Here is a 72,089-nt window from a genome sequence, read left to right as displayed (position 1 = left end):
CTCTTGCCTATTTAATTAAATAGGTTCACTTCCCTAATGTATTTAAATTTAAGTTGAATACTTCCCCTCTAATGTGTTAAATTTATTTAATGCATAGTGCTCCATAAATCCCCTTTTAAATAAATTCTAATTTATCTAATTTTCCCCACTTTATTAAATCCTTTAATCCTATTTAATTTAATCCTAATCTCATCCTAAAACCTAGTCTACACCCATCACTCTCATCCTTCTAAGCCTATTCATTGATTAATCCCACTTAATTATCCTAAACACCTTTCTAAATACCTTTTAGCTCCTAAGTGTTTGCTCACACATGTGTAAGCAACTCAAGATCCAATAAAACTTTTCTATTCAAAAGTGTCTTACAATCTTACACACGTGTCCCCCTTTCCTTTCTCCAAGGTTTCTCACACATGTGTGAGCAAATCTTGAGCCATCTCTTTCACCAAAAAGGCTTATGTTGGCCTTTGCATGGCTTGTATCCTTACCCCATGTGTCTCTCTTGTGGCACCTATGTGGATGCCACATAGATGGCACCTTCCCAAGGCCTCTCTTAAACCTATAAATAGAGCCCTTGTCTCAAGCATTTCTCATCTCCCTCATTTGCATTGTTATTATGCTAGTATAGAGTTAGAGCTTTCATATTGATTTTTATACATTGTTACTAACCCTTTGATAGATGTTAGATTTCTTGCATTTATGCTTGCATCTTTTATGATAGATAATTGTTACTAGTTTGGTTCTTTGCATTTCCATTTCACATCTTAGAATCCTTTGAGATCGGCTCACTCATAGCCATTTCTTGAAGGTATTCTATAGTCATTTAGTCTAGATTCACATACTTTATATTGGTTTGGAAGAGCACATCCACATCCCTCACACTTGAGTACACCAACAAGGCCTCTTATCGGTGCTCTAGTTGAGCTGCTTTGAAGTTGCATGAGGATTTTAATTTTTGGTTGCATAAGTTGTTAAACTCAAGCTTGTTTTAGTTGTATTTCAATCTCTTTCCAATCTTTCATATGTACATGTACAACTAATATTTGTTTGTTTATGCTTGCTCCCAACAGATTAGGATTTTCTCGCATACATTTTGGCACGCCATTGGGACCCATGTCCCTTTTCCATTATCAAAATTAGTCAAAAATGCAGCATTTTTGGTTTAAAAATGGTGTACTATCATCTCCATTAGGATGCAGTATTGTCTGTGAAGACGCTTCATCGTCTCTACATTTTGGCATCTCTGCCAGTGATAGATTTAAAACCACTTAAAATTGTAAAAAAGATTGTTTTGTCATCTTCGTTGTTTGGTTGTCTCCACAGAGTTAACTGTCATCTTCACAACAAATTTTTTTTTGTCATCTATGTTGTGGGTGGTTGAAAATTTGTGTTTCCATTAGACTTTCATCTCTGCCTTTAAACTGGCATCTCCACTTCTCAAACTGTCATCTATGATTTTTCAGCCACCCACTGTTTTGTCGTCTATGATTTTTTCGCTAGTTGTGAATTCTATCATCTAAGTCATTTTGGCATTTTTGATTTTCTAGCCACCTGTTGTTTTGTCATTTGTAGTTTTTCTAGTAGCTATGAGTTTTTTCATTTGCGTAGTTTGGTGTTTGTGCTTTGCTACTATCATCTGTGATTGAGTAGAGTAAGTATCAGGTATTCACTATTTCCTCTTCTGTCCTCTCTAAAGTTTTGTTATTTGCACCTACATTTTTATTTATTAAAAAAATGTATAAAACAAAATTTGACTTTTAGCAGTTTCATAGCATATGGCCCATTCTAAGTAGATTTACATATATAAAAAAATATTTAAAAAGTTAAAATACTTTTTTTCATAGTTAAGCTTTCATTTTTGGGAATTTTGTTGAAGCTAATCAAGTTGCTTATTGCAGCAGTGCAGATGAGAGCCTTCTAGAAACACCTAACCATGCTTTCTTGTAGGTTTCCTTAATGTTTTATTGCTCTTGGGAATGAAATTGAATGCTTAATCATTTGTCTTTGAATAAATGTTGCAATTAAATTCAAAAATCAAATACACTCTTGACTGATTAAACTTAAAACAAACAAAATCCAATCTTGAATGCATAATCAATTGAACAAAACCATTCATTTAGATGAATATTTTTAAAACACAATCTTGAATGTCTTAAGGAAAGTTAAAAACATTTTTTTGGAGGATTCTTAGAAGTTAAATACACTCTTGAATGCATAAAGGTCAAAGAACAATGTTATAATACATATTTCAATTTGGGTTTAAAATGAATCTCATCAAATCTTGAATGCTTAAGGTTCAAAGAACATTGCAATGAACATTTGGATTTGGTGCTTAAAACAAACACTCACTCAATCTTTGAATAACTTAAGGGAATTTGTTCTAACTTTATCAATTTTCTTATGTTGACGATGATTGATTTATTTTTGTTGATGAATCCTCGATTTTATTATGTTGACGATGTTGTCAAGTTGGAAAGAACATTGTATGATATAAACAAGAGTATCTTCAAAAGTAAATTACAAAACCTAAAGCTCCATTAGGAAAAAACAAGTATTTTTTAAACCCAAGACCACTTATGTATTCACTCCTCTTGTGCATTTGGGTGATCTTGAGTGCACAAGAAATAAGTGGTCTTGCTTTACACTTTTTTTTAGGAGGCCTACTTGGGGATTTCATCACCCCTTGGGATGACCACAACTCTATTGTTCTGGCAGAGTACAAATATCGGGAGGTGAATCAAAAGACACCTCTCTTGGAAGTAAAATCTTGTCACTTTTAGCTAAGCCTCAAAGAACTGTATACCTTTGGGAAGTGAAGGTGGAGATTTGAGTTACCATTTCCCCTGGTTGTGTGGCATTATTTTCTTTCATCTATAGATTTGGCCCTCATGTACCTTGTATATATCAAGGACACCCCTGAGTGAGCTTTTATATCCTAGTCAAAACCTTATAGGATTGTCGGTGCGTTCGATGTGCTTGAATGTTCAAAATCTTGCTCGTTTGAAGGGGATACACCATCTAAACTTTCTTGTATACATTTCATTATATGCTTTTGCATGTTATGTTTCAAAAAAAATTCCAAAAACATCATAAAAGTTCAAAACCTAAAAACAAAAATAACAAAAAGAAGCTCTTGTTTTCCACATCACTTCTTCTATTCATCCATTTCATCACACTCTTCAAAATCTCAACCATCCTAATCATTACCTCATTTTCTTAATCATTCAATCAAATCCCTAATCTTCATCCTAGTCATGGTTTATAATCCACATCAAAACCCAATTTCCTTATCCAATCTCATAATTCATCCTTAATCCAATCTCTCAAATCATCATCATTCTAATCTAATCCCTTGTCAAATTCATTCCTTTCTAATCAATTCCTAATTCAATCCATTTACAATCTTCATCCAACATCAATCTTTCTGATTTCATCTATTCAAATCTTCTTCTAATTCAATCTTCCACTTTGGACATAGGAGCACCATCATAATCCTTAGACTTTAATCCTAGTTATCTTGAATGACCCAAATCTTATCATGGTTATCTCAAACCTTCATCCAATATCAAATCAAATCATATCCAATTAGTATCAAGTCAAATCCAATCAAACACAAATTCCAAACTTGTTCCTAGTCCCAAGTTCATATTTCATTTATCAACAAATCTCTCACCACTCCTCATCTAATCTCAGTGGATAAGAATTCACTTAATCCAATGGTTGAAGATCTTCAAAGGCAATCTAGAGTTATACCTCTCATTCAACCTACATATCAAATCAATCCTCAAAACTTCATATCTAATTCTAATCCATCTCATGTCCATTTTCTACCTTTGACAAGGGAAATCCACCTCATTATCCTTCAACCACATACAATTTTGTTCGTAGCCCATGCAATTCCTCAAAAAAAAATGTTGTCACTATGACACCACTCTTTCCACTCCTATCCTCACTAGGGCAACCTATATTTTCTTTTCTTTGGTATAATGTCATCCCAATATCACATCAAAGAGGGGCAAAATGTAGACACTTAAAATCATCCCAAACACTATATTAATTGATTTAATATTTACCTTGACACTATAATTGATTATTTATTAATTAAATATATTTTCCATAGTCTTCTTATTTTTTTATTTTTTGGGCAAAACATTATATTTATATTAATAATAACTGGTTCAAAAAAGCTCCCAAAGAAAATAACCAAAAAAGAAAAACTTTGGTCATTACCTGATACAAAAAAAGGAATGCAGAAGAAGAAATATTGCATCAAGAGAGAGTATTTATCAACACTAATAAATCTTGTCCTAGAGATTCTCAAATCGAGAATATAGTAATTACAAAGAGCCCAAAACTCATATGAATACAATTCATTGATTGGTGCTAGAGACAAGACCTAGAGCCCAGCAAAAAATGTCACAGAGATTACCATCACTAATCTACATCCAAAACTTCAATTAAGACCATGATATTAGAAAGTCATATGATGCAAGTGTAATCCAAGACCCTAACCTGCATATAATATCTCAAAAGAACAAGTGAGATCCATTAAAGAAAAAACATGCGAAATCATTAAGAAGTCATGGTTTACTATCAAATAAAATATGAGGAGGACTCAACCTTATTCTAAACATATTCTTTTGTCATAGTATTAACCAAGTTGGGGAGATCAAGGAGGTTAAGTGGGGAAAGTAAAGAGTTAATATAAACCCCGTCAGTATCCAAATTAGCGAGACAATTAGCTAAAAGATTGTCTTCTTTATAAGTATGCATGATGTAACATTCAGAGATTGAATCAAGAAGAGACCATACTTGATGTAATATATATTGTATGGACCAATTATATACATGATGTTTAATACATGCATTAATAATAATTGATGAATCCCCTTCAAGACATAGCTTAGATATAGAAAGTATGGACCAAAAAGCAAGGCCAAGACCTCAGCTTTGTTATTAGTACACTAAGGGAGAGAAGATGATTTTGCTACAATTACATGACCTTTGAAATCTCTAATGACTATGCCATAGCCAGAGTTGCCTGGATTTCCTCTAGAGGCCCCATCAAAATTGAATTTGAAATAACCCTCACTTGGAGGAATCCACTTAGTTTGTGCTTGGATAAGAGGAATCTTGGATGGACACAATGGAGTAGGAAGACAAGGAAAAAGTAAACCCTTCCACCGCTGAATAACATAGCCATCCAAGGAGAAAAAACATGTTTACCCTTATATTTACTTACTGAAGCATTAACAAGCTCAACAATTGATCACTCCAATCCTTCCAAAAATTGAGGTATTAGAGATGACGTATGTCTAAAAATTCTCTTGTTTCTTTCCCACCAAATTCCCCATACTACAGATGCAAGGATGCAGTTCCAAAGACATGAAAACATTGATTTAGAGTGTAAGACTGGCCTTTCTTGGAATAAATCCCATAGATAATTAGGTAATGGCACATGGAAATTAAGCTTATCAAGGACACAATGCCAACAATCTTAGGCAAAAGGGCAGTTTAAGAGGAGGTGATTTGTTGTTTCTATAACTTGTAGACAGCACACAGTTAAAGGGATCATAAATGTTCAATCTGTGAAGATGATCACTTGTTAAAATTTGGTTCTTTAGTACAAGCCATGTAGAGCATCTTGCTTTTGGTAGAATTGAGCTATTCTAGCATAATTCAAAAGCATGATATGTGGTCTTGTAGAAGTTGTGAAAACCAACTTCACAGATCACTAAGAACACCTACGTGCAAATAATCTATGTTGAAGGTAAACCAGAGAAGGAAAAGTAGAACTTGGAAAATCTCAATAGTGTGAGAGAAAATATAATCCAAAATAAATGATGTAATTGATGTACAAATACACTAGGAGAGCATGTATATAAAGGCCTCCAGAATGCTTCTAGAATGTCTAGGAGTGAGCGAAGAGATAAGCTCAACAACTAAGCACACATCCACTAGAGGTGGATTATCGTCCATTGAGCACAAAAGTTAGTGCGATGGTGAGAGGATAAGCTTAAAAAGGTGTGTCATGTAAAAAAATGTTGTAGACACAATGTGCTTAATTAAGAGCATGAAAAACTATATTGTCAACATGACAACTCAGTTGATTATGCAAACTTCAGTGTTGTAGACACCATGTGCTAAAATAAGAGTGCAAATAACTATGTTATCTACATGACAACTCAGTTAATTATGCAAACTCCAATGTTGTCAACATGACAACTCATAGAGTACGCATACTCTTAGGTGTCTAACTAATAAATAATAAAATAATGCATTTATCCTAAGTAAAGTGTAAATAATTATTATTTACGCTAACACTCCCCCTTAAGTGCAACTTAGGGGCATGCACTCAAGCTCACAAAAGCTATGATGAAATGCATAATGGGTCTCGGCTATTAGGCCATGTTAGCTACCTAAGTACAATGCAATGCAATAGTGTAATGAAATCTCTCTGAAAATAGAGAAAGAGGGAAAACCCAATGGGAAAAACTCCTCTCCAAAAAGATATAGAACAAACATGCTGAAAAAACATGAAGGAAGGAAGGCCTCAACAAGACCTCCCAAGGAAAACTTCCATAATCCCAAGCATAGCCTAGAAATGGCTCAAGAGACTCTCTCAAAACCATAAGTACAACTAGCCCCACCATAAGAGAGAGAAGAGAGACCAAAGCCCCCTAGAATGATGGAGCCCTTATAGAGAGGATTGAGCCAATGCAGAAGAAACAAGGGAGTAGAACAAGGAAACCCTTGATGAGAGGTGAAATTGGAAGGCCTAACTGATGCTCAAAGCGAAAACATGACGATCCTAAAAGGGAATCCCCAAGGCAGGTGTGGTAACACTGTCATGAAAGAAGAGATGAATGTCCTCTATAGAATCCTCAACAAGTGCACCTAGAGGCTTGATGAATGGAGTTAGAGTGTCACGTAGAGCTGAAGAAGAATCCTATTGAAGAGAAAAGACCTCAACTAGATGTGGTTTGGGAGTCAAAGTAGAAATCTCGGGAACAATACAAAGGTTCAAGTATCCTAACTGCACCACATGATGCTCTTGCTAAACAAAAGAGTTGTGCTCTAACAATGGAGATGGTGGACCAAAGTGTGAGAAGGTGTAGAGATGAGTGGTATGATCAACTGTCCCTATAGAAATAAGGCTTCATGTTGCACTATCTCGAACGAAGATCGAATCTGTAGTGAACTCAACTGTCTTCCCTGATCCACTGTGTGTAATATGAGAAATCGAGAGAAGGTTTGTAGATAGAGATGGAACATACAATACATCATTGAATATACCATCCTGAATGCCAACTAAACCTTTCCCATAGACTGGTAGGGTAGTGTTATTCCCCATGAGAATATGAGGAATGGGAGAAGCCTCAATAGTGGAGAAGACAACTTGAGAAGATGTCATATGGTGAGAAGCACTTGAATCCAGTATCCAAGGGACCTAGGAAGGGGATATAATGGATGTTCATAATGCATGACTCTATCCAAAATCTAGTGTAGATGTCAAAGATATGGAAGAAGATTGGAAGGCAGACCCCTATGAGGTAGAAGAGGATGGAGAGGAAACAATGCTCTTCTGAAGAAGAGCTTGCAAATCTACAATATGTTTATCATAGCTATCAAATCTCTTCTAAAAATAATGTCACTCATCATGAGGTCCCATCTGACAATAGGAATAGGTAGGAATCTCGATCTTTTTAGAAGAAGATGATGGAGCAATAGAGTGTTGAGAAGAGGAATTTGATATCTGCTTCAACTTTTGCTCATGTGTATCCTTGGCAAGCAATGCCTGTGACTGTGAACCTATAAGTGAATCCATCTGAGTGGGCTTGGACTGCTCATGAGTTAACCTATCACTGAATATCTCAAAAGAAGGTAGTAGATGTTTGTTACCCAAGGCATCCATAGTGGAGTATAAAGTGGAAGAAAAGATCTAATACTATCCTCACAACTTTGAGAGTATCAAAAAAATACACTCATCATCTATTTTATTTTTCCCACATCCTTGCAAAATTAAACGTAGAGATTTGAACTTCATCAAGAATTCCTCAATGGTGGGAAAGTTGGTAGGTGTCAAAGAAGTCAATGTTGCATCAAGCTTTAGTGCCTAGAATTCATTCACTATGCCAAACAAGTTGTGAAACTTGGTCTATAGAACCTAAGGAGTGGTCAAACCATGCAGATGAAATAGAGAGACTATCTAAAATATTCAGTACAATCAAACCCATGGATTCGTCTATTTTTTTCCTATGCTGAAGAACCTCAAAAGAGTGTTGCAAGATAGGTTGGTTCTCATTCAGACGTGGCCATAAGCCATGCGACATAAGAAGTTGATTCATTTATGCTTTCCAAGTGTGATAGTTGTGAGTGTTAATTGAACCACAAACGGGTCCAACATTGAGAGAAGAAGACAGAAGTAGAAGGGTCAATTCTGAAGTAAATTATAGAAAAGAAAATGCTCTTCCCCACAACATATAAATATATCCCTCAAAAACCAAACAAACAACTACTGAAAGCACAAAAACTAAGAAAAAAACCTAGACGCTAGATGCAGAGAGGGAGGAAACTGAAGCCGCTACTTTAATGCCAAAAATGGGAGCTCAAATGACCTTGGAAAAAAATGAAACCTGCATCATCATCTCCATCTTGGAATTAGCTTTTCGGTGCTTCTTTTGGATTGAAAAAAGACCTTTGTATGCTCAAGTTATGGCCAAAAAATGCACTTCCTCCCGATTGAAGAAAAACCTTGAAAAAATTGGGGTTTTTGTCTTTGAACTGTGGCTTCAAAATCTCCAAACCAAAAAGTAGCAGGGACACTTTGATACTGTATAGAGGTTGTGAAAACCAACTTCGTAGATCACTAAGAACACCTACATGCAAATAAGCTGTGCTGAAGAGAAACCAAAAAAGGAAAAGCGAAGCTTGGAAAATCTCAATGGTGTGAGAGAAAATATATTCCAAAATAAATGATATAACTGATGTATAAATACACTAGGAGAGCCTATATATAAAGGCTTGTAGAATGCTTCTAGAATATCTAGGAGTGAGCAAAGAGATAAGCTCACCAACTAAGCACAAGTCCACTAGAGTTGGATTATCCTCCACTAAGCACAGAAGTTAGTGCGATGATGAGAGGATAAGCTTAAAAAGGTGTGTCACGTAAAAATATGTTGTAGACACCATGTGCTTAATTAAGAGTGAGAACAACTGTGTTGTCAACATGACAACTCAGTTGATTATGCAAACTTCAATGTTGTAGACACCATGTGCTAAAATAAGAGTGTGAATATCTGTGTTGTCTACATGAAAACTCAATTAATTATACAAACTCTAGTGTTGTCAACATGACAACTCATATGAGTACACATACTCCTAGGTGTCTAACTAATAAATAACAAAACAATGCATTTATTCTAAGTAAACTTAAGTAAAGCGTAAATAATAATTACTTACACTAACAAGTTTGATTGTACTGGTTGTGTTGGAGAGCCAAGTATCCTACTTTAATAGAGTATTTACCATCTTTAGCTAGAACCCAAAAGAGGCAATCTGGATGATTAGACATAAATATATTCCTTTCAACTAGTAGTTGTTTGAAAGAAGTAGCCTAATTGTGGGATATAGGAAGAGATGAAAGGTCTTGCCAAATGACTAGCCCTGTGAACCTATTAATAGCTAAGACATAAGTAGAAAAGAATGTCCCCCAAGCTTGAATCACTATGTTTGAAAAATCCTTTAGAGAATCAATAGTGGTAGGGGGGGGGAAACCCATTCCATGAATCAAACCAAAATTTGACACTATCCCCGTTGTTCACTTGCCATGATATGAATGAAGTAATAACTTCTCGAGAAGCCATCATGAAATCCTAAATTATATACCCCTTTGACGGGTCTAGCATAGTAAGAACTCTAGAAGATTCCAAGTTATCTAAATATTTCTCTTGCAAAAGGCAACACCATTTGGTAGAGGGTTTTTCATACATTTGCCAAACAAGTTTAGCACCAAAAGCCCTATTCCTATTGGTAATGTTGGGAAGTCTGACACCTCTTGTTCTATAAGAGGTTGACATGGCATGAATAGAAATAAGTGGTATTTTCTTTTGACCATTCATATTATCTACCCAAAGAAAGGTTTGGATTAAAGTTTCAATTTGAGAGATGATACCTTTGGGGCCTTGTAGAATGGAGAAGTGATAGTTAGGAATGGCAAAAAGAACAGTTTTGATAAGCAAAATTCTACCCGAGAGGGATAACCGACAAATCTTCCAAGCACTAATTCTACTCTTGATACAATCAATCACATATTTCCAATAAGAGGGTTTGTTTAATCCCATAAAAAAAGGAACATCAAGATAAGTAAAAGGTAAATGATCACATGGAAAACTAAGAAGACTGATTATTCTTTGAGAAACCAATTGGGATGTATTAAAAACATAAATTTTAGATTGAGTTACATTGATACATTGACTTGAAACTTGTGTATATAGGTCAATGACTTTCTTCATACTCTATGCTTCTTGATATGTAGATGATCCAAAAAGTAAAGTATCATTAGAAAAAAGAGAATGGGTTATGGACAAGGATGTACCTATAATATTTATACCTTTTCACAACCCTTTTTATTAAAAGTGTTAATAAGTCTACTAAGGGCCTCTGCCATAATGATAAACAAGAATGGAGAAAGAAGGTCACCTTGACGAACTCCTTGGGAAGAGGCAAAGAAACCTGCTGGTGCACCATTAATGAGAATAGAAAAATGTGCACCTAAAATGCAAGCTATAATCCATTTATACCACCTAGAATAAAAACCTAATTGATGAAGGACCAAAAGAAGAAAAGACCAATTCAGTTTATTGTAATCCTTAATCGTGTCTAATTTGACAACAAACGTTGAAATATTATGCTCTTTGATGGAATGAAGGGTCTCATGGGCTATTATAGCTCCCTCAATTGTTTCTCGACCAGGAACAAAACCCCCTTCTTCTATTGATATAATTTTTGGAACAATGAGCTTAAGAAGCAAATAAATAGCCATTGTGATAATCTTATAGATAGTATTACATAAAGAAATAGGACAAAAATTAGCAAAAGAATAGAGATCATTAACCTTTGGGATGACAACAATATTGGTGGTATTAAAGTTCTTCAAAATGGAGACATTTTTCATGGGTTCTTCAAGAGCCTCAAGCAATTCAAAACAAATTACATCCCACCATTTTTGAAAAAATAATGTAGTGAACCCATTTGGGCCTGGTGCCTTATCAACAAGCATAGAAAATACTACACCATGAATCTCAGAAAGAGTAAAAGGGGACATAAGAATCAATTTGTCTTGTTGTGTAATCAAAGAAAGAATGGAATCCAAGATCTCATCCATAAGGTTGGAAGATGGGGAATCCTGCGGTGGAGGGGAAAGAAGATTAGAAAAGAACATCACACTCTCGGTTCGAATGCCCTTAGCATCAGAAATCAATTTTTGTTGATGGCCATGAACTGTAAAGATTGTGTTATTAGCCTTCTTTTGTTTGGTAGAAAAAACTTAGTATTCTAGTCCCCTCATTGAAGCTACGATTCTCTAGACTTTTGTCTCCAGTACTCTTCTTCTTGCTTACATAATTCAGCTTCACTCCTCTTGCAAATTCTTTTGTCTTCAATGCATATTAGCATTTAAACCATGGAGTAAAATATGTTTATTAATCTCAGCTAGTTTTTCTTCTACCACCTTTTTCTCCTGAAAAATATTTTTAAAAATATGTTTATTACAAATCTTGATAAGCCCTTTGACATACTGCATTTTTTTGTGAAATTGAAAATTTTTGGTTTCTAGCTCTAGTGGAGCATCCTTCCACCATTGTTTTAAGAGGTCATCAAAGTGGGGATAACGATACCATACACTTACAAACTTATCGTAGTCTTGTAATTATTTAATTAGATTTATTTAATTAAATAGGTTCACTTCCCTAATTTATTCAAATTTAATTTGAATACTTCCCCTCTAATGTATTAAATTTATTTAATGCATAGTGCTCCATAAATCCCCTTTTAAATAAATTCTAATTTATTTAATCCCCTCCACTTCATTAAATTTTTTAATTCTATGATTAAGTTAAATCCTATTTAATTTAATCTTAATCCCATCTTAAAACCTAGTCTACACTCATCACTCTCATCCTTCTATGCTTACCCATTAATTAATCCCACTTAATTATCCTAAACACCTTTCTAAACACCTTTTAGCTCCAGAGTGTTTGCTCACACATGAGTGAGCAACTCAAGATCCAATAAAGCTTCCATTTTATTAATTTATTCAAAAGTGTCTTACACTCTTACACACTTGTCCCTCTTTCATTTCTCCAAGATTTCTCACACATGTTTGAGCAAACCTTAAGCCATCTCTTTCACCAAAAAGGCTTACGTTGACCTTTGCATGGCTTGTCTCCTTAGCCAATGTGTCTCCCTTGTGGCATCTATGTGGATGCCACAAAGATGCCACCTCCCCAAGGCCTCTCTCACACCTATAAATAGAACCCTTGTCTCAAGCATTTCTCATTTCCCTCATTTGTATTGTTATCATGCCAGTATGGAGTTAGAGCTTTCGTAGTGATTTTTATGCATTGTTACTAACCCTTTGGTTGTTAGATTTCTTGCATTTATGCTTGCATCTTTCATGATAGATTATTGTTATTAGTTTAGTTCTTTGCATTTCCATTCCACATCCTAGAATCCTTTGAGATTGGCTCATTCATAGTCATTTCTGGAAGGTATTCTACACTCATTTAGTCTAGATTCACATACTCCGTATTGTATTTTCATTACATTGAGATTCAATAGTTGTGTCTGGGAGAGTACATCCACACCCCTCACACTTGAGCACACCAACAAGGCTTGTTATGAGCGCCCTTATTGAGTTGCTTTGAGGTTGCGTGGGGATTTTAATTTTCAGTTGCATAAGTTGTTAAAATCAAGCTTGTTTTAGTTGTATTTCAATTTGTTTCCAATCTTTCATATGCACATGTACAACAAATGTTTGTTTATTTACACGTGCTCCCGATAGATTAGGATTTTCCTACATACAACTGTTAATATAAAAAATCTACTAACTAGACTCCATCTGTATTGCATAGCTTCCCTTTGAGCCAAAATCATATAATATTCTCCAGATGAGCTTGAAACAAAAGAATTGTAATGAAGCTCGAGAAGGGGTGTGGAGTTTAAATAGGATAGGGAGAGAGAGTTGTGGGTGCTTTTGGAAGTATTTAGGGCCATGGCTAACTTCACTATGCCCCACACAAAGTTTGACTTTCAATTCTAGAAAATATACATGGAAGGCCCATTGTCAAACACATATAGATTCATAGAACAATTATCTCAACATATATTTTTATATTGGGCAATGAGAATCACCTTTGACTTCATCATTATGATTATGTCGGCCAATATGACCTCTCAAAACTTGAGATTACTGACCAAGTGCATATGAACAACTTCTGAAAAAATACCATTATCATGACAAAAATAGCAGGACACAACAAGAGACAAAATATAACACATAATCAAATCCAAAAATGCATCATAATTGTGTAGATGCTACTCATTGAGTAACCCATGTTTGAGTATACATCAATTTTGCATTATTTTTCTCAGTGAAAAGAAACTAAAAAGTGACTATCTTGAAAATGGAAAGGGCTCAACTAAAATTGGCTCCGAAATTCTACCGATGATCAAAACTTCCACAACTAATAGGCTTGCATAATAGGAAACTATGGTGAGGATTGTCTACATAACTAAACTCAAAGCTAAGAACAAGGTAATAGTAATCTCATTAAACTTTAAGTCACCTGTTTGACCATAAAAAGAGGCATTAGTCATGCATTCATGTCTACTTATTTTGAAAGTGTGCAACAAGAATTTGAAAATGAGAATGCAAAAGACATTGCAATACATGCTATGAAATTGGAATGAAATTAAATAGAATCGATGAATCTACATGTTCTCAAATAACATGTTCTAAATTTGATTATAAGAGTAAAGGTGAAGTCTCCAATGGCTCATTTGTCAATCACTTAATTATGAAACTATCATTTGAACAATTGGAAAGACAATAAATGCCCACCCAGTTAATGTATCAATGTTTGATCTAAAGAGTTCACTAACAAAATGCAATGTTCATGTTTGCTCTGACACAACTATGCATGAGATATGTAGTCTTCCCACATTCTTCATGCTATCTCATCTCAAAATTTTCCCCAATCATCTCTATCTTGGTGAGTCATTCCATACATCTCAAGTATTGGTATAGTTATCGCATTGTGATCATCATCCTTTTCAATTTTGATTTCAAGTGGAACACCGTCCTCTATTGTAATGTAGTTGTGTAGAATGCATCATGCTAAAACAATCCTAGTTCGTGTCATGATTTGATAAGATGTTGTATGCCTCAAGATAGGAAAACACTCCTTCAAAATCCCTAATGTACGCTCAATCATATTCCTAAGTGAGGAGTGTCAGTGGTTATATGACTCTTGTGGAGTGTTTATTGGGTTTGCTCTTGAAAACTCCATTAGGTGATAACATGTAGACCAAAAGGGGCAAGAAATCTTGGTACATTTTGATATCCAACATCCATTGAATAAAAATTTCCTACAAAAATGCACAAGTTGAGTTACTTTTTATAATCATTACCTCATTTATTGTAAATATCACTATATAACCATTTACAAGATGACTTGACATACAGGGGGGGGGCTACTAGAAAATTCAATCTCGAGAGAGCCGAAGCAAGAACACGACTATGTACAACATACCCTTCCCAACCTGCAAGAACAAATTGAAACTTATAATCAAATGAACACACACCCAAAACATTATGTGACAAGTGGCCTTCTCTATTGCGATATTTAGCTTATATATCCACATCAACAGTAACTGGTATGTGGGATCTATCATTTGCTCCAATACAATCCTATAGTAACCACTAGGATGTTCAAATGTGTAATAATATGATTAAATGTAAAACAAACAAATATGTGGCACTAGGTGATTTACCTTGAAGTACATTTCAAAATGATCCTTCCCAACAATCTTTATGGGAGTGTTAGGACAAGGGGGTACCAGATAATCAACATGGAGACTTAAGATACCCTTCAACACCCTATGGAAATATTGACTAACTGTCTCTCCCGAGTGACCAAAGTTGTGAGCTATCTTATGATTCCTCAAATTGTGGCCAAGGGTACGAAGTAAAATCACTAGTTGTTCCTCTACCGCTATGTTTAGCATATCTTGAATGCTTTATTTTTGCCTAAGAATATTGGCTAGTTTAAAGAAAGCTACTCTGCTCATACAAATTTGATCATGACAATTTGTCTCATTAGAGTGGACACTTTTGTTATAAAAAGAAATTTCATCTCTTTGGGGCTTACGCCTCTCTCTTCTACCCTCTTGTGAAGATTTTTCCATGACTACTACAAGGTAGGCAAGAATAGCAACAAGAACACGAATAGGCATGTATTTTTTAACAATGACTGCTTGGATTCTTATATCTTTAATAAGAGTCATCAATAACCTGAAAATAAGCAACAAATAAACGTAAGACATCAGAGAGATTTAAACTAATGTAGACATTAGGTACATCTAATAAACTAGCTGCAACAACTAGCCTATCTTCTAATGGTAACATTGCAATGATAGAATTGATTGGGAGACTAGGTGCAAATTTGGGTAGAAGCTGACTTGAGAATGGCTAAACAAAAGGCATTACCACATGGGTTCAAACAAGATAAACAAAGACATACCAAACCCTAAAACAATACAATGACATTAGAAAAAAGAAGACAGAGATAGTAATAAGATAATGAATAAGAGAGACTAGTGACAACAGGGAGTATGGATGCCATGAACTAGTAATGAAATAAGTTTTTGGGTTTATGCTTCAACTTCTAGAACTTTTTTTCTTTTCTTTAGATCTACCAAAAAAATATAGGACTAAGAAAATGCCCAACCCTCATTTATTTTTGTTTAATATATAGGAGGGTTCGCTAGAGTATGATAACAAATACCTCCACTAATTATTGTTGCATATATAGGAGGCTTCACTAGAATTAGCTCCATATAAATTTAAAAAATCATGTACAATAGACTGTGTTGATAGCTGCCATTTTTCAATTGGGTCTGAAATAACGATACAAAAACTTTGACTTGTGTGAATAGCCATTGTTTCTGGATTGGATCTTGTTGTGTAAGATTTTGATGTAAAACTCTATCACACAAGCATTGATCATAGAGATTGTTGTCTAAAAAAGTTGTAGAATTGACCACATATATTATTGTTGAATTTGAGAATTCGTGGCATTAATCACATATATTGTTGTTGAATGTAGAAAGTTGTAGCATAGATCACAAAGACTACCCCTACTACAACTTGAGGAGAATGAAGACTACGCCTAATATACGTAGTTTGGTTAAGCATTCCAAAGTAATTTTTCCTCAATTTTCCCTCTCCTTACACCACTACCAGATCACTATGACATTGCACCAGACTTGGTCTACAACACAAGGTGGTTAAAAAGAACATCAAGTACTACCCCTACTACAAGATGCACAATTGTTAGATCACTATGAGGACCGAGGATGTAATCTAGGTAAGCATTCTTATGTACTACTACCTTCTAAGATGCTGACTCCTAAGATTTTTCTGGGCATATCTTCTTTGGGTAAACATTTAGGAATTGTATTTTTAAATCCTGAAATGAATATTGATTATATTTTTTACTTTGATTTTTTTAATATATCTAAAATATAGATTGTTTATTAGCAAACTTATTTATCTACCATGAGATAAATAGACTCATAAAGTTGTGATTAAACTAGGCCCACTATAAGCTTAACGGTGTGACCCCATAAGAACAAACGAGAAAGTATGAGACCATTAAAGTCATAGTTAAGCCACCTTATCAGAACAGATGACTAAAATCATAATCATCACCATTTCTACACCACCTTCTAAAATTAACGGTGAATGTGTATCGCTATAATAGCCCCTCTAAACTCTTCTAATCTTAAGCTCAAAAATCTCCTCTGCACATTAAAATAATCCCAATTATAGCCCTGTTAAATGTCACAAAATGAACTTTAATGTACTCCAAAAAAAAGCTACAACCAAATCAGAACATATGCCAAGTGTAAGATTACTAAACATCACAATCATACCACATCTACACCAAGGTAGCCTTCTAGAAGCTTAATGGGGAACAACTACCCCTACAATAGCTCATCAAGAAAAAAAAAAACCTTTCCTATACTCTTCAAACATCTCCTTAACCCAGTTTACCAAATTTATATAGAATACTCATTTTAAAAATAAGCCCAATCCCAAATATTGTCCCTTTACAACATACAAAAAGAGCTTTACAATACTGCCAAATGTAGCACTATTACAACTTAATAAAACCCTCTTACAGAATGGGCTACTAAATTGGTGGGCCACCCCCTCTTAAAGTGGCTACCAAATTAATGAGATGCCTCATTTTAAAATAATTTTAAATATTGCATGTTAGAGCTTAATATAACCTTCTCACATAATGACTACAAAATTCACAAGACTGTTCAATTAAAAATATTCTGAAATTCATGTGTTAAATACTTCCAAATATAATCCTATTCCCCTTGTTACAAATTTGTTACAGCCCCTCTATAAAAATATTCCCAAATATGGTCTCCCAAATACTACTAATATTCCCAAATATAGCCCTGCACTATTACAGCTTAATATAGCCGCTAGCTTAATATAACCATCTTAAGCAATGGCTACCACAAACTACCATCAATTTAATATAGCCATCTTAAGCAATGGCTACCACAAACTACTCACTTTGATATACTCCCAAATATTGTCTCATAAACACTACTCCATGTTAAAGTAATAAACCCTTTTACAAACTCTCTTACTACCAAATTCAATCTACTTGCTTTAAAATACTCCCAAAGATAATATTGCCTGTTATAACTCTTATTAAATAGCTACCAAATTCACGAGTCTAGTCACTTTAAGTACTCCCAAATATAATATTGCCTGTTACAGATGGCTACCACAAACTCATGAGACTCTCACTTTAATATATTCTTAAATATTACCTCCTAGATACTACTACCTACTGCCTGTTAAAGTAATAAGCCCTGTTATAAAAGGATACCAAATTCATGAGTCTACAAACTTTAAAACTTTCCCAAATATAATATTGCTTGTCACAACTTAAAAGAATGAGCATTACATATAGCCCTAGACAACCTTGTCATAGCTTAATACAACCCTTTTACATAAAGAGACCCTATTACAACTCTCTATACTAAAAAATAATATAAATTTTGAATCATAAAACTACTCTAAATACTCTCAAATATAACCTTCCCAAATATAATATTGCCTATTACAACTTACAGAATGAGCATTAGATATAGCCCTGTGACAACTTGATATAGCTATAGAATGAACATTATATATAGCCCTATGACAGCTTAATATAGCCCTTACACAATGAGTTCCCCTGCTACAACATTCTAATTAAAAAAACTTCCATAAATTTTGGAGCATAAAATTGCTCACCATTAGACCTCTTTACATCTTGAGGTTTTGGAGCATAAAACTACTCACTTAAAATACTCCCAAATATAATCCTTTTAAAGCTTCACATGACGTGGCCCTTTACACATAGCCTCACCCCGTTAAAATGAGTCTTATGCTAATCAATACTCTCAAATATGATAATCTAGGAAACCACTTAAGGCACCACTACCTTAAATTTAGTAATTCACAAAGCACAAAAGAAAGGATCTTCAACTTAAAATCCCTCTGCTCTAAACAAGATTCAAAGCCTAAAAACAAGATATTTAAATGACCAAACTTGCAAGTAGCTGATGATTCATCATAATCTACATCACCATCCATACTCTCCATTTTCAATTCCGTAGAGTTGACAGAATGAAAGGGTGTTTGGGATTCAATTTGCTAAACTTTCTAAGCAAGAGAAAGCGAGCTCATTGGATTTCACAGGGTTTCACATAAAAAAATATTGAGCTAAGCGATGGAAATGATACGAACATTCATTGCTGGATAAAATCCAACTAACGACCCTTTTAGGAAAGAAACCCACAAATCTCCTTATATTTGATAGAAGAAAATAATAATAATAATAATAATAATAATAAAAATAATAATAATAATAATAAAAAATAAAAAATAAATATATAGTAACGTATGATCTGAACCCTAAATCATTGAAACTGTAAAGAAAATACACAATAATTCGCAAAGCACAAAAGAACAAAAATTCTAGAATAGTCATACCTTGTATGGTTGTGAATGCTTGTACGTTGTGAATCAAGTGCGCAAAAACAAAGAGAGCAGAATTTACAGCGAGAGCAAAAAATGTCGAAGATCTGTACTGGGGGGGGGAGCAACATGGCCTTAGCCACAACTACTATTTGAAATCAATAAACAATGCAAACAAAAAAGACTTTCCTCATTACCTTCTTGGAAAATCTTCAGAACCAAACGAAATTAGTAAAAATGGTGAAAAAAGATGTTTGCGACTTGGTAATATGGTGAAACATATTTAGAGTAAAAAATGCAGCATATTTAAAAAATGATTTCATTTTACTTTTATTCCAATCCTAAAAAATCCAAACCTTGGATTGAATTCTCAATTCCACCCATATGAGGGAAAGTGTTAAAATTAGAATTCTAGAATTCTAATTCCACTTTATTATTTTTAACCCAAAAAGAGTGAATTTAGGGCCTGTTTGGTGAGCGGAATAGGAATACGTATTCTGGAATAGAACGTATTCCTATTCTCCGTTTGGTTCAGCCAATATTTGATGGGAATTCGCGGATCCGAAAATTTATGTTTTCTAAAATTAAAAAAAATGGAATAGGAATACGTATACCACCTATTTTGGTGGAATTGCAAAACTCCATTTTTGGGCAAAAAATGGAATACGTATTCCATTTTTGCTTCGTATTCCAATCCCATTTTGGTGCATCCAAACAAGGAATTCAAGATTTTTGGAATACATATTCTAAAATACGTATTCCTATTCGGCTCACCAAACGGGCCCTTCAGATTATCCAATTCCCGTCCAATTCAAGCAACCAAATGGAAATGTCGAGTCATATGATATCGTTTAACGACAGAAATTTCAAAAAACATTCCCGCATTTTCCATTTACATTCAAAAAACGGAAGAAAATATACATCGATCTGATTGCAAAAGCGCTGTAGCTTTTGTATTGTATTTTCAATGGAGGATCCTTATACGGCAGATTTTAAATATTCAGTTTGAAGGTATGTTTTGAATCGGCATTAGTGAAATTTAAGGAAGTATACTCTCTTTACTGTATGAATTTTAGATTTAGGTTTATACCAGAGCCTAAGAATTTGAATCGCATCGAAAAACTGCAAAAGCTTAAAGAATTTACATTAGTATTGCTTTCACTTTGAAGTGATTGTTTTCATTGCCGTGTTTAAAGGTTTCACTATTACAAAAGGTGCTTTTCAATTGCACTAATTAGCTTTGCAAGGCTGAACGATTTCGGCACCGCATCTGTGTTTTCAGGCCTTAAGTACAGATGTTGTTGTTCATAAAGAATGCCGTTATTACAATTACGGATGTCTTATCATCAGTTTTTAAATTGTAGCACTAGGTTTCGAGGATTTGTACTGTCTTGAGCAATATGAATTGGTGTTTTTTTTGACAAAAGCAGTTAGTTATTCAAGGGTTTGACAACATCAATTGATCCATCAGAGGGATTAAGGGTTTCAGCAACGCTGTTGAGTGGATTTGGGCTTATAATGCCACTTTTGTTTTACGGATAAATGGACGAACATATCACCACTGAATAAACATAAAAAAAACCACACGGTTTAGTTTGTGTTGTCGCGATATAAATGAATTTGTGTTCTTTTCCCCCTAAAGACTCCATGAACAAGGTTTTTAAGGATGGAAGGATTTGAACAACATGAATGGTTCCTACGAGTTACACAAAATTAAATTCTAAGGACGATGCCTTTGTACATATGTTGACTTTGAAGCATTTTGATGGTATATTAATCTGAAGATTTTGTTTGATCAATAGGTTGTAAATGCTCTGAATTATCTTGATTTAGCCTCCATGGAGTTGAATCAGAATGAGATTGCAAATGAAACCGAGAATGTTAGCAAGGAAGGTGATGAGATCTTGACAACAGAACTTGACGAGGAGGAATGCGTTCGTACAAAGAAAAAGTCCAGAAGGGTGAGCTTTGCTGATATCACGTCTGTTCATGTTTTTGATAGAGATGAAGACTTTGAAACACCCCCAGATAGTAAGCCTAATGCTGGAGGCAACACAATTAAAACTCCACCAATTGGATCTTCAGATTCTCAGCCCAAGGAATTACAACATAAAGATATTGATCAGCATCTTCAAGTAACACCAACTTCTAGTTTACAGAAGGAAGAATTCAAGGTTTCTGATGCTCAAGCTGCTACTCCAGTCAGTGTGTCCGATAAAGGTTCTCCCGGGGAAGGTCAGTTCCACATGCCACATGCTTTTATTTCCTTTTATGTTTACCGCTGAGATATATTAACATAGGATTATACCATATTCACACAAATTACACAACAAAATCTTCAAGAGCGTTATACTGTACATTTAGTAACGAATAAAATAGAATAAAAATATATCCTCCCTTGTTATACAAGTTTAAGTCAAAAAGTACAGTAACAAACTGAATAATTCTATGCACTTTACCTAAGTAGACATAATTCAGATTAATGCTCAATTTGTGCAACAACCAAACCAGATTAGATGCCATATACTACTATATATATAATTTAAGAAGCATAACGACTGGAGTCTACATGCATTTGGCCACCAGATTAATGGAAATAAAATATCTTCTACATAAGATTTCTCAATAAGGTGAACCCAAGAATAGATTAAATCACATTATGATTATACCCAACAATAATCGGAGTGAACACTTCAAAATTTTAACAAGAAGCCCAACCATACTAGATACGTGTATCATATATTGGGAGCGTAACAACCAGAGGAGAAATCAAAAGAATTTTTAGCATGGAAGTTGGCTTAGTATACTGTTGACATTTTTGTATAATCTTTTGTCATTAGGAGTATATCAAGGGTGCAAGGATCACACCCACCGGTACCAGCTGATGGGACATCTCCAAATGTCACTACACATGTTATTAACTTATTAGATAATCTTCTGCGTGCAGATTGTTTGATATGAAGGAAATCATTTCTTTTGTTATGGAAAGTCAATTGTTATCTTCTTTAGTTTCCTTCTAATTTCAATAAAAGGAAAAATAACGATTATTGAATATATTCTATTATATTTTCAAATGTTGCAGAGGCTAAAAATTTTACCGACCTTCCAGAAGCAAGATGTATACTTTTATAAACTTCTTGTCTGTTATGTCTACGGATTTTTTCTGTAAGATTCATATTACGATGGTTTTCTAGAAAGTTTTTTGTTTTGAGTGAACTGCTAAATCGAGTACCATAAGAGGATGATCATCAAATACATAATCTCTAAATGTTTTGGAAGAGGAAAGCATTCTATTGATCACATCCTAATTTATATAGAGCAAAATGATTCTGTAGTTCTTTTTGTGCATTTAGTAAAAAACAGGAAATGTCACTGCATTATTTTTTCTGTTTTTAAGGTAAATGTTTCGATGGCATGTTGAATACGATAAAGTGTTAGACTTAAGCTGAAATTTTAGATAGGATCAACTTATTTAGTGCCCAGGGATTCTCTCATTGGGTAATTTGATATCATGATTAAGTTTCAACTTATTGTATTTTAGTTTAACTCAATGCCACCAAGCCTGGTATATTAATCAAGCCTTAAAGCGTGCTGTTGTGGTATTTTATGTTATTACCACATGGATACATTGGGTTGCATATTGTTCTATAAATGGAGATGAATCATCTAACCTAAGATTATTTGAATGGGTTGGTTGTTTCAGATCAATAATTGGTTAATGCCTCAATGTAAACAACCGTTTTGCACAGTATTGGAGTTCATTTGTACAAGCATTTATGAATGAATCACTATAACTGGATAGATAAGTTGAAGAACAACTCTCATTGCTGCTACCTCTAACTTTGAAGAAATGTTTAGCAAAATATACAAATCTCGGGGAATTGCATGAAACGTATCAAATATTTTAATATATGAAACATTGATGGAGAACTAGAATGGTGTTCATGACAAAAATTGCTCATACAGTAATACTTATAGTGGAGATTATATTTTAGAATTTCTGCTCTCTTGATCTGATCAAGATCATCTTATTTATGATTTTTAAAGGACACTACCCATTTTGAAATTCTGTTCAACTGTTCAATTTAATTCCTGATTTTGTCCTCTTCTGTTATATTTTTTCTGGTAGCATTTTCTTCTGTCTAATATATTAATTACATTATCACTTGCCTATTTTGGACTGTCTCTTGCATTACATTGTCACTTGGCTCCTTGTTGAAATGAGATCTAACATCATTTCTCTTTGCAGAAGCATTATCACATCACCATTTTTTGGAAATATACAAATGTCCATATCTGAGTGGTTGTACTCTTTGAGTTATTGCTTTTCATAATTAAAAAACAAACTTTTTTGTAATAATATTTCAAAAATTTGAGTTTGTTGGACTTTCTATATATAAACCATTTCTGGGCTTTCTGCAGTGCAGATAGGGAATTCTTTGGACCAGTTTCGTTATGGCACATTGCACCTGGAATGAGTGTGTGCTCTCCCGTTGAAGATGACATTACATTGGACTGTACAACATTTTCATTACAGTTTGGTAAGCTTATGAATCCTGATAAACAATGCAGTAATCTTGCTGAAGTAGTCAAAACTCCTGCGTCAGAAACGGGAGTAAGTGTACTTGTAACAGAAGACTTTGAAACACCAGTAGAACAGAGTGAACAACCTTCGTCAGAAAATACAATGGCCCTTACACAGCCTAAACAAGCTAAATGGTGGATGGTTTCAAATGGTAAAACCTTGGACAATTGCGAAGGAATGAATGCCATGTGTTCCAGCCAAGAAAAGCAAATCAAATATGAGTATGAAAGTATGTCCCCTTATTTAGAATTGATGCTAGCTGAAAAATTATCAGAGGTCCAGCCTGGTGTCTCTTTTGAAGAGCATAATCAAGAGAAAGAGCATTTGCGCTCATCATGTTCTCATACAGATTCAGCATTTCGGAAGACAGGGCAGGGAATGAAATCACAAGATTCTGCTGGTGTAAAAATTAAAACTTCTATTATGGAATCTGAAGAATATACTAAACAGGGTAGTGCCATATTGACAATGGACCAGCTTACAATTGAGAATATGCCAAATAATCCAAGTAAAGGCACTGGATTGACTACAGCAGCAAACTCATTTGTTTTTGATTTTGATATGGGAAATCTGCAGCAGCAGGAGCAATCTCTGATGCCACAGTGGAAATTTGAACCCAATAATCTTGTTGACAAAGAAATGGATGGTTGCTTCATTGATATCATTGCAACTGAGTGTAGTAAGAACACTAAAATGATGTTGGATGCCAAAATTAAACAGTCCATTATTGAGACTGGGGGTACTGAGCAACACAAAACTACAGAAGTGATGGAAGGAGAAAACTGTCCCTTGATCAAATTTGAGACAGAGCAACAAGAAAAACAAACAAGGAAATTGTCAGATTCAGAAATAGGCATGGAACCAAAGAAATATGCTGATCTAGAAATGCACGGATCTACCACTGGCATCATGGCAACTAAGCCCTGCAATGGCACTGGATATATGATTACATTAGAAGGAAACCAATCCATGACTGTGACTGCGAATTTGGAAAGAGAAAATAGCTCTTCTCTCTTGAATTCTGAGACAGACCATAGTCAAGAAAAAGTAAAAGAAATTGCGGCATTGAACCTTAGTAGGAGGACAGGTTTAAAGGATGCAAGTGATGCAGAAGGTGAGACATGTAATATTGACATCAGAACAACTGAGAATAATGCTATTGATTGTGGTCACTCTATGGCTGAGATTGCAGCACCCATCACCAAGGAAGATACCCATTTAAGATTATTAGATGATTCACATTTTGAAAAAAGTGAAGAACAGCATTTAGATAATTCTCAAGAAGAAGAGAGAAGGCTGTTGTTGAACTTGGCACAAAACATAGAAGTGAAAGATCCTGTAAAAAATGAATTAGAAACCTCTGCCATTGATGTCATGGAAAACAAGCAAAACATTCACACAAAATTGGCATCACATGGAGAAATGAAGCAGACATTAGAGATTATGGTTGTTAAGCCAAACAAAGATGACCCATGTACATTTTCTGATTGTCTACCTTTTTTAAATTGTAATGGCAAGGACCAGATGCAACAATTATTGTGGAAGTCAGAAATGAAAATGGACCCCCAGAGACCTCTCAACTTGGAAAAGGATATTTCTACAATTCCAGTCTCAACAGCTCAGAACAATAAAACTAACGTGACAGATAAAAAGGAAACGGATCATCCTATGGGAATCACAGCAGCTAATGACAAAAAAGATGCCATATTTGTGCAAGACAGAGAGAAGAACCAGTCTCTTGCTGAGTTGCATAAGCAAGTCAAGCTTGCTCTACCACAATGCACTACACATTTCAATCCTGAGGAGGAGCACCATCAACAGAAACAAGAAGAGTTATCAATTTCTAGTAAAGTTTTCAAAATACATGGGAAGTCCAAGCTTTCAGAGGATCAGCTGAATGGTAATTCGAAGGAAGCTGGATCCATTCTTAAGCCAATTGAAATGAACATCACAATGCCTAGCAATAAACAAGAACTGAAGTCTTTTGGTTCTATTGAGGACACTGTTTTGCTTGACAGATGTGCGTCATTAAATAATGAGTATTTAGAAGGGTATGTTAAACATTGTCCCGAGCAGGATAGAGGAGAAGAAAAGGGTACTGTGATTGGTAACGACTTAAGTAGTGATTTTCCTGTTTCAAACACAGATATCCAGCAGGTTTGTGAACATGTTGATTCAGCACAGACTGAGGTCTCTTCTTCTGTTATGTCACACCCACAAATCAAATATTTCATTCCTAGGTCTGAGTTGTCTCTTTCTAAGTGCAATGCAGTTTCTGACAGTTCAGTGACACCCTTGAAGAAGCAGTCAGAGTTAGAAAATGCACATAAATATCCATTCATTTCTGATGAGAATCTAGAAGATAGTGACTTGAAAGACATGCAAGTATCTTTACCATTCCCTGCCTCTGTTAGCAAATCACTTTTCAGGCCATTGGACTCAAAAGATTGCCATGAAATTACCAACAATGCTTCATCTGAACATCTGTCTGGTTTAAATTGTGACGGGAAGGACCAGATGCCACAATTATTGTGGAATTCAGAATTGAAAATGGATCCCCAGAGACCTCTTTACTTGGAAAAGGAGACATCTACAGTTTCAGTCCCAACAGCTCAGACGAATGAAACTAATGTGACAGGAAAAAGGGAAACAGATCATCCTATGGGAATCACAGCAGCTAATCACAAAGAAAATCCCATATTTGTGCAAGACAGAGAAAAGAACCAGTCTCTTGCTCAGTTGCATAAGCAAGTCAAGCTTGCTCCACCACATTGCACTACATGTTTCAATCCCGAGGAGGAGCGCTATCAACAGAAACAAGAAGAGTCATCGATTTCTAGTAAAGATTTCAAAACATATGGGAGATCCAGGCTTTCAGAGGATCAGCTGAATGGTATTTCGAAAGAAGCTGGATCGATTCTTAAGCCAACTGAAATGAACATCAAAATGCCTAGCAATAAACAAGAACTGAAGCCTTTTGGTTCTATTGAGGATACTGTTTTGCTTGATAGACACGTGTCATTAAATAATGTGCATTTAGAAGGGTATGTTAAACATTTTCCTGAGCCAGACAGAGCAGAAGAAAGGAAGGGTACTGTGATTGGTAATGACTTAAGTAGTGTTGTTCCTGTTTCAAACACAGGTATCCAGCAAGTTTGCCAACATGTTGATTCAGCACAGATTGAGGTCTCTTCTTCTGTTATGTCACAGCCCAAAATCAAACATTCCATTCCTAGGTCTGAGTTGTCTCTTTCTAAGTGCGATGCAGTTTCTGACAGTTCAGTGACACCCTTGAAGAAGCAGTCAGAGTTGGAAAATGCACATAAATATCCATTCATTTCTGATGAGAATCTAGAAGATAGTGACTTGAAAGACATGCAAGTATCTTTACCATTCCCTGCATCTGTTAGCAAATCCCTTTTCAGGCCATTGGACTCAATAGATTGCCATGAAATTCCCAACAATGCTTCATCTGAACATCTGTCTGGTTTAAATTGTGATGGGAAGGACCAGATGCAACAATTATTGTGGAATTCAGAATTAAAAATGGATCCCCACAGACCTCTTAACTTGGAAAAGGAGATATCTACAGTTTCAGTCCCAACAGCTCAGAAGAATGAAACTAATGTGACAGGAAAAAAGGAAACAGATCATCCTATGGGAATCACAGCAGCTAATGACAAAAACGATGCCATATTTGTGCAAGACAGAGAAAAGAACCAGTCTATTGCTCAGTTGCATAACCAAGTCATGCTTGCTCCTCCACAAAGGACTACACATTTCAATCCCGAGGAGGAGCACCATCAACAGAAACAAGAACAGATGTCAAGTTCTAGTCAAGACTTCAAATTACATGGGAAGTCCAAGCTTTCAGAGGATCAGCTGATTGATAAGTTGAGTGAAGCTGGATCAATTCTTAAGCCAATTGAAACAAACATCACAATGCATAGCAATAAACAAGAACTGGGTTCTATTGAGGAGACTGTTTTGCTTGACAAATGCGTGTCATTAAATAATGAGTATTTAGAAGGGTATGGTAAGCATATTCCTGAGCCGGACATAGCAGAAGAAAGGAAGGGTACTGTGATTGGTAACGACTTATGTAGCATTTTTCCTGTGTCAAACAGAGATATCCGGCAGGTTTGCCAACATGTTGATTCAACACAGATTGAGGTCTCTTCTATTATGTCACAGCCAAATATCAAACATTCCTTTCCTAGGTCTGAGTTGTCTATTTCTAAGTGCAATGCAGTTTCTGACAGTTCAGTGACACCCTTGAAGCAGCAGTCACAGTTAGAAACAGCACATAAATATCCATTCATTTCTGATGAAAATCTAGAAGATAGTGACTCAAAAGACATAGAAGATACTGACTCAAAAGACATACAAGCATCTTTACCATTCCCTGCATCTGTTAGCAAGTCACTTTTCAGGCCAATGAATTCAAAAGAATGCCATAAAATTCCCAACTATGCTTCATCTGATCCAAAGGAATCCTCAGAAAGCAGAGTAAAAGTGAATTCGAGATTGAGCTGTCAAAATATTGACCCAAATCTTTCTGTCTCAGGAATTGATCAATGTATAAGCATTTTATCGAAGAACAAATACTCAAAGGATCTAAATAATATACGCATTAACACTCCTTTAAATAATAAAACAGGTTTGGTTTCCGACTGTAGTATGTCTACACAGTTGATTTCTACTGATAAGAAAAGCAAAATTGTGTGCGAGCCTTTTGATCTGAAGCCAAATTTGCCATCAGTTCATAAAGATGCTTCATTCTTTGGCAACCGACATCATGGTTTGTTTAGTAATTCAGAGAGTGTCTTATCACCTTCAGTGCTGCCTATTCTTTCCCCTATCAGAGGCACTATGTGTGAGATGACACCTTTGGGTCCTATTGCTGACTGTGGTAGTTTACCTAATGTGAAAAAGTCAAATTACTCATCTGTCATTAGAAATGATGCAAAAGGCTGCAGTACATCAAACATCTTTTCCACACCTTTAAATTTGAGCAATTGTGGCGATGCAAATTATGGTTATTCACATCTTGATAGCATAGAACATCTGAACATGCCTGGTGGAAGTAACCAGATTGATTTAGAAAGTTCCTTTCAAGAGCCTGTAAGAGATACACACAATGCAAATCCTGTCTCTGATGGGCACACGTTAATTACAAGTTTTATGGACACCTGTGCATCAAACAGAAATTTGATGAACAGTGACTTCTGTAGTGTTTCACATTTAAAGGGCAACATCCAAGGGGAGATACATAAAGAATTTTTTCTCCAAAAGAAACCTGACTTTTTAAATTGTGAAAATTGCAAAGATATTGAGCCCAGAGATGCTGGCATCATTTTTAGAAATGCTGTTGATTCCGACCACCAGTTGACATCTGCAGTGAAATTAAACACAGAACGTTCAAGCACAAAATCAAATAATGGTGAGGTGAGTTAAAAATATTATCATTTTTGAGAGTTTTTTATCATGATTTTCTTATCTTCATTTCTACTGAATTCTATTCCCAAATTAAACTATCCATTATTTTCAATTTCCACAATTAACTTTTTTATCAGAAATTTGGTTGTGTTGTGCAAAGGTACACACATACTAGGAATGTTAATTTTATAAGTTCTAGTTAATTGCTTAAAAAGAATGGATGTTTCAGCTCTCTGATAGGTTGGAGCTTAATTCTGTGATGACTTATAGAAAACATTCTATAATGCAATATCATGTACTAATCATCTTTGAATGATTCTACAGTCTGATGTATCTATGAAAAATATAAAAAAGTCTAATTTCAGAAGAACTTTTGCAACATTTAACTTAAATAGTATACAATGCAGCAAGCTAGTTGCATGGGAACCCAAAATGTCAAGATGAACAGCAATTGTGGAAATGTTTCCTTGCCCTTATCAGAAAAGAAATGTAGCTTAATTCAACAAGGCGAATTACATTGGAAAAGCTTTGCAGAGACACAACATCCAAATTATACAAGTGGATATATATCTGAAGGACCAATGGCATTACAGCATGCCAGTGGTAATGGTAGTCTTAAAACATTTGAACTCGCTTGTGCTACAGAAAAGACATTATCTTCGCAGGCACTCAATGACAGGGGATATCTAAATAAAAAGCGAAAATGTGAAGAGATGGATGTACAAGACCAAGGCAGTTTGATTAAAGATCACAAAAATACCAGCTTGAGTTATGGTATTGAGTCTGTGGACAGGAAGCTTAGTGAAAAAGTAATTTTTGAAAGCTCAGAAGGAAGGATGCCTTCTACCAAAAGACCCTTTGTTATGGGAACAGAACCTACTGAGGATGTTATTAATGTATGCTGATACTTTAAGACCCATCTTTATTATATACATTTTTAAAGTCATCAAACTTCTAAATTCTACTTTCTATCTAATTCAAATGTTTTGAGTAATATTGCAGGTTTCTGATGAGATTTGTCAAGAAGTTGAGGAGCTGCAGATACCATTGATTCGCAAGCCTAAAACACAAGAAGAATGTTTATGTTTTATTTTCTCATCACAACCACAAGTAAGCACTTCTCCCTAACAACTTCATGTATACTATGAAGGAATCTGGGTTTTTGTTGCTATGTTTTTGCTAGCCATAAATCTATGGTTGCATTATGAAATTTCTGTTTGATAACATCTTCGATGTGCTTTCTTGTGGACTGTCTTGTATATTTAAGTTTTAACTCTCTTAGTGCTCAAACCAGTGATGGTCTCAAGCAAAAAGTGTATTGTCCCCACTAAATTCTTTGTGCATTGCCAGCGACTAGGCCATTCCTAGTGTTTGTTATAATCAGCTAGATTGTGAAGCTACAGGAAGTACTCGTTCTAATGTAGGCGGTTTGGAATTGATGTCAATTTGAACATCATTTCTATAGTATTAATTCTATGCAACTGGGTGGACTAATGTGTTGTGATTTATTATCAAGAGAACTTATTCAGTTTTTGTTGTATTGTAATGAATCTATGTTGCAGCTTTGCCTTTTTCAAGAGACACTGAAACTTATTCAGGAAGACATAGATAGGATGAAAATATCAAGTAATCCACAATTTCAGGTAATTAAATATGTGATGCCATTAATATTGAGTGAAACTTTTACAAAACAGTAACATTAATGAAAATACATTCACAGTTTTACCTGTGAAAGGTAGAAAAAAATGCTTTTCCACATTTGATACTGCTACTTTGACAGGCATTGGATGTAAAGAAGTGCTCACAGATGGAAAACAAATTTCTAAGAAAGAGTCAAAGGTGAACATTCCTTTTCTCTTGTTTACAATTTTGTAAGGGAATAAAAATTCACCTTTGCTTCAAGGTTGCTTGTGCATTTATTGAAAAATTTAGCTTTTTTTGCCAAGAGTGTAATCCTTAACCTAGAAACCTGGTATTTTGATGTATTGTAGTTGGGGATCTTTAAAGTGGTTGCAGCAAGTTGTTGCATATGAGAAGTCTAAATTGCTATTGCTGCAAGCAAAAAAACAAGAACTGATGGTAACACCTCTTCTTTTTTGTTTATAAACAATTGGTGTTTGCATGTTTTGCCTCTGCTTACATTATAATTTTGTTTGCAGAAGAATGTCCAAGAATTGCATCGTGGTTGCCAGGAACTGGACCAACTGAAATCACATTACTTACAAATGACAGGTCGATTTAGGGGATCTGCTAAGGCCCACATAAGTAGAGCAGAAAAAGAAGCTCATATCCATTTCCTTGAAGCTGAAATTAGGAAACAGGTATAGACCTTCGGAATCATACAACATTGTATACTCATACATTGAAATTTTTGTGTGTCCCATAGTTTTTGGATGCATTGTTCAACATGAAATTTTCAGTATTCAAGTCTACAAGCTTTCAATGTGTCTTTTTATGTAATTATCATGGTGCACTACTGCAGTCATTGATTTGAGTTGATTGTTTTTATTTCAAGTTGATGCATTTTGTGTAGTTGGGACTGATTCATTTATACAACCATTTTAAAAATGGAATGTTTGTTTACGACTTTATAGGGATAGAAAACCAAATGATAAAAGGTTCAACTCAAAAAGATGTAGACAAAATCTTCTTGTATATTTATCTATTAGATCAGAAAATGCCATTGGTGTATATTTTTAAGTGAGGGATGATCAATCGATTTTCAACTAGTTATTAATTATACATCTAATTAATGAACCCTCTTTTATTACTATTTTTTTGGAGTACGATTGTTATATTAACAATTTTAATATCCTGTCAGATGGCCTTATATGAAATTACAGAAAGTTTATTCTTCAATATAATAAACTTTTCAATATGTAGCTTGGTTTATAAACGTATCTGCTGTTTGCTCTTAAGTTGGACAATGTATAAGCTGTATAAATTCTTTTGATCAGCAAGTGGACAAATTGGATGCCAATTTTAATTGCTGGATATGTGCATGGAAAATTGGATTTTTAACTAGCCCGAGTACACCCTAGTTATTGCAAAATATACTTCCATGCTGCTTCTAATGTAATTGTAATTATTATGAGATATGCAAACCATCTTCTTTTTCGAGTAAAAAAATTGGTCTGTTGTATAATAGTGATATTGCTGCAATATCAGTGATTAACCTATTATCTAAAAATCATTCGAAGTGGCATATCAATATCAGAAATTCAATGTGTATATGCTCTACCTCAAGATCCTTCTTGCTGTTCTTCAGTAATCAGCATTAGGTTTACTCTGAAGTTGGATAACCTAGCTAACAACAAAGCAGGTGCCAGGTCTATTGAAAGAAAGATGCAATTGTTCAAGATGGGATTATCTGTCATGTGTATCTTTAATTGATAGGTTCTCTAAAAATGTGTGAAACATCTTTGAGAAGGCAGAAAATCTCTAGCAGCAACACAAATGTTCATATAGGTTGGACTACAAAATATATTGGTTGCAGGCCAGTACATATTCAACAAGAGAGAGGCTCAAAAATCAATAAGGCATGTTTGCATCATTTATTTGCCCTCATGAAGAACAGTGCCCTGATTTTCTCAAGAAATAGAACATAATGGCTAATTATCTTCTAAAACTTCAGCATAGTGGGACTGGGACCACTACAACAAGCATTTGGCTCCCTTATTTGAATTTTAATAACTGTTTATTTATTTATTTTTCTTTTCCACAAGTTGTTTTACCTCTTCCTGCACCTTTTTCTTCTCTTCTATTGAAAATACTAATTATTGTAGTGTTAGTTTTTAGTTCACCCTTAATCATTTGGCATGATTTGGTATGATTATTCCAAAAGTGTCTGTTTAAGGAGATTGTGATTTTTTTCATTTTGTCTTTATCTCATTTCATTTTCTTTCAATGTCCCTAGTTGTAGGTATGCTTACAACAAGTTTGAGTCAATCAAATGGTTTTAGCTGTATCATTTTTTATTTTAGAAGAATTTCCCTTTTTCCAGATAAGTAATAGCCTATAGGACATGGCCGAATTATTTTACTAACATTAAGCCTATTTTACAACCTGACTCACAAGGGCCACTGGTAGGAAAGAGCATGGTGGAGAAAACCTATAGTCTTGACCCAACAAAAGAGAAAAATTTATGTATTTACATCATCTTACAAACTTCCCGTTTTACATACGTGGGGTATTGCTGAGGATTTCAATGTCTTCATTTACATACCATGACAACATAAAGCAACTAGTACAATTCAAGATTTTTTATGATGCAATCTAGCTACAGTAACTGAATTAAGATTTGCTGATCAACATTTTCCCATCAACGAATCAGTTTTTATTGTTCCTGAATGACTCCTGAATTTTGTGCAATTTGATTTATCTGGTATCATAATTTGTGTATTGGCTGCAAAACACAGTGCATTCCACGTCTTTCTGTTCAAGTGTTTTAGCAATGTGACAAGGTGGAAACATGTCATGCTACCCACCCTTCCACGATCTTCTTGTGCACCAGTCTGAGTCTAAATTGGCTTCTTAATTCCTGCACAAGGCTAAAGAGTACCCAGCAGATTCTGGACCATAGATTACTAGCCATAACATCAAAAAATTCATAACATCCTTCCATTGTATTTTCTTGAAAGAGCATTGTTACGTCTATTTTTTCGATTGGTAACATTTTGCTTTTGACTAGAGCTATGAACCACTGAGGCCACAATCTGGGGACCTCATCCCTGAGACCACCACTCATCAGCCTGAACACCTGGTCGGCATGAACACTGACTAGCTGACACCATCCCCTTTATCTCTCCATTCTGGTGACCACCTTATAACTCCCTTCAGCTGCGATGGCGCACACCTCCACCACGAATAGAACCACCATGGCATGGTCTCTGTTTTGCAAGCGGGGGGATTCCAACCTAGGACGCCATATCAACACGGCTTGCAACGGCCAAGACTTTGCCGTTGCACTGCAGGGTCAACCCCAGCATTATTACGTCTATTACACAAAAAATATTAATTTACGTCTATTACACAACAAATAATAATCAGCAAAAACAAAATATGTATACCTTGCTCTCTAATTTTGGAGAAACCTATTATTGAATGGAATATGCAGTTTTACCGAGTAGTGATGACTCCATCATTTAGGATCCAAAGTTCCAATTATATACGAGAGCCAAAATTGTATGCTTTCCATCATCACCATATAAAAGTACTGATCAGAGAATCATTCCCCATGTCCAGGCCACAAAAAGGGATAGGAAGTTACCATTCCTTCCCATTCATTAGCTCAACATAGAAAATCAATTTTTGCTAGCCAACATTATCCCTATAGGGATGAAGTAAATAATAGATGATAAAGCTTATACAAAGATGAAGAACAATAGTCTCCGAATCTAGGATAGAGTGGACATATGTCTGTCCTATCCCATGTGAGACAATAAAAGCTCCCTCAAGTATTAGCTTGCTATGGAACGTAGTAGATACAGTTATAAGTTCTTTTATTTAGTCAACGTAGCCACTTTTCTTCTAAAGATCTACATTCAATAATAAATTTGATAACTTGTTTGCAGAATAACAAGAATAGACGAGGGCAGTGGATCATCTACGTTATAAAATTCAAACAATCCTTCCATACTCATTACAAAACCCAAATGCCACTAATATCCAAGCCACCAGTTACCTCAATCTTGAAACAAACTACATACCATTCTTATTAACTGAAATTTATTATCTTATAATTTTAAATTAATTATGCCCTTAAAAACTTATGTCCACGTTACAAGGTCGACCTTTTTGTCATAGTGGCAATAAATTTTCATAGTACTAAAATTGTCAATTCATTTCAAAACAAACAAGCCAAATGTACTTTCGTCACCTTTTAGAAAAAGACATAGAGACAAAGCCATTGGGCACAAAGAAAATCCATATTAGTATGGAAATGTCAAGAAATCAGTTAAGTCCAGCAACAACAACCATCATTTAGCTAATAAACTATATTTACATATTGTAGGGAAAGCCAAAACGGAGTAGTATAGTGTATCACATGATGCAATTTGTCACTGCAATCACAAAAAGGAAGCCTTCACTCTATACATAGAGATATTTAGGCTTAGACAAAATAATAGATAATAAAACTAGAAATAAGCTATATAAGGCCATCATAAACTTATTGTTCTTCAAAATATGTTTGCCCTTGTTTTCCACTGCCATGCTCTCCCCGTAATTCTCTTCAGAGGAGCTTCCCCCTGCTAAGATAGTTGCATTTGCAATTCCCTCTACCTTATAGTTAGTTTTCAGTAGCTCCTCTTGGAGGTAAATTTCATACTAGCATCAAAAGTCTAGTAAATTATTTGACTGCTTCAGTTGCTATTTTATGAGAATTCTCAAAGATTGCTATTTTATTGTGTTTTTTGTCTCCTACATCCGGTCAAGTTTCCCCAGACTTTTTATGCCAAAAGCTCTCTTTCTTGGGCAGGATATCTTCATAATCAGCTAGTAGCTGCTTCTTTTTGAGATTGATCTCTTCATCGATTCCTTTATCAATTACTTCTTTGTTAACAATTTCTGATTACTCCTCTAGCTTTTCTTTTGATTAGAAGATATTACCAAAGTGGCTTTTATTCCAAATGAGAAGTTTGATTTTAGTTATATTTAGCGTAGCTACTAAACAAAAAAGTTTTGATCCTAATACTAAAATTTCCTTCCAATATTGTACTAGTAACCTCATTATTGAATGGAATATGCAGTCTAGCCACATTTTTTCAAACTTAAAAGGACAATGCTTTGAGTGGGAATCCTCACAAATGTTTAATTGTACTGGGAAATGGTCTAGGCCTGAGTGTGGAAGGATCTTGGTTGAGAGAGTGTAAGGGAGCACAACCCAATCACCTCTAAGAAGGAATCTGTCAAGTTTTTCTGCTATGTTGCTGAAACCTTGCCTTCTATTGTTCCAAGTATATACCTTTTTCTATGTTAATGTCTATGATCTTGCTTTTATTAACCCATTCTTTGAAGTTAATTACAAGTGGGGAGTTTCTAGTAATACCTCCCTATCTCTCTCTAGGGTCAAGAATAGCGCTGAATCACCTCCAACTATATGGATTTGATTTGGAATGTCCTCTAACGACTATTCTATCATCCTTCCAAAGTGCTATCTTATCTCTGTTCTGTGTTGGCTCATATACATTACTCAATGTTAATTGAAGCTTACTTAGTTGGGATACCCACTAAATCCAAAATACCCAACTTTTTTCTAAGGTTTGCTATGTCAACCCGATTAAGCTTGGTTTCTTGAAGTATTGAGATCTCAGCTTTAGTGACAAAAATGTAGCATTTCAAAATCCGTTGCTTGTTAGGGGCATTCAACCTCCTAACATTCCACTTGTTTATGGCTCTATGAAAGGCATTTCCCCTTCGCAACATTTTTGTTTCTCTTTGAGCAATCTAGGGTGTCCTTGCTATATTCAATTTACACAATACCTAGAGTAGATTCTATAGGCTCTAACTCCTTGCTGCCTAGTTCAACAATTTCTTCATCCAACATTCTTTGATTCCTCTCTTCTTCTTCTTTAAGTTCTACAATCTTAGAAATAAGAAGTTGTTTTTTCACAACATTTTTTTCCTCATTGACCATGTCTTCAACAATCCCCTCTAGGAGATCATCCAACATCTCATTACAAAGGTGTTCAAGACCAAGATTAATATTGTAATTAGGAATTTCATCCTTATCAAAAGGGGTCATCATTTATTTTCGTATTAATATCTTTAGTCATCTCCATTTCTTCTGCTTTAGTGATTTCTTTGGAGCTCTGGACCTCAGGGATACCACCAAAACTTTTACTACACTTTTTATTGGTGTTGACATAAGATGATTGATTAGTTGAGGGGTCCAGTTAGATTTAATGATGCATTTGGTTGTCATTGATGATAACATAGTCACAAGTAGGATTGCTCGATGAGAAAAGGAAAGTGATTGGTGCACTAGAAGATGACTAAGTACCATAACCGGTATGCAAGTGGAGCAACAATAAGTTGATTAGTGGTGGTCAAAATGCATTGCAAGACCAGTGGAGCTGTTATTTGTTAAGAATTTGTGATGTCTATACATAAATTGTCTATTGTAACAACACTTAAACATGACAAATGAGCAAATGTTCTTAAGGTACCTGTGATAGATTGTTGATTAAATGATCGATATGAGTGCTTAGGCCAAAGTAAAAGGCATGACAAGTCTTATAAATTAGAGAAAAGATGAGATGGCAATTGAAGTGATCGAAGCAAGTATGATTTTGGAGGAGGTCAAACACGATTTGACTGTTCTAGGGAATTGCACAAGAAATCCTAATGTTGATCAAGGCAGTGTTTGAAAACGTGTTAGGTACATAGGGATATGCGAAACGCATGTGGTGTGAGCCTGGCAAGTTTGTCATTTGAATAGATGGTGAAGATTAAGCGACAAAAAGATAGAGTATTTGTTGTTAGAGTAAATAATTAATATTTAATTATTTATTCTATTGCTTAAGCTTACTTAGGTCATGCATTTATTTAATATTTAGTATTTAATGCATGTAGTGGTTAGTTGGTGACAACACGGGAGTTTGTTCCCTTCTTGTTGTCATCCTTATCTTCTACCACCTTCCAGCTTGTTCTACAAGCTTCCATGAGCTCTTTATATTCGGGCTCTCTCTCATTGTATTTACACAATATCAAGATCATATTGCATATTGTAAATACATTTCTTATTGTGTTTGCATAATTTGCTCTCATGTCCGTTTAGGGTTTTTGCCCTTGCTCCATGCTCCTCCCCTTTCTTGGCTTCTCTTTGACAGGTTTTGCATGCAGGTGATTTTGGGCGTCTTCGGAGTTGGCTTTCCTCGACTCCAACATGGTATCAGAGCCTTCCTGTTGCAGCTTCGTTGAAGAAATTTTGAAGCCGTGATTTGAAGTCACAAACCCTAGTTTGTTTGTGCATTTTTTTTTCAAATCAGGGGGTCAGCGAATTTTCGGAGCACTTTGGGCCCAAACGGACATCACTAATGGATCTGGAAGGCCGTTTGCAGTTAGGATTCATATAAAGCTTTTCATTTTTGGACACAGGGCAATTTTGGTGATTTTTTGAGGCCTCCAGGGTCGCTGCCGTACGGATCGTACGGACGCACGGCTTGAGAAAAACAAAATTTTTTTTTTGGGGCGCACTGCCGCCGCGCCACCGCGGGGCCGCCGCTGCGCCACCTGCGCGTAGCCCGCAGCGGCCCCAGCAGGCAGCGCCGCCCACGCTCCGCCGCGGCCCGGCCGCCTCTCGGCCGCCGCCCTCCGCCGGCGGCTCCTCCGTGTTCGCCGCCCTGCGGCCACCTCCTCTGGCGCCGATTCCCGGTTCCGCCACCTCCGCTCCGACTGCGGCCACCTCCTCCTCTTCGCTGAGTCACCAGCTACAGTCACTGCCCGCGTGGCATTTCTGCCAGTCCGCATTTGACACGTGGCACGGGTGCCACGTGGCCCCCGCCACATCAGCCTGTTCGCCATGTGGCACTGCCACGTGGCTTTTTTTTCAGCGACGGGTGACGGGTCGTCAAATTTTTTCCCCTAAATTGCTGACGTCACCATGAGGTCAGCGCTGCATCAGCCCTTGCATGCACCTCTCCCGATTTGCTTTTGGACCTACCTTTTGTTTTTTGGCCATAACTTTTGCATACGGAGGTATTTTTCCGATCCGAAAGAAGCACCGGAAAGCTGGTTCCGAGACGGAGATTTTGGTGCAGGTATTTTTTGGTTTTGATGCTTTTTTATTGCTTGTTTTTTCTGTTGAAGTCCGAAGTCCTGTTTTTGACTCTGGCATGCATATCTTTTGCGTCCCATGTCAGTTTTTTGAAAACTTTATATTTTTGGAAAGCTGGTTCTGTGTTCTTTTCAGAAATATAGTCCTTTTTCTTCGTTTTTGGCCTCTGCTCTTTCTATCATAGTTTTGGCGTTTTAGCTATATGGTGGATATTTTGACTGTTTTAGGCCCGAGGATCATTTTCCTGGCATGGTTTGCTTTCTTTTCGGCTGTACTTTCTTTTGGTTCAGCTCTTTTTCAGTTATGATCATTGTAGCTATCTTTTTGAAGCACTTTTTTGTTTCGCACTGAGATAAAGTGTCACTTTTGCATTTTGGGAGTCATGAACGTTGTTTTGAGTCAGTTGTACTTGCACTATTTCATAAAGCACCATGGGGGGGATTATTTGTTTGCTGTTTTAGGCATTCTTCCTTTGTCAAGTGAGTGTCCCTTCCACGACATTAGCCCCATGCAGAGTCAGTTAGACCATGTCTTTATCGGTGTCTGTACCTCTTTTCCTCTCTCCTCGTTCTTGGTTCATTTGCAGGAGATTTGGCTCACCTTCTCAGTTGCCTGTCATCACACCCCGTCTGCATTAAGGGGGGGTTATGCTGTGTTCTAATGCATCCTTGGTTCGATGGTTCGATAGTGTGAACTATGTATTCAGTGGTTGATCCTATGTACAAGGCGATTGCAGTGGCTGGCTACCTATGCATTTCGGTGAGATGGATCATCTACCATATAGACATGCTCAGTTCGTGCCTTCTTCTTCCATGGAGGTTTCTTCAGATCAGCAGTTTGGCAGATTTGCGGCTTCTTCATGCTTCAGTGATGCTGCTTCTTCACGATCACTTCTTGTTCCTGTTTTAGGGGACAATTTCCCTAGTTGGAGACTTCTTCAGCTCTTCACTGGGTTCTTACCTCTTTTTGGGGGAGGGTTTTTCCCATGTGGTTTTCTCTCTTTCCCTGCTTACAGAGGTTGCATTTTCTTGCATTGTACTTGGGTACCTAAAATGGCCTCGTTGCTGGGACCCATTATGCATTCATCTTAGCTTTGTGAGCTTAAGGCATTTCCCTAAGTTGCACTTAAGGGGGGTGTTAGAGTAAATAATTAATATTTAATTATTTATTCTATTGCTTAAGCTTACTTAGGTCATGCATTTATTTAATATTTAGTATTTAATGCATGTAGTGGTTAGTTGGTGACAACACGGGAGTTTGTTCCCTTCTTGTTGTCATCCTTATCTTCTACCACCTTCCAGCTTGTTCTACAAGCTTCCATGAGCTCTTTATATTCGGGCTCTCTCTCATTGTATTTACACAACATCAAGATCATATTGCATATTGTAAATACATTTCTTATTGTGTTTGCATAATTTGCTCTCATGTCCGTTTAGGGTTTTTGCCCTTGCTCCATGCTCCTCCCCTTTCTTGGCTTCTCTTTGACAGGTTTTGCATGCAGGTGATTTTGGGCGTCTTCGGAGTTGGCTTTCCTCGACTCCAACATTTGTATCGTGTTGTTTGAAGAGAAATGTATGAGAGAACAAATTGGGTGAGAATTTGTGTGTTTATTGAGCAAAAAGAAGCTACAGAGTGAATAGAGTAGAAAGGATTTGAAATATAAACAATGCTAATAATATTCCATTCAACTTCTTGCTTCCTAATAGTTGCAGTGAGGGAAATCCCTAAACTGGGTGGACCTTAGCCAGTCTCTTTGTGTAAATCCTTTAACAGGGTGGATTCTTAGAAGGAGCTTTAAGCCCTCTAGTGAGGCAAATCCTAATAGATCTTTGTTGTACTCCTAACAGTGTACATGTCACTCCTAACAGGGTAAGCCCGTAGAAAGGATACTTGTAGCTTTTAATAGGGAAAACCTTTTTACTCCAGTAGAAGTCTTCTGGGTGTTGTCTCCACTGTGTTCTTCTCTCTCTAGCCGAGCGTTTCCTCGTACAAAAATAAGCGTGTTATGTGTGATGCTCTTCTGCTTGATTGATGTTATTTCATTTCGACAGTTTTATGTTTTATTTTCTATGTTCTAGTATATAGTTAATGCTAATTAGATCAGTACTTTGAAATTTTTGGTTTACCTATTGCATTGATTCACCCTCCCCTCGAAGTACCACTTCATACTAACACTTTCTTTGTCTAAACTTGTTTGAGACTCCACATGAGCAGTTGAATTCTTAAGCTCTTCTTCAACCACTAAATCCTCCATAGATAAATCAACAAAAAGGATAGAACTTGTAATGTCTTGTGTGTGGGTCTTGAGACTCGATGATCACGAGTCTGAGTTGTATGTAATTGGGGGTGTTTTCCTCCCTTGAATGCTCTGGTTGAAGGGAGATGGCCTTGTAAGGCCTCCCTTAATGCTCTGGTAGTTGCCCTTGCTACTAGGCTGATCTTTTGGTGTGGTGGTTGGGCTTTAGTGGTATCAAAGCCGAGGTCTCGATGTCAAGACATCAGGGCGTGTTGGTTTGTAATGTCTCGCGTGTAGGTGGTGTGACTTAGTGGCCATGTGTTCGGGGTCTGCATATCAAGGGGTGGTCTTTGCCCATGGATGCTCCAACGGAAGGGAGATGTGCCTTGTAATGCCACCCTTCACACCCTGGCTAGTCACCCTTGCCACCAAGCTGGTCTTTTGGTGTAGTGGTTGGGCTCTGATACCATTAAAGCCTAACCACTACAAAAACATACTTGTCTGGTGGCAAGGGTGGCTATCTAGGGAGTTAAGTGATGTGTGACAAGGCACATTTCCCTTCCACCGAAGCATTCAAGGACAAGGATTGACTCCAATTACGTAGACCGCAGATATGTGACTGTCAAGTCACACCACTAGTGTATGGGACATTATAGCCCACTACACTTTACGAGTCTCAACCTCGAGACCGTGGCTTTGTAACCACTAAGGCCCAACGACTCCACCAAAAGATTAGCCTGGAGGTGAGGGTGGCTACCTAGGGTGTTAAAGGGTGGCATTATGGGGCACATCACCCTTCCATTGAAGCCTCTGAGGGCGGGGACAACCCCCAATTATGCAGACCCTAGACGCATGACCACTAGGTTACACCACTCGTGTACAAGACATTACTGAACTTACCAAAGCAAGGCTATCCTCCTTCGTATTCTCTATAATGTCTCCCTCTTGTATACCCATATCCTTCACATCTTTAAAGTTGTTTGCTGACTGTGCCACATTTCTCTCCTTATACATCCGATCAACCAACGGCAACTCCTTTTCTATCTCTATTTGAGCAGGTCTAGTTGTAAACCCTTTACTAATCACTTAACTAGTCTTCTCAGGAGGACAATGAATGATTGAATCCTTAATTAGCTCGCTTCGATTCACTTCCAAGATTCAAAGCCACTTGTATGATTGTTGAATTAAAATCTATAGCCTTTTGTGTGAGGTGGATGGGGTTGAGAATATACCATACTTAGGTTCTTGATCGACTATGCTTTATCCATAATTATGTTTTGGGGAATATGGTTTGAAAAGATTTAAGGGGTGATGAAGTACCTCTCTCCCTCGGTAATGATTTCAAAAAGGCTTGGGTTCTCTAATATAACCATTTTCCATCTTGACTCTTTTGACCTCTGTAAAATTACCACTATGCCTAGAAATGTACCCCATTCATTCCCAATCTCTATTAGAGTTTCAAATTTTAACAATTTCCCCCAAGAAGATAAGGAATTTTAATCTATTTAGGATTTCGTTTTAGGTCAATAAGTTCCGAAATCAAAGTTTGGTTGCTAATCTATATATTGAAAACAAAGACCTTCTAAAATTAGTGTTTTCCTATATAAAAGCTTATTTTTAAGCAAATCAAAACTACACCTTATGAAAAAGAAACAATCTGATAGAATAGTTATACTTGGCTTTCGAAGGTACCTAACCACTAATCCATGATCTCTTCTTTTTTCTGCCCAGGACCACACCGTTTTCCAAATAAACCACCAGAGTTGCATTGTAATCACAATGCCTCCTATTGATTTCATAAGATGACCTCCTTAAATTCCCCTTTGTGGAGGTCCTTACATTTTTTTATTGATATTAACATGAAGTTTAGGGCCCGTACTCTTTTTAGGCACATTAGGCTCATATTGTTACCCTTGGCTCTACAAGAGGTAAATTGAGGATAGGCTAACCTTCGATCTAAGTTAGGGGTAGTAGATTTGCAAAGGGCATTTCAAACCCTAAATTTTGCTTGTGTTTCTTTGATAGATGTGATTTTGTGTTTGAGGCACTGAGTTAGCATCAGAAGCACAATGTTGGGATGTAAGGGATGAGGTATCCCTATTCCCTAACCTTGACCTGCTGGAATTTGTCACCTGAGAATTGAGAGTGGCATTATTCTGTAACAAATAAAATTTAGCATGTTCGTAGATGACACTTCTGGGTTTTGGAAATGGGTGGTGTTGAGAACCCTTGCATCCAATCTGATTCCCAACTTTGGATGAGCCATTATCTTGGCAGATAGCAATATGATTTGCTCTAGTAGCAAATGCAGGTGTTCGAGTGGTTATCAGAACTGTGCAAATTTGATGAATATTTGTCATTTCCTGCAATCTCCTTGCCCTCTTGGCTCTTTCCTTCAAGGCAACCTGCCCCTCCTGGCTACTGGTCTGGGTAGGGCGTGCCCTAGGATCCCTATGTTAATGATTAGCATAATGAAGGCAGAGTACAGCACACTTTTTATGTGTTAGTTTGCAGAAGAACTTCTTTTATTGCAACTTGGAATTCGATTTACAGTTAATGTCTATTTTTTATTTTTTAAAGTTTTCACTCTTTGCTTTTTTCCAATTAATGTAAGAAGTTTAGACATATATGATCAATAAGAACATCCAGTATATAGCCAATATTCCAAAAGGAAAATAGAGTTCCAAAGAACACCATAGTAATTAGTAAGAAAATAAACGAGCACGTTTGATAATGTATAGAGTCCTCAAAGAGCATCTCTAGATGCTAACGAGTCAGCATCCACCCAAAGCAGCAGTAAATTTCCTTAGCTTTTTCATACTACATGATACTATATCCTTTTTATATAGGTTCCAGTTACATGAAATTTCCTTCTATGTTTCTTATCAAGACAATAAAATTGATATAGTATGATATATAAAGGGAGATTTCATGCATCAGGTTCCCTAGGGAAAGTGTCCCTTAACACTGCTGCAATGTACAAACCCCAGACTTTTTGGCACCCAAGTGATCAGTAGTAGCTTGAATCTGAGATAAATTGCTCTTTATATATTTTTCCATGAGCTTTTCAACCCCCTTGAGTCAACACCCATATGCAAACTAAGGAAGGGGTGCTCTATGAAGAGAAGACAAAAACCAGAGGGGGAATCCTTCTGTGAAGTATCATTAGAAACAAAAGCAAGTATAATCTATGTATTTTAAAAGAGAAATAATTGTAAATGGGAAACTAGACAAACTGTGTAACTTTTAGGAATGGTAGAATTGCAAATTTTGACAATGTTTTACATTTTTATCAGGTGGAAACTCTTTCAAATAAGAGGATGATTATGCAGGGAAGTTTGCATAAGATTGAAGGAGAGAACAGGGTGAGCAATGTTTTTTGTAATTTTCTGCTATTTTACTATTACCTTTGTTAATTTAAATTTGTTTTTTCTAATATTTGGATTACCAAAAATTAATTGTGGGCAATGAACTGTAAGAAAGTAAATCTGGTTTCCTTGTATATTGCATGCCCAGAAGACTTTACATTGATTATGGATCACATAGTATCACATTAAGTGTCAATGCAAAAACATTTTTCACATTTTTCTATCCATAATAAGTTTTTAATGAATATCCACCTAGGTGGGCATATTTCATTAATAATTTAATAAATGACTGCACTATTGTTGTAGACCAATAGTTAAAATTTGACATAATTTGTGGATAGTGTTTCTCCAAGAATTGGGCACATGGGAATAGAGGGACATGTTTTCAGAATGGGCATTCTTTTGATAAATCAATGAGAGGGTTATTAGGGCTTTTACCTATAACAATAATTTATTAAAATAAATAAATTTAAAAATTACCCATAACAACTATCAACCAACATAATAAAATTAGACTAAAATTGTTCAACTGATCAACTTGTAAATAAAGCCTCCATAAACTTGGCAAAACTAACCTAAGTACTGTCCACAAGCAGCATGAAGAAACTTGTTAATTCCAAATACTCCTTAGATCGGGTAACCATCAAATTTGATATCATTTGCAGATCCACACAAAAATGCCGAACCACTTCATTTTGATAAAAAATGACTGGAATCTCTTTCTTTACCACACCAAAGTCTATACATGGTAGCCAAATCTCGAATTTTTTTTATGATTAAAAACCATAGTAACACGGAGACATGTCCCCCCCACCCGCCTTTTGCCCCACATCTCGGAAACTTGGACGCACTGGGGACTTGGGGACTTCGTCCCCCCATCCCCAGCGGCACCACCAGATTCCGCCACCTCCACTGAGGATGAGGGATGTCCTAATGTTTACTATTTGTTGATTCGACTATTTATGTTCAATGTTCAATGTTCCAATTCCATCCAATGTTCAAGTATTTACTCTTTTACATCTTTACATCTTATATTGCAATACATCTTTTGATAACTAGCAATTTAATGTACCATATGTATATATATACACACCCCCTCCTATCCCCCGTCACTGCCCCCCCATCATCCCCAAATTAAGGCACCTTTGTCCCCTCATCCCGCAAACTTGTTCCCCCGTTCCGCTGTCCCCCCGTCCTCTAGGGTGGTGTAACTATGTTAAAAACCTAGAACCAAAACCTCCTTATTAGCTATAGATTGAGGAGGAGAAGAAATCCCTTGAGACAAAAGCACCTTTTATATGACTCAACTGCGAATCTTAAAGAGTTTGGAAACTTCGGCTCCAATTTTGTAATGGCCCAAATTAAATTCTCTGATTTTAACAAATTCCACATGATTAAATGCATGAAACTTTGTCAGCTTTTGATGATTGAGATCTTGGTATAGGCAGCATGAGACACACAGTGAAAAAATAATTATTGTTGAATGAAACCCTTTGAAAATGGCAGGGCCAGACACAAGATTTCTACTTTATTTATTTTGGAGTCATTGTGTCGTCCTTGGGCTAGAGCGAGAATGATGCCTCTCCTTGTAAGTGGAAGGGAATTTCCTTTGATGGCAGAAATCTTACAAGAATCAACCTGTCGAGTACTAACATCATGGGAGAGTTTCTGGCAATTGTTTGCAGGCTCTTTGATCTCAAGAATCACTCCTTGGCCAGTATCAATGTGAATGATTCAATTCGCGAAGAAGACTTGGGACACTGGAGTATCTCGATTTGTCTCGAAATGTCCTCGTCTTCACAACTTACAGTTTCTTAGATGTAACCAGTTGCCTGACTCTTCGATCTCAAGAATCACTCCTTAGCCGATATCAGTGTGAATGACTCAATTCGCGAAGAAGACTTGGGACACTGGAGTGTCTTGTTTTGTCTCGAAATGTCCTCGTCACCACAAGTTACAGTTTCTTAGATGTTACGAATTGCCTGATCTTTCAACTAAATTGCCTTATTATGTGTTCTAATTGCCTGGAGGAAGACTCGTTAGATGGGTGAATGATTGCTTTGTGCTGTTGAAGACTGAAGATAGGATTCCTAAAACTCAAGGATAGAATAAGTTATAGATATTTATTTGAGAAATTGTTGGTGTTGAGAGTATCAGATTGATTTACGTTTCAACCTCTTTAGAGCAAGCCACAAATTATTTCTTGATCGTTTTTGTGTCAGGGGTCTGGTATACATTGAGAAGATGAATGATTATATGTTTCTGAAAATATTTTCTTGAATTATTATAGTTCTTACTGCCAAACTAAGATACAATTTGTTGTCTTCTTCACAAAGTGCGAGAATTGATAATCATGGACATTTTGTTATGAACTTCATGTGGCATAAATGGGACAAAAGTTGCGAAGCAACAAAGTGGTGGCTTATTCAATATTTGCTGCTGAATGAAGATTTTGTGGCAGATTGGTGGCTATGTTCCTGCTACTCATAAAATTAATTGAACTCTGTCATTTTATTTTAGACAAGGACCTCCATGTTAATGTAGGTCATTTAATTAAGTTTCTTATATTTTGGAGGTTTACCAAACCGACTCTGTTTGAGAAGATTTGCATTTGAGTCATGTTCCACACCAGCTCCCTCCAAATCTTATTGAGCCTAAAGAGATCATCCCTCTTTAGCTCATCAAGCTCACCCTCTATGTAATTAATAGTATTCTCCAATATCGAACTTCATTATATTCTCCAACGCATTAACCCTTTGATTGGTCACCTTGATGGCCTTCGGTTCAAATATCTTCCTTTGACCCCGCATGAATTCTATGGTTATGAAAAGATTTAGACATTTGAATATTTAACCCTACATGAAGGAAAAGTCGTTGCAAAGTGATTGTACACCCGAGCTAGGCATGATACTCCACAACCTTTGCCCAATGCAAAGAAAGAACTCACAAATTGTAGTCATTTCCAAATACAAGCCCACTATCTATAAAGTCTTGCCCAAAACTCACATAAGATGAATATTTTGTGCATTTGTTGATGAGACCTGGCTTCCATGTCTGACAATTAATACAGTACTAAACATAATACAAATGCCCAATGTGGTGACTCTTGATTTTGTCAAGGCTTCCATAATTATGTAGGCTCAATAAGTCTAGAATTATACCACTATAGTGTCCCTGCAAACATATGATTTCCAACTGCCAACATTAGAAAGTTTGGGCGATTAATATTAAAACGTCAAACCTAATAATAGAAGACAACATCCATTAGAACATTTGTGCAAAAGATAAAATAATAAAAAATAATAACAATTGCAAATCATTTTATTACTTCAATATAAAAATTATTGACCTATGGTAGCTGTAATCTTTTAGACTTCATTTAATTATATTGTGGGTAATAATAAACTCACATAATCTTGTCATGGATCTATACTTAAATAAAATATCTCAATCTTAAATATAAACTTTTAAAGTAGTCAGAATATTAGATTTGATAATGACTTATCTGCAAATTTGTCTAGCTTCTAGTTGTTGCATCATGTCAAAATCTTGTTTCTCCATGCTGACATAGGCATTGTTTTAAAAAAAAACATTCTCTTTGTCTGAAATTGTTGTGTATATCTTTTTCATGGACATCGAATCAATGAAGGAGCGACGATCATCCCCAATAATTCACGATCCACATCTGAGGTGTTCTTATCAAGAGTTGTGGATGCATGTACTCTTAAGTCGGAGAATGATGTAACTAGATAATCTAAGAAAGCACAATTCGACAGGGTGAATATTCATCTATCAATACTAAGGGTAATCCTCTGATTCAAAATTGTAAACTTGTCACCACTTTACATCCTCAACTCAAAGATCTAGTTTACTCTTCTCTGATACAACAACCACACTTTTGAATATGCGACCATACAACATTCTTCACCCTAGAAAAGTATGATTCATAGGTCCATTCCAATACACGGTATGCACCATTTTCCCGCAAAACTTCCTCCACCTGATCAGATTTCCAAACTTAAAATTCACTGCACGTATTACCTCAACACCAAGATACACTGATGGAAGCTTTTGAGGCACAAACTCCTTGTGATCTTCATGGAACACTGCAACACTTTGCCTACCTAGCTCTAATGACAACAATCTTGGCTAAAGGTAACCCACGACCAACAGATCTTGGAGTCAAGCAACAATGAATGTTACATTTTGTGTAGTTCAGAACCCCTCCGCAGTTATGGAATGACTGAAATGCAAAATATTCTCAAACAAGGTAGGTTTGGTAAACCTCCAAAGTATAAGAAACATAATTAAACAACCTACATTAACTTGAAGGTCCTTCTTTTCTAAAAAAATATGACGAAGTTCGATTAATTCTGTGAATAGTAGGAGCATAGCTACCAATCTCCCACAAAATCTTCAGTCAACATCAAGTATTGAACAAGTCACCACTTTGCTGCTTCACAACTTTTGTGCCATTTGTGCCACATGAAGTTCATAATAATGTATCCCTAATTATCAATTATCGCACTTTGTAAAGAAGCCCACAAATTGTATCTTATTTTGGCACTCATAATCAAGTTCGAGAAGTACTGTAGCTTCAAAATCTCCTTGTTTGGTCAAACATTCGAGCAAACTGTAATTCATCGTGACAATCAAAGTTGTTGGAACGCTTCCCTTGCTGAGAGGGAATCTTTTGTGTGAGGGAGTCTCAACACCAATCGCCTTGACTATGTCTTAAAATGCATATATCTTTGAGACAGAGAAATATGAGGTAACAAACCTTGAGATATGTTGCCCTTTAAGCATATTTCTCTGAGAGGGAGAAATATGAGATAAAAGCCCTTGAAAGAAGTTTCTCTTTAATGCATATTTCTCTGCGAGGGACAAATACGAGGTGAAAGACCTTGAGAGATGTTGCTCTTTCCACACATGAGAGTAGCCACGGTGGATGCCATGTTGAGAGATACCATGATGACATCACGTTCAGTGATTTCATGATGAGCAGCTGTGCATAAGCTTCTTTGCACACATGGGAGTAGCCATGGTGGATGTAATGTTGAGAGATTCCATGAGGACATCATGTTGAGTGATTTTGTGATGGAGACTTGTGTTAATGCTTCTTTCCACACATAAGAGTAGCCACAGTGGTTATCATTTTGAGTGATTCCATGACGTTATCATGTTAGAGATTCCGTGATAAAATTCTTTTACACAAATGGGTGTATAGTCATTGTGGATGTCATGTCGAGAGACTCCATGACGTGGATATTTGGAAAGTTACGCCCCTAGCTTCGAGAGATATCATTCTCCTAATTTATGAGTTGCCATTACTCCATTATGATGAGTTTTGTTACGTATTATGTTGTTGTCGTTACAACTTAGCAGCTGATCATCTCTCCTTTAAACATCAGTGACTATCCTTGTATCAACAGACATTACAAGTAATTGAAGAGTCTATTATGATTAGTCATCATCCTTGTAACTGCAGATGTTTCAAATGTCTTGGAATTTTATCAACATACATATTTTTTTGTTGTAACGATAGACCTGGACAATGAAGAGTCCAACTCTTCATCTGGGCAGGCATTTGATCGGGTATATTACAGTTCAATATTCTTTGGATGATATAGGACATTTATGCAGTATTATTTATTGCCTTAGTGACATCGATATTAATCTAGAAGATTGCCATGGTCTGTGTATGAAAAGTAAGAGAGGTGTTGTTATTTCTGATTGTAAATCAGACTTTTGCTTATTCATAAATAAAAAATATATTTTTCTGGTTGGTTTTTTGTCCCGTAAGTTGGAGGGGTTTTCCCCAGATAATTCATTATGTTCCATGTTGTATATGTTGTGTCTTATTGTGCATTGTATTATTTCTGCTGCCTCACTTCATTTCTGATAACAGAAATCAACGTGGCAGACACTAGGGAAACGTAAATTAAAGTCAAAATTCCATTTCCAGAATCTGTCTATCAATAATAGAAGGAACTTAGCTTGATTTAAATTAAAGCCAATAACTTCATTCTGATATAAAAAATCAACATTATAGGTACTAGGGAAAAGTAAATTAAAATCAAAATTCCATTTCCAGAATCTGTCTATCAATAATAGAAGGAACTGGGCTTGGTTTAACAAACTCAGGCCTGGTTTTAAGATCAATACATGGTCTAGATACATACATGACCAAACCTTTAAAGAGTTAAACAATATCTTAAACACATTTTCTTCAAATTGTTATGGTGCTGGCTCAAATGGCTCAAAGAATAAATAAAATGTTAATATGTTTTCTATAGTTTGAATGTCTTACTGATTTCAAGTGTGATAAATTTCCTTGCACCAAACCATGCAAGATCTTTGAGTGTTTCGAAGGCCGACAACTGTTTTGCTGAATATGCATCACTGTGCAATTTTTTTTTTGATAGGTGACATTATTGATATTATATTGATATTAAAGAGAGAGATTACAATATTTGAAGTATGGCCAAATACCTTACTACCTTATATCTACCTGTCCCAAGGCCATACATTTTTACAAACAAAAACTGCAGAGTATTAACATCCTGTCAAAGCATAGACTGCCCCAACGACATAAAAACACCAGAGATGAAACAAAAAGGTGCACACATGCTGTCACCGATTGTCTCCAGTTTTACCATCTTCCTATGGCTAATCCTTGAACCAGCGAGCCGCCTCCTTGTGTGTGAACTATGAACGTTGGCGTAGAGCGATCGTTGAGCATAGAAAACCCTTGCCTAACCTAATGATGCTTGCTACAGCTTTCCCCCGCCTCTTCAAGCAATGAAGCATCCACAAAAACACCCTTTGCCGAGGATACTATCCCCTCCTTCTGTTCTTCTCCACGAGTTGATGGTGTAGGGGCTGCCCTGGAGCAAGTGTGCTCTTGCGCGGTGTAGGCTTCATGAAACTTCGCTTGCCCATAGTCGACACCCGAATTCTCCCAAGCAGAAAATCCACAATCTTTCTCCAGCCCTGGTCCGCCTTTGGGACATGCACTCCTTGTGGATTTGCAGAGGACCATACTACCAAGGGTTGAATAGATGACTCCCCACCACCAATCAATCTCCAAGGTGCCTCTCCCATCTCTACACCCACTCCCAAGACAACTCGTTCAATTATATCTTCCAACCCAAAAGACACTGTGTATCAACACAAGCTGCAACTACACGACGAACTTCCTTCTTCATTTTTCCCACCATTAGTGCCAGTGCCAAAAATAGAGATGCCACATCCAGGTTCAATCGCCGCTTCCAATATGCATCCAGGTACTCTTGTGCAAACATCTGTTGGACTCCCTCCAAGAAATCTGGATCATCAAAAACGAATATGTTCTTAAGGCGCTGAATAGTGATCTTACCCTTGTAAGTTTGCGTCTGATTCTTAGAGCCTAATGCAATATTTGCCTCCATTTTTGTCGCCTTTGATGAAAAACCTTGAGATTTGGCTTGTCTTCTCCTTGAATTTAACTTGCTTGTATGTCTCTGGAAACAAGCATATGTCGGGATGCCGAGAAATGATTTCACAATCTGACACACGCGATGGATTGGGATCTCTGCATGCTGTAAAATGATAAATGCCATCGGGGTTAGGAGTCATGATGTCTTCCCCAAGAAATCGGCAAGGATATAAAGATTAGTAATTATAAATTTGGCCAAACCATAAAAATTTCCCCCTTTGATCTAATACAAGGAGTCTAAGGTCCTCAAATATTTCATTATGAGTTCCCATAGCTGCATTTGCGACCATGTTAGCCAACATGTCCACCACCCTATTTGCTTCTCGGTAGGTATGGGAAACCTTGAAGTCTTCAAATTCCATTAACAATCCTTTGATCTGATGAATATTTTTATCAAGGTACCAAGCGTCCAACTTCCCTTTCTTAATGCCGTCAATGATTATTTCTGAGTCCCCTTCCAAATGGACTCTTCTAATGCCTAGTTTAGCTTCCAAAACAAGAGCCTCTTTTGCTGTACATTATTCAGCCACATTATTCGTGCCATCATGCAGACATTTTGCACGAAGGCAAGAGTGTTGCACTTGTAATCTCTTGCTACACAACCACATGTAGAGACTCCCGGGTTTCCCCTAGCCAACCCGTCAAAGTTAATTTTAACCCATCCTTCCTCTAGTGGTGTCCAACAAACCTTTTCCCTTTTTTGAATAGGATTAAGCCTGTCGAGCCCATAAATGTGTGGGAACTTGATTGTTGGGAAGCAAAACTGTAGATGTGTGTCATACCTTGTAAAAAACGAATGTTGAGGACTACACATCGAGGAAGTTGAAGAAATTGATTATGCTGTAGCCCTCTCTAACCGTTGCCCAAACCTTGGCCACTCATCCTAGAAGATCCTCCTATTCCTCTCTTTCCAAAGCTCCCACAACGTAATTGCCAGAATTATCCTCCATGCTGACGCAAACATCTGTTTGTTCTTCTTTGTTGGGCAAGCTTCCAGCCATCCCTTCAGCATGGCTGTTAATGGACTCACCCAGCCAAGTTTAGTCCTCATCATATCCCATGCCATTTGCGCAAACTGTAGTGGAGTAGCAGGTGGTCTATTTTTTCTTTGGCATTTTTACAAAGGGGACATCTAAAAGGGCCTTGGAATCCCATCTTTTGCAATCTTTCTCGAGTAAGAAATTTCCCATTATCTGCTAGCTAGGTGAATGCTCCTGCCTTGGGCAGGCACCCACTATCCCAACACAAGTTCTTTTCGCATGGGATTTGGTTATGAACACCCTCTAGGAGCTGATATCCTATTTTGACTGTGTACTTCCCACTCTGGGAGCTGCTCTAGATTAGATGATCCCTGTTCTTAGTTGAGACTAGCACTCTTTCCTTGAAGATTTGATCCAATCTTTCCTTATCTGCAATATTCAAATTTAAAGTAGACGTCTCCTTCCACTGTCCTGGCATAGCTTTGTTGTGGTTTGGGTTCTCAATGTAATCTTTAACTTTGATATCCCATTGTTGCTGAGTAGTATCAATAAGATGTCCTGAGACTCGTGACTCGTCTAATTGCTGACCCCTGTCCCACGAGTTTCTCAAGAAATCCGCCTTCGCACCATTCCTGACTCTCTAGGTCAAGTATGTTGTGATTAAATATTTGTAGTTCATTAGGAAGTTCCAAATTGTTGAGCCCCGGGGTGCATTTGCCATTGTCAAGATTCAATCTTACTCCATTCTATCAAGATATTTGGCTCGGAGAATCTTGATCCACCTCTGATTGCCAGCACTAAAAACCTGCCATACTAATTTAGCTCCAAGGGCAATATTAATGAAAGTCCAGTCCCATATCCCAACACCTCCCCCACCTCTCGGTCTGTAGACTTTTGACCATGTCATGAGAGAAATCTTTTCTCCATCCTGTGATCCATTCCACATGAATTTATGCATGCTTCACACAATAGTATGAATTTCTTTCTTCGAAATTTTGAAACATGCCATAGAGTAAACCAGCAAGGCTGATATAACTGCTTTAAGCATAGCAATCCTCCTTGCCAGTGTAAGCCATTGTCCCTTCCAGTTATCCATCCTTTTTCTACACTCTTCTACCAATTTCCAAATGAGGCCTTTCCCTACACCAAACAAAGGTGTGCCTAAAAATCTCCCTAGAAGTTTTCCGATTCTTACTCCAAAGGACTCTGCTATTATCCTCTGAGACCCCATTTCAATATTAAAAAAAACAAATTTCTGACTTATCCCAATTGACAGACTGACCTAAGGCCAAATTGTAGTCATTCATAACCTGTTGCATAACTTTTGCCTCTGCCATCGACACCTCCTTGAAGAGGCAAGTATCATCTGTAAGTTGAGAGTGAGTATAAGCTTCAAGCCCATTCGCATTCAGGATGCCTTAACACAACCCCAAAGCCCGCTTTCTTGAAATAGATCTGCCCAGAACTTCTGCCAAGATAATAAACAAGAATGGCGACAGAGGATCTCCCTATCTAATGCCTTTGCTGGTACAAAAAAAACCTTGGGGACTACCATTCACTAACACTGAGGCTCCGAAGTTGGAGATCACGCTCTTAACCCACTTCAACCAACCTTCACCAAAATCAAATTTCCTCAAACACTTCAATCAAGAAACCCTTGTCAACTCTATCATAAGCTTTACGAATGTTTAGTTTGAGCATCATTTTCCTCTCTTTGCTTTTGCTAGCAGTATGAATTGCCTCATGGGCCACAATGATGCCATCCACGATAATACTGTTCGGTGTGAAACCGCTTTGCTCTGGGGAAATAACAGAGTCCAACAACTTCATCCTATTTGCTACAATCTTTGTAATGATTTTATAAACTATATTACAAAGCGAGATGGGTCGAAATTCCTCATACCTTGCTGGGTGAGCTTTCTTTGGGATGAGAGCAATCAGCTTGTTGTTGAAGTCTTTCAAAATGAATCCATCCCGACTAGATTCTTCCACCACCTCCAACAATTCCAACTTCAGAAGTTCCCAGAATTTTTGGTAGAAGAAGGCCTGGAAGCCATCGGGGTCTCCACCAAGCCCAAAAATAGTAGCTTTGAGTTCACTCATCTTAATTGGATCCATGAGCATTTTATTATCGTCTTCAAAAATCATGCATGAAATTACATCTAAAATCTTCTCCTGAGCCCTACTTCTATCCAACGAGTATGCGGTTAACACTGCGTCTGACTTTCATCCAGCTATGGAAATACTTAGTATCTCTATCACCAACCTTAAACCAATTCTCCCTTGACTTTTGTTTACAAAATATTTCCTCCCTTTTTAATACTTCCTGATACTTGCCCATCAAATCTTGCTCCGTTTGGAAGTCCACTTCATCCATCCTGAATTCCAGAACTTCACTGTTTAGAGCAGCAACGTTTGCCTCTGAACATGCTCTCACTTGAAAGATATTTCCGAAGTGAAGTTTATTCCACTCAAGCATTTGCTTAAGGTGCCTAAGTTTGGAGAGGAATTGGAAAGTGGCATTGCCTTCCATTGTCGGTGCGTTGGCCCGCCAGAGCTGTACTTTTTCATGGAAACCTTCCTCCTTGAACCACAACAATTCGAATTTAAAAGGACATCTGATTGGGATACCATCTTGCTGCACCACCAATGAAATTGGGTAATGATCAGAGCCTGACAAGCCCAAAATTTCCTTCAAAAACAACAAGCAAAGGCTGCCATTCCCCTGATAGGCAGATGCTATCAAGTCTTTCTGCAATATGAGAAAACCCCTTCCTTCTATTCGTCCATGTGAAGTGACCATCTTTTGTAGGTACTTCCCAGAGCACGTTATTCTGTACAAAATAAGGAAGTCATCTTGCACAGAACCCAAAGAACGGGTACCCCCTTTCTTATCCACCGAACTTAGGGTAGCATTGAAGTCACCAGCAATCACCCTTAGCTCATTGCCCAAAGTGACACAGAAGGTTGAAATCTCCTCTCATACAACCTTTTCCTCCTCAGATTTAGTGGGCCCATACACATTGATTAGTACCCCTGCAAAGTTCACTGTCAAGGATGAAAATCAAAAAGCTTGCCAAAACCAATTCTTCACAACGGGCTCTCCCTTGAGGAGCCTTGGATTCGAAAGGATACCTAGCCCTCCCGAAGCTCAATCACTTCTACAATAAAACTTGATCATTTTTGTCTGACTCCAAAGACCTTAGCTACTTCCTCAACTTCCATCTTTGTTTCCAGAATGCAAACAATGTCCGCTTTTGCTTGATCAAAGGATCGCTTGATCAAGTGCCTTTTGTTAGGGGCATTGCAACCCTTGACATTCCATGTGAGTAGCTTCATGGCTGCCCAGGAGAGACAATGTCTCTCCCAGATCTCAAGCGGGTTTGACCGCACATATTCCTTGCATCTACAAGCAATTGTTGATTGTTTTTCCTCCCTTTTTTCTTCTATGAACCTTCCTGCTTCTTTTTATCCTTGTTGGATTTTGATTGAGAGATGGTATGCAGATCCGGAATCCCTAGGCTATCCTCTTTAGCCGATTCACCTTCTCCCAACAGTTCCTCTATCTCAGGGATCCCCCCCCAAATAGGAAACCACCATTTTAGTGGGTGATGAGAGACATTCATCCCCAACAACTTCCTCTTGACCCATTGGAGGGTCAAAAGTCCTGGACAATATAATGGGTTCAAAATCCTCCCCCTCCTCCTACAAATTTTCTCTGGGTTCAATGGAATCTTCTACCCTAACCTCCAACGCCTTATCGATATCCTCTTGTGCAGCCTTTACAATTATCTCCTTGTCGAAGCCTTGCAAATCCAAGTTGGTGGTATCTGCCCCCAGATGTTCGGGTTCCAAGATGCCCAATCTACTATCATCTTCCTTTTCCTACGGGCACTCCAGTCTCATAACCAGTTCATGGTCTAAGCTAGTCTTGATAATACCTTCATCCCTTAGAGGTTCAACCTCACTTGCTGTTCCTGAAGGGCCTGGGTTCCTGGCAGCCTCATTGGACCCACACTTCACTTGTTCCTTGCCCTTCGTTTTGGCCGTGCAGTCCTCCACTGAGTGACCCTAGATTTTGCAACTTTTGCATCAACTGATGGCTTCCTCAATCTCAATCTCCTGCTACAATAATCCTCTGCTGTTTTGATCTCTATTGCATGTGGGAGTAGGGGATAGGGTTTCCACATGATGCAAATCCTAGCATATTCGCTAAAATCTTTTTGCTCTATAGCTTCAGCTGCTTTGATAAACGTTCCCAATCTATCACCTATCATTTTAAAAATATCCTTATCCCAGTATTCATGAGGGAGATTATACAACCTGATCCAGATAGACACCTCCTCCACTTTTGCTTGTTTATGGTGAAAGTTGGGAACCCAATCTTTAACCCACTCCCTCCATCAAAACAAGTATGTTGAACATTACCCTAGTTTTCTCTTGCTTAGATTCCATTATGATCAGAAACAAACCATTAGTCAGAGTTTTGATTGTGATCTTTGGCCCCTAGGTGTCTGCAACCCATAGTTTCATTTTGACCAGCGATGGCCATCCTTCCCCCTATTTCATGAAGAAGGCCTTATCCCTCAACGATGATACCGTGGACTTCCACTCCTCAGAATCTATACGGATGTTAATCACCTTATGGTCCACTGTTGTTAGGGCGTCCTTAGTTAGAGGTGCAACTTTCAGCTGCCTTTCTTCCTCCCTTTTGACCTATTTCCATTTGTTTCCTGCCATCTTGGCCTGAGAAGAACAATCTTCCCTTTTCGGAATGAGATCCTCTTTCTTGTTCCAGTAATCTCCTCTCTAGATCTCCCTACGCCCAAAATGAGATTCAGCTTGGAACCTTGGTGGCTTCCATGGAAGCCTAATCCCATTGCGATGGTCGCTGCCCAACTGCAAGCGATGTCTTCTGCCATGGTCTCAAAACCTTGGTTTCCATTACCTCTTCGCCATCCCTCCAATACATATCACTGTGCAATTTTTATTTCTATTGTTTCGAATTATTAATATTTCTAATTTCACTACTCATTTTATAGCTTCAAAATGTAAATTTATTGTATTATAACCATAGTTGAAAATCTTGCCAAGGCTGAAAAAATACTTAGCAAAAATTTAGCTAAAATTTGATAACTTAAAAATTTGTGTAAATTTTATTAGAAATGCATTTTTTTTGCAAAAGCAATGAGGAGAAACATCTCATGAGTTAGTAAATGAGAAAACAAAATAAACAAGCTGAGTCTAGATGTATGGTAGCCTAGTCTAAAGCAAATTTACACTAGCAAATTGTTTTTGTACAAGTAAATAAAACATCAAAACTATTCACATTTCCTTTTCCTAGCTTTAGGAAAAACTAAGGGAGAGTTAGAGTGTCTAATCCTAGAAGTCCTCATTGGCTGCGCCTCCTCGCCTAGCATGACTGGTTGTGGCTCAACCTCCATCTTGAATGTAGATGCTGTTGGTATTCACAATGATTCCTCATCATTCTTAACCCCCTCATCCTCCTCTATGTCGTCTAGTGCGAATCCAACCAACTCCATAGATCCCCTCTCCAAATCATAGATTTAGCCAATCCAATCAATGTAGGCTGGTCTTGTGCTGCCCAATGACTGTAACAATCTATATCATCTAAATAAACTGGACCAACTGGTGTTTCCTCTACCTTCCTTGTGCACAAACAAAGATATATTGCACAAATACAAGGTCATTGAGGTGTTCCTAAGCTAGCTTATACTCTTCTTTGTAAAACAGTGAAAAATCAATAACAATTGTCAAAAAAAAAGCAATTTGGAGTGCTTAGCAAATGCCAGTATCGAGTTCCTATATACCTAGATGCATGTAAAAGAAGAAAAATGATTTAAAAAAACTAAGAAAAAACTTGGAAAATGTACCCAGGAATCCAGATTTTCTTTGAAATCCATTTCAGATGACTAAAATTGTTGCAATGACCTTGGAGAAGCCTGGGAAGCTATTTTTTTTCTCTTGACCAGCAAAAGAGAGCACAAAAAAAAAGGAATTCAAAGCCACTTTTTGCTGTTCTAGATCTTTAATTCTGCTGTAGCCAAGTTTTTACTTATCGACGAGTAATCTGTGAGTTTTGTATCTATGTTTATACCAGTTTGAATTTTTTTTTTCGTGGAGTAAAAACTATAGTATTGAATGGAAGGTAAACTTGTATTTGTAACAAATTTTCTTGGAGTAAAAGCTATAGTATTGAATGGAAGGTAAAATTTTATTTATAATAAAATGTAGACGAAGGTGCAGTATAAGAGGAACAATTTCTATGATAAGGATCGAAGAATCTCTGATACCAAATGCAATTCACCTTTTCACTCAAGTAAAACAAAGCAATATAATATTTGTACCACAAATATATTAACCAATGAACTTTAATAAATATTAATGTGTACCAACAATCACAGGATAGAACTGTTGTAATTTGAATCTTTAATAGTTAATAAATAAATGGAACAATGACTGGAAATAAAATTGGTTAATACATATATGTTAGTCATGGAGAGGCTTTGTCTGGCTTTGTCAGTTGTAGGTATTGGCTTTTTGTGCGCAAGAAGTACTCCAGGAGGATAAAATTCGTATCTAGAATTAACAAATATAGCCCTGGCTAGGAGACTACATAGCTCTATCTTTAATCTCTCTATAATTTTACGGGTTTTAATAATGCCCCAAGCTGCAAGTGGTTGCAAAAGTCACACCCTTTCATAACTATATTATTCATTCATATGTTCTTTTATTGCAATTTTGTTTCACAAGAAAAGTCCTGTAAGACATCAGTCTCTGCTTGGTGGTTGTTTTTAATTGACTCTTTGATGGATTGTACTTGTGCATGAATGTTTAGCAAAGGATTTTGTGCTCAAAATTCAGGAAGATGCATCACATAGAATATAGTGAATATGTATTATCCTATCCAAGAAGTTGGAAGGAGAGAGCAATCAATATAGGCTTGCATCGATATGTGTAGTAAATATAGAGAGATGAACAATTAAAGATACATTCAAACCTATGTTCCATTTTATGAAAATAGCTACATACATGTGGTCTTTGAGAAGAGGCAAGCAAATTGTTGTATGAAGAACAAAAACTAAAGAAGAGCCTTCTCCAAAGAAAATAGTAAGTTAAGTGAGATAAATCAATATTTATAGCATGTATTCTAAGTATCTAGTAATCAGATTGCATGGTTGTTGAAGATTGAAGTGCATTGTCGTTGATCAGTTATATTGATGTGTCTTTCTATGGAAAGAAACATTACTTAACAGTAATCTTGGTTTTCAAGGCAAAATAATTGTCTTTTAGTTCAAAGTTTCAATAGTTTAGTGGATTGGTTTTTAAAACGGTAGATCAATCTTTGTTTATTGTCATTATTTGTGATTTATCATACCTATTTGTAAATATTTTTGTTGGCAGAAGGCATATTATACATCTAGTAAAAAATGGTGTTTGAATACAATCTGTTTGAAAGTGGACAGGTCTCTATTCGTTTGTGATTTCATAGAAGAGTATTATATCACACATACAGATATAGACATATTTTTTTGATTCCATTGTCAATCTTTTAAACATAATCTTCTTTCGAAGTTATCTAAATCTATTTGAAGTGTTGCTAATTTATTGGTCATAATTTGTTGATTTATTCTTCGATATTGTTGGGAAATTTGATTGTGTGGTATCTTATTTAGTTAATGGAAGAAAACTTGTAGATGAGTTCAATATACTAAAATTTAATACTGCTTTTGGTTGAGCTACAGAAAGCAAGTGAAAGAGTTCTAGTTATGAAGCGGGAGCTTGAGGTTCTTGGCGACAAGATCAGGGATATTTGCAACTTTTATTGCGGAGTCCTGAGACTAAAAGATTATAAAAACAAGGAGGATATTACAAAAATGTTGAAAATTCATGTTGAAAAGCGATCACTAGCTACCCTTATTCTTAAGGACATCCAAGTAGGTTACTTTTGCATTATTATGAATTCAAGTATTGTACTTCCTCAACTATCTTCTGCTTTTCCTATTGGGAGTAAATTATTTAAATTTGCATAAATAAATAATACTCATCTATTTGCAGCATTGGATTGTGAAGGACATAAAATATAAGCCTGGCTATCGTTTTATTGAGCTTGCTTACTCCGATATTCTATATCAGAGGTACACCAACTCATTTTGATCTTATAAATAATTTGGACACACCTAATAGTTTTCCACAACTCATCTAGGTAACCTGTGAAGTGTCTTCTAGAAAAAAAAAAAAAAAACTTTGGCAAATCTTTTTCAATAATGGCTTTTTTCTGAAAAAAATTGCATTTCCGTATATCTAATAGTTACTAGGTAAACCTACAAATCATGAAATAATACACTTTAAAATAAATGTTTTTGTTGTAATTGATCAAGGTTTGTGATTGAGGGAGATGGCCCAGATGCAAATGTTTTCGCTAGTAATAGGCTAGATAAGAAGATTGTTGAGAAGGTATATATTTGAACTATTTCAAATTAGATGGTAATGGAACTTGTGTAGCTAGTTTCTCACTTATTTTCTTTTCTAAATCCAGGTCTTTCCCTTATCGAATGCTATTGAAGCCTTTGGATTTGTTCTTGACTTGAAGCAAAGTCTCAAGATTGGGGGGCTTGGAAGTATTTGCCAAGTAGTTGCAGTAAACATTTCTCCTTTATTACTTCAATTGTTTTTCCCTTACTTAATTTGTGAACTTATTTTAAATGCCATCTAGTTTCATTGTTTAAGGCTTATTCAATATAGCACTGCAAGTGTTATTATTTTGTATTCATTAGAACAACTTCTTCTGTATATGTGCAATAATAGTATGTAGATTTGAACTCAGAGAGTACTTGGCAAGCGCAATTTTTTAAATTTGGAGAAAACATGACAAATACTCGACAAAAAACTCATCATCTTACCAAGTACTAACAATAAAATCTCTTAAAAGACGTTTTTTTGTTTTTAAAATTCTATTATGAAATTTATTAAATAAAAAATTGACATCTTGAAAGAGAAAACACACGGTTTTATAGAAAAGACGTGAAAAATGCATTTTAACCAATCTTCTACCTGCATCAACATTTCGCCCATGTTTTTTGTGTGTTTATTGCTAATGTTGTAGCTTCAGTGAGATTAAATTGAGCTAGAGATATTCCTTCTATGGTTATTGGTTAACCATCAATTAGACAAACTCTCATCTATATATATATATATATATATATATATATATGTTATATATTAATGTTTATATTTGTTTAATTGATGACTAATTTATGAATTACCATTGAGATGTGTCTTCACGAGACATGTCTCTTCTATGCATATTTATATAACATCCAAATCTGCATTGGAACACACAGTAATAATGGCAGTGTTATTATATTTGCTGAAAACAATCCTACAAAACTTAACATGGTATCAGAGCTAGGCAGGCTGCAAATGTAAGAAAAGGAATAAAGATAAGAAGAGAGATAATAGAATATATCGCAGATGATGTTGCACATATTGTAGAAGATAATATACATCAGATGTCACATCCATTCACATTGTAATGACAAGGATTCAGACAGATATATATGGAGATAATTCCCCATGGAATGGATTGATCAAGTGATAGAAGACAGTCTTTGGGCACCAAATGGGTTCTATTAAAGAGTGCAGATCGAAAGAATCTTGAAACATGGTCATCAAAATCCTACCAAATGCAATGAATAGGAACTTATGCTAGATGCCCTTGCAAATATGAATGTGATTTATGGAATTATGGAAGATGTATAGAATATTGTAATGTGAGATTGTTAAGGCCTGCTTGAACAAGGATATGTAAGAAACAACCTTGTTTGGGTATCAATATTCAACAAAGAATGTGGCCTGTTTGACATGTATGTTCTCATAGACACGTGTGCTAAATATGGAAGAATGAAGGCATAAGTAAACATAGTTTTTCTTTCCAATGCTCTTAACATGCATGGGTTATTAAATCATGAAGGATACCTTCGAATTGCTTGATATGCATCATAAAATTCTGGTCTGGAAGAGATGATGTAAATAGCATCTTACAGTAGCATGAAGACCGTTAAAGGATGATGTAAATAGATGTCGTGTCTTGTCATTTCATTTGGACAGATTCCATTTTTATTATGTATTTGTAATTTTTTTTTGACAGATTACATGTATTAAGTTTTTTACCATCAACGTTTCAAATCACACTACGTGATCCATCATCAGGATGAAGAGCAAGAGATGCAAAACAGAGTGAGTTGTAGATGTTGACTGACCCAAAAGATAAAAGGACCAAGGCAAGAGAGATTGCACACACACCAAGGTTGAAAATTACTAGAATAATAGAGTAGATGGTTGGACAGGGGACCACAAGGATCACACTCCAAGGACAACATAAAAGAAATAGAAACTAAAAATGAGAACAAATTAAATAAAATGGCATTGCAGGTCATCAGGACATTTAATGTTGAAGAAGTCAAGTGTAGGTTGTTAGTTGTTGAATAAGTCTTGATGAGTTGGGTTTCTCCCACTTTTTGCTCTCAGACCCTCACCTGTAAATAAAGGGGGGTGCTCATTGTAATTTTATCTTTTGTTATTGCAATAAAACTCTGCTAGTTTGTATATATGCCGCCTAAGACTTTGAACTTAGATGTCAATTAAATTGCTTTCAATAAAAGAGACAACTTGCTTTCAGAAATTGTGTTGATTCAAGGTGTAATGTGATGACATTTTCAGGATATTGATTGTGAGTTTTTTGCTTTTATTTAAGAGGTATTTGAACTTAATCTTGCAGACTTTGAACTGCATATTTCTTTCAGAGTTATAATCTGGTTTCAGATTTTGTCTTGTGGACTTTGAGCTGCTTATCGAGTCTGAGATTACATAGGACACTGAAGCAAGGGAATTTGGCTTGGAGATTTTGTGTTGCTCCATTTGTGTATGCAGGATGAAATATGTGTTGGACTCTTTGAGCTGCACATGTGTTTCATTCTTGTTCTCAAAATCTCATAAGGAGCCATATAAAGACTTTGAGCTTTCATGACATTAAATGTTGGTATGCTGAAGATTATTCCTACGTCTAATTTTTTGTTTATCGGAATTATTGTTCCAATAGATACATAGTAAGTAAATTACACTTAGAGATTGTATTGAAATAGTAACATCTATTCTGAAATAAGAGAAAAGGATGAGTTTTCCACCCTGATTTAGCTTAGTGTAAAATTAAATAGTAGTTCAGTGTTTTGTTGATTCCAGGAGCAATAAGAGTGGGGGAGCTTTCAATAAGAAGTAGGAACACCCTATGGCTGGAACCGTTGTTTTATAATTTATCCTAAAAAAATGTCAGTTGAAAAATTTCAACCCAACAATGTAGAGAATTGGAGACTTTGCTTACAAACTTGATTTACCATAACATAGTAGGATTCATAATGGGGCATTTGAACAACACACTCCTTTAGTAGAACTGTCTCCTTTGGATGATGAAGTAAAGTTGATTTTGTTCTTGAAACCATCAGGGACATTAGAGAAAGGAAACTGAGAAGCAAGAGCATAACAAAATATTCAGCGTCATGGGAATAACATCCCTACAGAAGATGTTACCTGGGAAGGTGTAGAGATATTTGAGCATCCCAATCTACAATCACTCGTGGACAAGCAATTTTGGAAATAGCAGATTTTCATGTCCTTTTTTGTAAATTAAATTAATTTGAATGTCTGATAGCCTATTTCTTCATTTCTTACAGTTAAGGAGGTAAAGTGAGAACTGATTAAAAATAATATCGTACGTTTGGTCCAGAAATATGTATTTATAAGGACAACTTAAATATTGTTATTGTAGCATGGCCATCAGAATGAAACATCATATGGCCTGTATAATATTTAATTCAAAAAATGTTTGGAGACTTCTAGGAAGGAGAAGGGAAAAACTTAAGGGGGCCTAAACGAATTTATAAAAGAGGGTGACTACATTGGGATTTTTCCAAAACTACGGTTTGAGATATTTGTACTCTGAAAAGTTCTGTTTTTGACATTTAACTCTGTTCAAATGAAGCAAAACTGAAAAATAAAGTAATTATAGTATACTATAGACAGCAACTAACTGCACAGTTTTTATTTCTAGGTTTATATTATACTATAGATGGTTGGTATGAGTTTTCCACAATCCATGAAATATTTATTTATCTTCTTATGCTCACCTTTTTAAATTATTTTTCATTTTTTAGTTCTCTCATCACATCTTCCTCCTTTGTAAGATTTTATCTGTACCCTTAGATAGGAAGATAATTTTTTTTAGCTTCTTATCTCATTTTAAAAAAATCTTTTAGTTCTTTTCTCTCATTACATTTGCCTCTTTTATAAGGCTTTATCAGCACTATGGGATAAGAAGATCAATATTTTAATTTTTTTATCTTCTTAGCGCCCTCCTTATAGTTATTTTAAACTTTTTTTAATACTTTTAGTTATCACAGCTCCACCCTTATAAAGCTTTATATGCACTCCAGTTCTATAGTATCCTCTTCCTGATGATGGATCACTAAGTGTGATCTGGAACATCAAATGAAGAATATACACAATTTAATCCAAAAGCTTTCATTCTAATTATAGATGGTTCTTTGAAAAAATGTAGTTGTAAATAGAGTAAGATACATATAACACCTGGGAGTGCAGTTGCAAATTGATTTATTCCTTCATTTGTGTTTATGATAGGTCTAATGATCTTAATGTAGCTTGTCTTACAATTACTTTGTAGGAAACACGCTTTCTTTATTGCACTTTGGTAGATGTGCTTGAAGAAGTACAAACATGTCGGATGAGATTACAGAATCTCTCTTTTACTCAGTTTGTTCATACCTCTGGTAAGTTTGTGCACTGAATGCTTTTCTTACAATAATTATTTTTAAGTAAACATCTCTAAGGATTATTTGGCTTCTGAGTGTGCAGGTGAAGAGCTGCATTTACAGTTAATATTTATTGACTGCAGAATGGGACTGAAGGCCAGAGTTATGCTCGATATGAGTAATCTTCGGTGGTGGGACATCTATTCTTTAGCATTTAAAAATTATTTAGAATGCTTTTGTATCTGTGTATAACATGGTTTAAATTATTGTTTCAAATGTTTTTGAATATATGCTCATAATGTTTATCTGGTGTGCTTTTCAGTGCAGTGTACCCTTCCGATATTCTTCCTTGCCAAATTGATATTGAATTATTTGGGAGGCAGCCACAAGAGTTATTGATTTTGGAGGAATTACACGAATTAACAAGGGCCTTAAAACCAGGTTATTCAAGGATAAAAGACCTCTGTGGTTGCATCTCCAAGGTTATTGGAAGCAAGAGATAATCCATAACCCTATGTACTCTTCAAATTTGATCTTCCGTGTTGACAATAATGCTGGGATATTTCAAATCTTGTCTTTTTATCACCTTCAAACATTTTAATGCATCTGATTGGCCTGGCAATTTTATATCCCAGCTGAGGCAGTGTTGTGCTGCTATAAGGTAACATTGTCATGTCTAATGACAAATTTATGCTGAGAAATCTGTAATTGATTTGCTTTATTCAATAGGAAGTAGGAATCCATTATTTTTGCCTTGGTTGGATTTTCAATTCTGGTAAAGGTTGAGTTTCCATCTTCAACTAATCAACTAGGAGTCACATGCCTATTTTCCAAATTGGACTGTTTACAATGGACAACTACTCTTTCCATTAAGACAATTATAAGATAGAATAGGTGATTTGATTTGAATCAATTGTTTCATGATTCATCCAATACTTGTCAAGCAATGACAGTAGGATACCATGATACATGTGGCAGGATGGATAGTAAGTCAGAAAACCCTTTTCTCATTTAAAGTAAAGGAGGTTTTTAAGGAACTTAAAACCGTTTACAAAGTGTTGTCTAACATGATAAGCACAACCAACCAACGGCAAACAGTTAATTACAATGAAACAGCAGGTTTTGAAGGGACCTCATAACCCTTTACAATATGTTGTCTAACAGTATAAGCACAACGGTAGTGAACCACCTGACTACAGGGAATCACCAACAAGTTTTAAAAGGGCCTTGAAACTCTATACACAGTGAAACAATAGTCAAGCAAACCTAAATCAGGGGACCTCAAATTCACAATCAAAGAACAACATAGACACCAATAGGTACCTAAACAATGTCTGCATTTTTCCTATCAATCCTCACAACCAACCAACAACAAACCAGCTAACTACAATGAAACAACATGTGTTTAAAGGACCTCAAAACGCTTCATAATATGTTGTCTGACAGGATAAGCACAACCAACCAACACTGATCCACCTGACTACAAGGAACTGCAAAAAAGTTTTGAAAGGGCCTTGAAACTTAGTGAGACAATAGTCAAGCAAACCTAAACCGAGGGACCTGAAATTCACAAAGCAAAGAACAAGGACACCAATAGGTAGCTAAACAATGTTTGATTTTTTAAAATCAATCCCCACCCCTTGGAATGAGAGTTTGAAATCGAGTTAGCTGATCTTTCTTGCTTCTTTGGACAATTATCCGGGAAATGACATCCCCCAGACCAATTGAATTGGGAGAAGCAACATTGGAGACCACAAATGAAGAGTATTCAATGGATTCGAAAAGTTTATTAATTGAACAATGTCACAAGACCTTCCAAAGTTCCCTGACGTAGTCATTAGTATAATCAACTTGAAGGGAAGACTAAAACATGAAAAAAGCCTGAAAGAGAATGTAATGGTCAGTCTTTGGCTAACAATCAGATGTAAAATCCAAACATGCAAGAACAAAGATTATTCTAAAATGCTAAAGATGGAAATTAATTAATTTTTTTTGATATTAGAATAGTTCAGACAACTTGATGCAATCGCTACAACTGAAAACATTCAGCATATATGTTCAGAGATAATGTTCTTCATCGACTGTACAGCAGGTTGGATGATAAGCAAAATTATACATATCAGAGTCCTCCACAATAACAAAATGGGAGTCAAGAAGTAGACCAAAGCGTATATCAGTATCATCCAAAGGACAATTTTTTTAACTTCACAATACATGTTAAGGAATTATAAAATCAGTCTTCGTGAGGGCCCCATCCATCATTGGCTTTAAGGGATTCAAGAAATTCTACAGAAAAGAATTCATCATTCCAACCTGCGAGCACATGATCATTTGAAGCATCATTTGCAGGTCCCGCAACACACTCAGATTTGTTACTTTCTGGGACAGGATTCTGAATATCGGAAGAGACATTAAGCTCTTTCATCATGTTTTCAAGCTGGTCCAATTCCTCAGGATATAGCAAAACTTTGTACTGATCAAGATAACTGATTGCTTTGACATCCTCTTTACGAATAAGCAGTAATCCATCACGAACTAGCATCATAAACCGAGCCATAGAAATTTCCAATGAAAAAATGTTCGAGTTTTTGTGTGAACTCATTAAGCCTCCTATCATTCCTCTGAAAGACCTCTTCATTTCTGGCTTTCCATAAGAACTACAGGATTTCATAAGTAAGAGTGGACCAGAAATAGTTATGTTTAGAGTCAAACATTTCAACATAGCCAGCTAAGATTTCACTTCAACAGAGGGCAGGTTTGGTATTCCATAAAAGCGGACTTCCCACAAAGATAGACCAAATAATAGTAGCATAATCACACTGAAAGAAAACATTTTCAAAGGTCTCAAAGACAGTACACATATTACATTGAAGAGGACTGAGACCTAGAGAGTCTAAATTGGATCTCATGGCAAGTTCTTAAATTAACAACTATCTAAAACACAATTTTTTGGTTTCAACATTGGATTGCCAAAAATATTGAAAAAATGATCAATCGGAAAAGGGGCAATTGAATCCCCAACCCGGGATCTCTCTCTGGTAATTGTCTGAATCTGACACAAGCATCATATAAATTTGTAGAAACATCACTTACCAAAGATCCATCACACCATTTCAACCGCCTTAGGAAGCTATACTAGTCTATCAAATTAGAGAACTTGAGGTTACCAACTGCCTTTAGAATTTAAGTTTTCTTTTGAGTATGAGGAATACCAAATATCTCTCTAATTTCCTCCCAAGTTCCCAATTGATCATTCCAATGTTTAGCTAAACAACTTTATCATTCAAAACTAAACCCCACCAAATTGATCAGTGAGTTACAAGATAGGATGGAGATGATAGCAGATCTGGCTGAAAGGTGTACCTTCACATGAGACCAAGCCTTCCATAGAGTACAAAAGATGTTAGAGCCAAAAATCTTAACTTTGAAGTCCCCCAACGACATATCACAATAGGGAATGTTTATCCATTGTTTACCTTTATACACAGAAGAACATTAGTTATTATTCCTAATTAGGACTTAACATGGTTCATTGCCATGAAAAGCATTCAAAATCCACTTAGAAGCAAGAACAATAACATGTTTTTTAATGTCCTTTAATCCCAACCCCCCATATTGCTTGGGTTTACAACACCAATTCCAATTCACACAGTTTCTTCTCTTATTACCCATACCATCATAAGAAGTCTCTCAAAATCTTTTCAATCTTGTCAATTTGATAGTTAGCAAGCAACCAAGTTGAAGCGAAGTATAAATGATGAACAACTGGTATTTTGCTAGCAGGAGAAAGATGACATGTTTGCCACTTTATATGTTTTCTTTGAATCTTATCAAATAATTAGAGCCACATATCTTTTGTTGAAGGATCAATGGCAAAGGGAATGCCAAGATATCTAACAATAGTTTTGGGACCTTTCCATTGCCAACCTAAAGAATGGATATACTTAGGAAGGTATCTAGTCCAACCTAGGACAAAGGAGTTGAGAGGGCAACTTTGGCACTTGAGGCTAGACAAAAGAATGACAGTCTATCCATAACATTGGAAAAGTTAGCTTCATATAACTTCAAGGATAAAGCAATATCACAAGGAAATTGAGAGTTAATAAGCACATCCTCATTTAGAAGACCAAGACCTTTAATGTTTGGGCCAAGAGAGGGATGCCTGAGGATATAGTACAAAACAAAAACAACAATGACAAAGAGGGAGGGGGCAATAGGGCAGACCTGCCTAATTGATCTTTTGAGAGGGATGGGATCAGTTAGATTTCCATCCACATCAATGACTGTAGAAGAGTTTCTAAACATTTCTTGAATCTAGTTGCAGAAGAAATTAGGAAAACCAGAAGCTTTTCTATTCTATCATAGGCTTTTTTAATGCCTAGAAGGATCATTGCCATGTTCTACTCTTCCTTGTTGGCCTAGTGCATTGCTTCCCATCTTGTTATAAGGTTCTCTAAAATGTATATGCCTTCAATGATTGGGTGATTGAATTTTTTTTTTAGCATGTCTTCAATTCTCCTCGCCAATAACTTGGTAATGATCTTGTATGAGATATTTAATAATGTAATTGGTCTCCAATTTTTGACATATAGACAAAAGACATGTCATGAAGGGACATGTCTCATGTTCGTCCATGACATGACTTACTTATGTAAACAAATATTAGTTATTACTATTAGAAAATAAAACTTAGCATGTTTTTTTGTTTTTATCCATGTTTTATTGGATAAAGCTTCTTTTCTTAGAATGCAAGCTAAGGAATACTTTTGATTTTTTAAGTTTTATTCTTGTTTTTTCCTCTGATTTATGCTTTGAGGAAGCATATATTATTGTAATTTGTTAAACATAATTAATGAGAAGTTCAATTTTTCATCTTATGTTATGATTTTTTTCTTCCTACAACTGCATATTCTGTTCTATCATTCTAGCTAGATTATTTAGCTGATTATTTGCTAGTTAAGCTAAAATTTTACAATTACCCTGATCTAATTTGTTAAGACTTTTCAAATATTACATATGCCAAGTTGCCGATCTGCAAGTGATATTATAGGTCATTTCTCAATCTTGCCAAGAGAAAAATAAATATGTTTAGAATATACTAATGCAAATTTTTGAATACTTGTCATGGAGTTTCAATTTAGATATAAGGGTGATAGATTTAACTTCAAAGGTTTATGATGACTATTAAGAATAAAAATTTATATGTATGTATGTATGTATGTCAGTTCACCATATGCACATATATATGTAATTAGAGCAATCCATCACCCTAATATCTAAACGAAGCTACTATAAATAAAGCTACTATGAATTAACACTCCCTCTCAGCTAGGGAGGATAAACAAGTATAAATCAATTTAGATATCACCTTACTCATGATATCAATGAATATAAAGAACATCTAGTCACATGACATTCTTATATCCTAGTTATGGTCACAGATATTACATCACATAATATTCATCATGATTATCTCATAAGGAACATGATGACCTTCAACTGATATCACGTCTCATGATATCCATTAAAATGTTCAAAAGATACTAACTATCATGACATGTCCATGAATATCAAGTCACATGATATTCATCATGATAGTGAACATTGTAAAGTCATCAACTTACAATGTTAGATACAAGTGTATATTATCTGAAAGATCGTCACCTTTCAATAATTTACACATGGGGGCCCATAAAGTCATGAAGTCAGGCACATGACAATAAAAGATTTTGCATAGAGACACCACATATTCTCTCATGTGGTGTTGTCATGGTGTCACACACATGATTCCACCATGATCCATATTAGAGGGTGGATCCACCATTGCTCTATCATAGGGTGAAAACAATGGTTTTCAACTCAAACTTCTCTCTCAAAGGAAAGATTATGCAAGGATACAAATAATAGATCACTGATGCTGAAGTTCCTTTTCAACTAAGGCTTCATTCTCCAACATATCAACCTTGTCCCATCAGTACACAACTTCTCTCTAGCACAAGGCTTGGCGAGAATGCCATTTTTTTATTCTTTGTACCTCAATTGAAA

General features: G+C 36.2%; 1 protein-coding gene across 2 annotated transcripts; it reads left to right on the top strand.

Annotated features, from left to right (window-relative positions):
* Nucleotides 1–20,206: 20,206 nt before the first annotated feature.
* Nucleotides 20,207–66,798, top strand: LOC149580517 (uncharacterized). 2 transcript variants are annotated; one of them, XM_089791621.1, is made up of 17 exons: nucleotides 20,207–20,347; nucleotides 21,139–21,571; nucleotides 23,764–29,369; nucleotides 29,768–30,256; nucleotides 30,363–30,470; nucleotides 30,923–31,003; nucleotides 31,141–31,199; nucleotides 31,352–31,439; nucleotides 31,520–31,681; nucleotides 44,671–44,739; nucleotides 60,966–61,157; nucleotides 61,279–61,358; nucleotides 61,602–61,677; nucleotides 61,760–61,861; nucleotides 65,957–66,062; nucleotides 66,148–66,235; nucleotides 66,367–66,798. In XM_089791621.1, exons 2-17 carry the CDS (start codon nucleotides 21,175–21,177, stop codon nucleotides 66,545–66,547), a joined length of 7,884 nt encoding a protein of 2,627 aa, XP_089647747.1. In that variant the 5' UTR covers nucleotides 20,207–20,347; nucleotides 21,139–21,174; the 3' UTR covers nucleotides 66,548–66,798. The 2 variants fall into 2 exon arrangements, with proteins under 2 accessions (XP_089647747.1, XP_089647755.1); XM_089791629.1 differs by lacking the exon at nucleotides 20,207–20,347 and having other exon boundaries at nucleotides 21,434–21,571; nucleotides 23,759–29,369.
* The last annotated feature ends 5,291 nt before the right edge of the window (nucleotides 66,799–72,089 follow it).

This window comes from Cupressus sempervirens, chromosome 1 (assembly GCF_028749045.1).
Source record: "Cupressus sempervirens isolate cs-2001-9-10 chromosome 1, ASM2874904v1, whole genome shotgun sequence".
NCBI lineage: Eukaryota > Viridiplantae > Streptophyta > Pinopsida > Cupressales > Cupressaceae > Cupressus > Cupressus sempervirens.
The sequence above is the reverse complement of the archived record's forward strand: the minus strand, read 5'-3'. Positions and strand labels throughout refer to the sequence as shown.

What these genes read in the sequence shown, in the direction of transcription:
- LOC149580517 (XM_089791621.1), top strand. Translation starts at nt 21,175, where the DNA reads ATGGAGTTGAATCAGAATGAGATTGCAAATGAAACCGAGAATGTTAGC. An exon ending in CTACTGAGGATGTTATTAAT is followed by an intron (nt 30,257 to 30,362) that starts GTATGCTGATAC and finishes GTAATATTGCAG; the next exon opens with GTTTCTGATGAGATTTGTCA. An exon ending in AAGCTGAAATTAGGAAACAG is followed by an intron (nt 31,682 to 44,670) that starts GTATAGACCTTC and finishes CATTTTTATCAG; the next exon opens with GTGGAAACTCTTTCAAATAA.